Source organism: Staurois parvus, unplaced genomic scaffold (assembly GCF_062004578.1).
Source record: "Staurois parvus isolate SC_StPar_1 unplaced genomic scaffold, SC_StPar_1.0 ptg000092l, whole genome shotgun sequence".
NCBI classification, from domain to species: Eukaryota; Metazoa; Chordata; class Amphibia; order Anura; family Ranidae; genus Staurois; species Staurois parvus.
Window position 1 is genome coordinate 1,821,231 of NW_028317888.1, and position 72,089 is coordinate 1,893,319.

Genomic DNA, 72,089 nt, shown 5'->3' on the forward strand with positions numbered 1-72,089 from the left:
CGGAGTAGTGACCATTGGTTGGGATGAGTACGGAGTAGTGGTCATTGGTTGGGATGAGTACGGAGTAGTGGCCATTGGTTGGGATGAGTACGGAGTAATGGCCATTGGTTGGGATGAGTACGAAGTAGTGACCATTGGTTGGGATGAGTATGAAGTAGTGACCATTGGTTGGGATGAGTACGGAGTACTGGCCATTGGTTGGGATGAGTACGGAGTAATGGCCATTGGTTGGGATGAGTACAGAGTAGTGGCCGTTGGTTGGGATGAGTACGGAGTAGTGACCATTGGTTGGGATGAGTACGGAGTAGTGGTCATTGGTTTTAGCAGTTAGTAGATCATTAGTGAGTTTTAGTAGGGCAGTTTCAGTGGAGTGTAGAGAGTGAAAGCCAGACTGTGAAGGGTGAAGAAGGTTGTTGTCAGTGAGGGAGGAGCTCAGGCGATTGTAGACTAAGCGTTCTAGGAGTTTAGAGGTAAATGGCATCAGGGAGATGGGTCTTAAGTTGTTCAGGTTGGTGGGGTCCAGGGAGGGCTTGTTAAGTATGGGAGTGATGTGTGCATGCTTTAGAGGGGTGGGGAAGGCACCGTTAGAGAGGGATAGGTTGAAGATGTGAGTGAGGGAGCATAGGATGGAAGAGGGTGACCATAGTAGTTGTGAGGGGACAAGATCCAGGGGGTAGGTAGTGAGACGGGCTTCTGAGAAAACCTTAGTGACCTCTTCGGTAGTAGCGAGGTCAAAAGAGGAAAGTGTTGAGGGAGGTTTAGTATAAGGTATGGTAAGTGGGATGGATGTCTGTGCAGTGGAGATGCCCCTACGAATTGCATCAATCTTGTTTTTGAAGTGATTTGCAATCTCGTGAGCAGTGAGTGAGGTACTGGGTGGAGGTGGAGAAAGTAGAGAGTTAAAAGTGGAGGAGAGATGATGAGGACTGGATGACAAGCTATTGATGAGAGTGACAAAGTAGTCTTTTTTGGCAGCATGAAGAGAGGAATTGTATGTGAAGAAAGCAGATTTATATCTGATGAACGCCTGGTGGCATTTGGTTTTACGCCACAATCACTCCAGCGCATGACTATGTCATTTAAGATTTCTGGTGTGGTCAGTCTGCCACGGTTGTAACGGTTGGGGCCTGATGCTTCGTGTTGTTAGAGGACCAAGTGAGTCCAGTGTGGATGACAGTGAACTGTTGTAGACAGCAGTGGCCAGGTCAGGGCAGGACAGGGGAGAGATTCTGTCTTAGAGTTGGTCAGTTGCAGAGTGGAAAGGAGCCGGGTTCAAGTTGTGAAGGTTTCTGCGGGTAATTGTTTGCTGCTTGGAGGGATAGGTGTTTGAAGACGAGGAGACTGTGAAGGTGATGAGATTGTGATCAGACAGAGGAAAGGGGGTGTTTGTGAGGTTGTAGGGAGTGCAAAGACGGGAGAAAACAAGGTCTAATGTATTCCCATCAGAGTGGAGGACTGTATACATTGTGCTAATGTATACCACGTCCACTGCAAACCCTCTGTCCAAGTATACCACGTCCACAGCCACCCCTCTGTCCATATATACCACATCCACCTTTACCCCCCTGTCCAAGTATACCATGTCCACAGCCACCCCCCTGTCCAAGTATACCACGTCCACAGCCACCCCTCTGTCCATATATACCACATCCACAGCCACTCCTCTGTCCAAGTATACCATGTCCACCGCCGCCCCTCTGTCCAAGTATACCACTTCTACAGCCACCCCTCTGTCCAAGTATACCACTTCCACAGCCACCCCTCTGTCCAAGTATACCACGTTCAACACCACCTCTCTACAGTAAACATTTAAGCTTCCACTGATTACAGAATACTAATTCTGTGAGTCCTGACCCTTATACTATATAACTTGTACATTACATACTCCTGACCCCTGCACTATATACTCTATGTTGTACATTATATACTCTGTTGTACATTACATCCTCCTGACCCCTGCACTATATACTCTATGTTGTACATTACATCCTCCTGACCCCTGCAATATATACTCTATGTTGTACATTACATACTCCTGACCCCTGCACTATATACTCTGTTGTACATTACATACTCCTGACCCCTGCACTATATACTCTATGTTGTACATTACATACTCCTGACCCCTGCACTATATACTCTGTGTTGTACATTACATACTCCTGACCCCTGCACTATATACTCTGTTGTACATTACATCCTCCTGACCCCTGCACTATATACTCTATGTTGTACATTACATCCTCCTAACCCCCCGCACTATATACTCTATGTTGTACATTACATACTCCTGACCCCTGCACTATATACTCTATGTTGTACATTACATACTCCTGACCCCTGCACTATATACTCTGTTGTACATTACATACTCCTGATCTCTGCACTAGAAACTCTTTTGTGCATTACATACTCCTGACCCCTGCACTATATACTTTTTTTTGTACATTACATACTCCTGACCCCTGCACTATATACTTTATGTTGTACATTACATACTCCTGATACCTGCACTATATACTCTGTTGTACATTACATACTCCTGACCCCTGCACTATATACTCTGTTGTACATTACATACTCCTGACCCCTGCACTATATACTCTGTGTTGTACATTACATACTCCTGACCCCTGCACTATATACTCTTTTGTACATTACATCATGAATTGTATAGTCCTAACATTTGTATAATATATATTAAATTGTAAAATATATAATCCTTCTTTTGCACCCATTTCCTCCCAGCTGGACATTTTATATCGGATGATGTGATTGGAGCACAGACTTTTACATGGTGATAATAATGTGATAACATCCTCCAACTTTGGACCCTTAAACAGAAAGTGATAATGAGGGAGGAGTCAATACCCCAATGATGGTGGTCTTCAGGATCAGTCCAGTCTTCATCTTGGTTGTTCTCCCCCCATCCTCACTCTCTGACCTCTGGTGGGGCTCAGCCCCGCTGTTCTTCATGACTAAATCATGGACTAAATAAGGAAGTGCAGTACTTCTTGTGTTGGGAAGATGGCGATGAGTGATAGAGGGGGTGGGGACCCTCGTCCTATAATCCCCTCATCACTGTCCCTCCTATAAAAGACAGTTCTGGTTGTTTCCTCACTCTCTGACTAAGGTCCATGAATAAAAAAATGACCTGGTAGGAGATCAGAGGAGCCATTTCCTAGTTCCCTTGAGGGTGGAATTGTAAGCTCCTCAGAGACCAAGCTGCCTAATGTGGGCGGAGTCTTGGTTTGGGGGAACCAATCAGCTCCTGTCTAGTAATCCTCTTTGTCTTTGTATTTTAGTCCATGGCCGGGAGATGAGGAAAACCTCCGAGGATTGTCTCACTTTGTCTCCAGACTGGAAAGTAGAAGATGAGGACATCACACAGTATAGTCCAGGAGAAAACCCGGCTCCCTCCAATGTCCATCCGGCACCACCCAGTGTAGATGGACCATCGGATTCCTCGTATCCTGAGGAACCTCAGACTGTGCGGGACCGGGCCGGCCTTCCAACAGGGAAGAAGTTCTCCTGTACTGAGTGCGGGAAGGGTTTCCATTATAGATCCCGTCTTAATGAGCATAAAAGATCTCACACTGGGGAGAAGCCATATTCCTGTCCAGAGTGTGGGAAATGTTTTTCAGTGAAGTTTCATCTTTACAGACATGAAAGATTTCACATGGGGGAGAAGCCATATTCCTGTACTGAGTGCGGGAAATGTTTCCCCTATAAATCAAATCTTAATGTGCATAAAAGTACTCACACGGGGGAGAAGCCGTATTCCTGTCCTGAGTGTGGGAAATGTTTTGCACAAAAATCAGACCTCGTCAAACATGAAAGGTCTCACACAGGTGAGAAGCCACATTCCTGTCCTGAGTGCGGGAAAAGTTTTTCACAGAAGTCCAATCTTTACAAACATCAGAGATCTCACACAGGGGAGAAACCATATTCCTGTTCTGAGTGTGGAAAATGTTTTTCAGTGAAGTCCAGTCTTTACACACATCAAAGATCTCACGGGGGAGAAGCCATATTCCTGTCTTGAGTGCAGGAAATTATTTCAATGAAGTGCAGTCTTTACCAACATCTGAGATCTCATACAGGTGAGAAGCCGTATTCCTGTCCTGAGTGTGGGAAAAATTTTTCACAGAAGTCCAGTCGTTACACACATCAGAGATCTCACACAGTGGAGAAGCCATATTCCTATCCTGAGTGCGGGAAATTTTTTTCACAAAAGTTGCATCTTTCCAGACATCAGAGATCTCACACAGGGGCGAAGCTGGTTTCCTGTCCTGAGTGCAGAAAATGTTTTTCAGTGAAGTCCGAACTTTACACACATCAGAGATCTCACACAGGGGAGAAGCCGTATTCCTGTCCTGAGTGCGAGAAATGTTTTTTAGTGAAATTCTGAGGCCCCTCTGCACACTGCTATATACCCTTTCAAGCAAACAATGCAACAAATAGGGATATTTAGTTCACACATATTGTAATACATGCTTAAGCTGCCAACTGCGTCAAAGTAATCCCTCTATGGCCAGTCCTATCTCTTGTTTGTTGTATTGTTGGGTCAGTAGCCAGACCTGAACCTTGTAGCTCTCCCCATTGTGTCTTTTCCCCTATGTTAGCATTGTGTCCACAGTAGCACTCGCGTAGGCAGAGCAGAGTAGGACTGGCCATAGAGGGATTACTTTGACGCAGTTGGCAGCTTAAGCATGTATTGCAATATGTGTGAACCAAATATCCCTATTTATTGCATAGTCTGCTTGAAGGGTATATAGCAGTGTGCAGAGGGGCCTCAGAATTTCTAGAGTTAATGTGGTTACACCCCTTTAGCACCTGATGGATAAATGCATGCACTAGATGTTGGGATTTGAGCACAGGGATCTCTTGTTTGATGTTTTTTAGTGAAGTCCAATCTTTACAGACATCAGAGATCTCACACAAGGGCGAAGCCGGTTTCCTGTCCTGAGTGCAGAAAATGTTTTTCAGTGAAGTCCGATCTTTACAAACATCAGAGATCTCACACAGGGGAGAAGCCGGTTTCCTGTCCTGAGTGCGGGAAATGTTTTTCAGTGAAGTCCGATCTTTACAGACATCAGAGATCTCACACGGGAGCGAAGCCGGTTTCCTGTCCCGGGTGTGGGAAATGTTTTTCAGTGAAGTCCGATCTTTACAGACATCAGAGATCTCACACAGGGGCGAAGCCGGTTTCCTGTCCTGAGTGTGGGAAAAGTTTTTCACAGAAATGCCATCTTATCGCACATCAGAGATGCCACACAGAAGAGAAGCCGTATTCCTGTCCTGAGTGAGGGAAATGTTCCTCACTGAAGTCCTGTCTTCCTGTACATCAGGGGTCCCACACAACCCTGGAGGTGTATTAGTGCCTTGAGTGTGGGAAATGTCTTCTAGATGAATGTTGCTGGACATCCCAGCTCTCATGTGGGGAAGAAGCACACCCTGATATACACCTCAGATATACTCCATGGCTGAACTTCATCATGGAAGAAACAGTTGATAAGGAGATGAGAGGTCCCCAAAGACATGGATGAAGTGCAGTAAATGTCGGGGTGCAGAGTGGTCAGTAGATCCTGGAAATGAAGGACACAACTTCAGCCCTTCTTGGGTGTCGGAGTTGCGTTTCCTGATAATGATATAGCGGGTTACAGAGCTAGAAGCCGGGAGAGCCCAGATCTCGTTATCGGGGAACTTTACACAGACAACAAGAACTTCTGAAGTTGATGTCCTTCATTTCAAGGCTCTACAGAACAGTGGTGACCCCGAAGCGTCTCTCTGTCTTCAGTCCATCCTTCTCCCATCCCCCAACAGGAGGGAAGGAGAACTCCGCCCCAAACTAGGGGGGAACTTTCCTCTCATTATTTCCCTTGGCCTCTGTGTGGGTTTGGGTGGTTGGAGGAGTGCGGCACGAGAGGGAACACAGCTTGTTGTTCTATATCTACATATGGGGTCTGGGTAGAGGGGATCCACCGGAAAATAGTTCTACTCTTTGATTTTGTGCAAATCGTTTCTGTTTTCACTTTGAAGGGTGATATTATGTGTGGTTTGTAAAAGGGATTGGCCCAATAGATACCACCCCACTTAGAGAATAGATGAACTAATATGACCAGCATTCATTCAGCCAAGTCAAATGTTGGGATCTTTTCTACAATACTTTGTTATAATAATGGAACACGTTGTGTATTGTATTGTACACCAATAATAATGACTCCGCCCCCACATTCCAGACAAGGGATCTTCCTGACCAATCAGATTCCTTCCTTTGTTATTTCCTGATTCTATGATTACAATCTTGTTAGAAGTAAAACTATAATAAAGAATTTATTGAGTGAAAAGAATTGTGTGTGTCGGGGCCATGATGGGGATCTTTGGGGCCCAAACATTTCTCACAGGGGACACTTTACAAGGGACACTTTACAACTCAGTACAGTACATGTACATGCTTAAATTTACTAAAATAATTGTATTTCCATGTTCTGTGGACTGTGGGAGACCAGATATAGTGAATGCAGGGTCCGGGGAGAGCGGATATAGTGAATGCGGGGTCCGGGGAGAGCGGATATAGTGAATGCGGGGTCCGGGGAGAGCGGATATAGCGAATGCGGGGTCTGGGTGAGCGGATATAGCAAATGCAGGGTCCAGGGAGAGTGGATACAGTGAATGCGGGGTCCGGGGAGAGTGGATATAGTGAATGCGGGTTCCGGGGAGAGCGGATATAGTGAATTCAGGGTACCGGGAGAGCTATATAGTGAATGCAGGGTCTGGGGAGAGCGGATATAGTGAATGCGGGGTCCGGGGAGAGGGGATATAGTGAATGCAGGATAAGGAGAGAGTGGATATAGTGAGTGCGAGGTCTGGGGAGAGCGGATATAGTGAATGCGGGGTCTGGGGAGAGCGGATATAGTGAATGCAGGATAAGGAGAGAGTGGATATAGTGAGTGCGAGGTCCGGGGAGAGCGGATATAGGGAGTGAGGGGTCCAGAGAGAGCAGATAGAGTGAATGCAGGGTCTGGGGAGAGCGGATATAGTGAATGCGGGGTCCGGGGAGACCAGATATAGTGAATGTTGGGTCCGGGGAGAGGGGATATAGTGAATGCAGGGTAAGGAAAGCACAGATATAGGGAGTGAGGGGTCCGGGGAGAGCGGATATAGTGAATGCGGGGTCCGGGAAGAGCGGATATAGGGAGTGAGGGGTCCGGGGAGAGCGGATATAGTGAATGCGGGGTCTGGGGAGAGCGGATATAGTGAATGCAGGGTCCGGGGAGAGCGGATATAGTGAATGCGGAATCCAGGGAGAGGGGATATTGTGAATGCGGGGTCCGGGGAGAGCATTCACTATATCCCCTCACTATATCTGCTCTCCCCGGACCCCGCATTCACTATATCCTCTCTCCCCGGACCCCGCATTCACTATAACTGGTCTCCCCGGACCCTGCATTCACTATATCCGCTCTCCCTGGACCCTGCATTCTCCCTGGACCCCGCATTCACTATATCTGTTCTCCTGGGACCCCGCATTCACTATATCCGCTCTGCCTGGACCCTGCATATACTATATCTGCTCTCCCCAGACCCCTCACTCCCTATATCCACGCTCTCCTTACCCCGCATTCACTATATCCGCTCTCTCCTTACCCCGCATTCACTATATCCCCTCTCCCTGGACCCCACATTCACTATATTCACTATATCCATTCTCCTGGGACCCCGCATTCACTATATCTGTTCTCCTGGGACCCCGCATTCACTATATCCACTCTGCCTGGACCCCACATTCACTATATCCTCTCTCCCCGGACCCCTCACTCCGTATATCCGCTCTCCTTACCCCGCATTCACTATATCCGCTCTCCCTGGATCCCACATTCACTATATCCCCTCTCCCTGGACCCCACATTCACTATATCCGCTCTCCCCGGACCTCGCATTCACTATACCCGCTCTCCCCGGACCCTGCATTCACTATATCCTCTCCCTCCATACCCCTCACTCCGTATATCCATGCTCTCCTTACCCCGCATTCACTATATCCGCTCTCCCTGGATCCCACATTCACTATATCCCCTCTCCCTGGACCCCACATTCACTATATCCGCTCTCCCCGGACCCCACATTCACTATACCCGCTCTCCCCGGACCCCTCACTCCCTATATCCACGCTCTATAATAGAAAGACTTTAAAATGTCCATCATTGTAAATCCGTCAGCCATGTTGTCCAGCAATGCAGATCAGCATCAATCATGATGACAACTCCAGAGAATACATATGATCCATTATTGCACTGACCATGAATGACGACTTCTGGTCCCTATACGCTAAATGTAAAAGAGGGGCGCGGTCTCCAGGGTGATGTCATTATCCAAATATGAGCGTGTGACTCTTTTTGGTTAGTGATGTCATGCTATCTGCGCCCCTTTACTTACATGGTTGGGGACTCCTGACTGGGGCCGGGTGACATCACTGGTAGCCATCCGCTGGTTTCTTACCACCAATGACAGGAAGGAAGGTGCTCTGTCTAGAAGTGGTAGACATACAGCTACTATATATCAGCAAATAGTCCGCCATTTGGACAAAGAACAGAACAGGAAAAGTTCAGTCCGTACTTCGATGCCGGCTGTAGAAGCTGCAGATTGACATTGAATGAAGTCTTGTAGGATGATTGGGAATGGTCTCTCCTCCTCGGAGGATGTTATTCATCATCCCTCTACTCATACACACCATTCGGGTTATGATGACCATACACTGATTGAATGTGGCTGATTGACCAGGAACCAACCCAACTCCTCTCTGCTAATCCCTTCATTGACTGCCACTCTGCCAACAAATTCAATTCAAAATACTAACTTACAAAGCCATCCACAGCTTAGCCCCCACCTACATCACTAACCCAGTCTCAAAATACCAACCAAATTGTTCTCTTTGTTCCTCCCAAGACCTCCTACTCTCTAGCTTCTTTGTCACCTCCTCCCATGCTCATCTCCAGGACTTTTCCCAAGGCTCTCCCATACTATGGAACTCCCTACCCCAATCTGTCTATCTCCTACTCTGTCCACTTTAGATGATCCCTGAGAACCCTTCTGTGACGGAGGAAAGGCAGGAAAGAACACACAGAGTGGATGGCAGACGCACAAAGCTTTATTGAGACAAACAGACGGCAGTCCTTTAATACGTTGGGTGGCAGAGAGGGTGGATTTGCCACTAAAGGGTAATGAGGGGGCCCCACCCACTTATAGTCCACTAGGAGAGCCAAGGGGGTGTCCCTGTAACAGGGGCAGTCCGACACAGGAAAGGGGTGCGAGGAGTCACCACCGCAAGAGTTCAGGTAACACAGGGGGGAAGCAGGTATTCACGGATCCAACAGGGTGCCTGGTCTCCCAGGGGTAGAAGCAGAACGCAGGTACCTGTGGAGTCCGGATCAGGCGGGTGGCCTCTGGCTCTGGCAGATGGGCTGTGTTATTCTCTCCCCCTTCTGTGGGGCCTCTGGCAAAAAGCAGGCAGGCTGGGATAGTCTCTCCCCCTTCTGTGGGGTCTCTCACAATCGCAGGTAGGCTTTCTCTGGTTGTCTCTTCCCTCCTGTGGGGTCTCCGTGAAGCTGGGATAGGCTTGCAGAGTCTATTCACAAGGGTCTCGCCGAAGCTTGAGATCCCTTGCAGACTACACACCAGAATGAATAGGAGCTCCCAGCATCCACCTCTTAAACTGCTGCAGGATGCTCCCCGGTCGCCTTGGCAACCGGGAGGGGGAAGGGAACACTAGACCCCAGGGAGAATCAAGCTGGTAACAGGGACATCCTGGGGCCAGGGATGATGTCTGCATAGATGAAAAGCAGGTTGGGAGGTGTGCAGAGAGCTCCCAGCCAGCTGGCCAGGAGGGAGGGGGCCCAGAGTAATTTGATTTGGCCATTTGGCCTAGTGACACAGGGGACAATTGGAACAATACAGAGCAGGACACTGAGGGCATGAGATACAAGGCATTAATAAGGGGATTAATAATTGGCACGCTCCCATACCGTGACACTCCTCCCCCCTCCTTTTCACAAGTGCCGATAAGGGGGACCCACCCGGGTTCCCTGGAAGGTACTTGTGGGGCCTAGCTACTGTGGGTCTGTGCTGGCTTCCCCGCCTGTAACGAATGGTAAAGTTGGAGGGCCAGGCTCCACCTAAGGAGGCGCCCATTGTCCCCAGACACCCGGTTCACCAATGTGAGGGGGTTGTGGTCGGTGACGATGGTGAACTCCCGGCCGTACAGGTAAGGCTGTAGCTTCTTCAGGGCCCAGACTATGGCCAGACACTCCTTCTCCACTGTAGCATAGGCAACTTCCCGGTCCAGTAGTTTGCGGCTGAGGAAGGTAACGGGGTGTTCTTCCCCAGCCTCGTTGACTTGGCTGAGGACAGCCCCTAGGCCATAGGTGGAGGCGTCTGTCTGCACGAGATAGCGTCTGTTGTGGTCAGGGGCTGCCAGGATGGAGTTGCTCGCCAGGACGGATTTGAGGGCATGGAAGGCGGATTCACAGGATGGGTCCATATCACCATCCGGGGACTGTTCTTCCGGGTCAGGTCGGTCAGGGGCTGGGCCATGGAGCTGAAATTAGGTACAAATTTACGATAATAGCCGGCAGTGCCGAGGAATGCCATCACTTGCTTCTTGGTCTGGGGAGTGGGCCAGTCATAAATGGCCTGAACCTTGGCTGGCTCAGGTTTCAGTGTCCCCCCCCTACTCGGTGCCCGAGGTACTGTACCTCTGCCATTCCCAGCTGGCACTTGTCTGGTCTCACTGTCAGCCCGGCCCTGCAGATGCGGTCTAGGATGGCCCCCACGTGGGCCAGGTGCTCCTCCCACGTGTCGCTAAAGATAGCTATGTCATCTAGGTAAGTGCACGCAAACTCTTGGCATCCCTCCAGTAGCTGGTCCACGACCCGTTGAAAGGTGGCAGGGGCGTTTTTCATGCCGAAGGGCATGACGAGGAATTCATACAGGCTGAACGGGGTAATGAAGGCAGAGCGCTCAACGCCCTCTTTTGTAAGAGTGATTTGCCAGTAGCCCTTGCTGAGGTCTAGGGTGCTAACGTAGCGGGCTCCGGCCAGACGGTTCAGCAGGTTGTCTATGCGGGGCATGGGGTAGGCATCACTGACAGTGTAGTCATTCAACCTCCGGTAATCCACGCAAATGCGGGTGGTCCCATTCTTCTTTGGCACGAGCACCACCGGGGAGGCCCAAGGACTGCGGGAGGGTCGGATGATACCCAGCTGGAGCATCTCGGAGAGTTCTGCCCGAATGGCTGCCTTCACGGATTCGGGGACTCGGTATGGAGCCTGCTGGATGGGTTTCTGACTGTGGGTCTCCACGTGGTGGAGGGCTAACCCAGTGCGGCCTGGGGTGGCTGAGAAGGTGACGGCCCGGTCCGCTATCACGGCCCGCATCTGGGCCATCTGGCGGGGGTTCAGCCGAGCCCCCGTGGGAATCTGATCTAGGGGAGTGGTGACATTGGTGGCTTGCAGGAGATCGGGCAGGGCTCCCTCATCTGCTCCGCCCGTGGAGGCGGGGCAGACAGCGAGCACTGGCAGAGCCCGGTCATGGTACTCTTTCAACATGTTGATGTGGACCGTGCGCTGTTGGCAGTTGCGGGAGTCGAGACCAATGACGTAACTAGTCTCATCTATCTTGCGGAGGACCTTGTAGGGTCCTTCCCAGATGTGCTGGAGTTTGTTCTGAGGGTTGGGGACGATCTTGAGCACCTGCTGCCCTTCAGTGAACTCGCGGCCGCGTGCCTTGCGGTCGTACCAGACCTTCTGACGTGTCTGGGCTGCCTGGAGGTGGCTGTGGGCCATGGTGGCCAGGCGGGTCAGCCTTTCCCGTAGCTCGAGAACATAGGGAATGACGGGGGTGCCTGTGTCCTTTATCTGCCCTTCCCAATGTTCCCGGAGCAAGGATAGGGGACCGCGGACCTTCCGCCCGTACAGGAGGTCGAAGGGGGAGAACCCCGTTGACTCTTGCGGTACCTCCCGATATGCAAACAGCAGGTGTGGAAGGAGCTTCTCCCAGTCCACCTCCCCATCAACGAAGGACCTCAGCATGCTCTTCAGTGTGCCATTGAAGCGCTCGCAGAGGCCATTGGTTTGGGGGTGATAGGGAGTGGTCCGGATCGCCCGTACCCCGCACGTGCGCCAGAGGGATTGGACCACCTCGGACATGAACTGGGTACCCTGGTCTGTTAGGATCTCGCTGGGGAAACCCACCCGGGAGAAAACGGTGACTAGGGACTCGGCTACTTTGGGGGCGGAGATGTTGGACAGGGGGACAGCCTCGGGGTAGCGGATGGCATAATCCACTACCGTGAGGATGTACCGCTTGCGGCCTTACTGGGCCGGGCCAGGGGCCCCAGGATGTCTACAGCTACCCGCTGAAAGGGCTCGTCAATGATGGGTAAGGGGCCTTGGGGTGGTCCCCTGGGCGTCCCCTCCTGACAGATGTCACAGGTCTGACAGAAGTGGGCTACGTCCTGGGTAATACCTGGCCAGTAGAAGGCTTGGGTCAGCCGCAGCCCCGTTTTCCTCTTACCCAGGTGGCCAGCTACTGGAATGTTGTGTGCTATCTGGAGTAGCGAGAACCGGAACCGTCTGGGCACTATCAGTTGTGTGGGGCTAGCAGAGGGTTGACCCAGGCGGCTTGGGCCTACTGTGCGGTACAACAACCCCTGCTCCCACCAAAGCTGGCCCCCATCCCCCTCCTGCCGCCTTCCGGCAGCCCGGGTCCTAAACTTAGCCAAGGTTGGGTCTGTGGCTACCTCCCGCTTAAAGGTCTCCCGATCCCAGGTCAGGGGAAGGTCTGCGTCAGGTAGGGGTTCGCTCACCGAGTGCATGCTGGGGAAAGGTCCCATGGTGGCTTCATCTGGAGGAGGACCTCGACCTGCTTGGCACCGGGTCACCGCCCCGACGTACTGGCATCGTAGCTCCCCTAGGTCATTGCCGAGTAGGATATCCCCCGGGAGGCCACCCATGACGCCGATCTGGCACTGTTGCTCCCCGAACCCATAGTCGAGGCGCACGGATGCCCTGGGGATGTGATGTCTGGCTCCTCCCGCCAGCTCGATGGCGAATCCAGGGCCAGGTTGGATGGCTTCCGGCCGGATCACTCGGGGATCAGCGATGGTCAGGAAGGCCCCTGTATCCCGAAAACCGGTGGCCGGTTGCCCGTCTACCCGCACGGCCTGCAGGTGGCGTTGTTTCTGGGTGGAGTATGAAGCCCCCGGGGGGGTGGACACTGTAAACCCCCCAGGGTTGGTTGGCGTCTGGGGGGCTCATCCATTCGCTGGGAGGCGGGGGCAGTGGTTCTTCTGCTGGATGGAGTTCCAGGTAGTGAACCGGACGGGTAAAGCGCCGGCTTCGAGAGGTGGGGCAGTTGGCTTGGAGGTGCCCTGGCTGGTTGCATCCGTAGCAGCGGTGCTTCATGGGGGGCCCTGCGAACTGGGCTCTGGGGGGTGGCCCTGCGGGATTGACAGTGGTAGGTGGGGGGCCCATTTTGGCAGAGGTGGTGGGGGGCAGGGCCCTTGACGGCTCAGGGGACTGCCGTTTCCAGTGTGGCTTGATGGCCAGAATCTCATCAGCCAGGGCAGCCGCCTTTGCAAGGGTGGTAGGGGCTTTCTCTCTTACCCATCCGTGCACCTCCGCCGGGCATTGGTTGTAGAATTGCTCCTTCAGAAATGCTTGAATGATTTCTTCTGCGGTGCCACCTCCAACAGGACTGTGACATCTTGTGCGCATACATCCTATAGGACGGTTCCACATGGCAGGGAAGGTCACGGAAGCGCGCCCGGTGCACTTCTGGGGTCACCGCATAATATTCCAACACAGTCTGTTTGACCCGGGCATAATCCCGGCCATCCACATAGTCCAGAGTGCGGTAGGCCGCAGCTGCACCCCCTTCAAGCAGACCCACGAGGTGCCGTATCCAATCCATGCTTGGCACCTCCATGAGCTGGCACTGCTGCTCAAAGTCCTGAAAGAACCTCTACATCCTCGGCGGCTTTTGTGAAGGGTTTAAAGTCCTTGCGGCTGACCCGGGGAGGGGGGTATCCCGCGGCCCTGGGGCTGGATGGGCAGCTTAGGTCACGGTGGCTCCCTTGGCTCTCTCTTTCATGCGCCCTCCGGATAGCCTCTCGCTTGTCCTCTGCTGTGGCGTCTGACCCCAGGAGGGCCATCTCTTCCTCCACCCGAGTAAGCCAGGGGCTCTTGGGCCCAGGATCCTTGCGTGCTGGGGAGGCTGGGGTTGATCTGCTTTTTCCTGGGGCGTCTTTGGGGTCTGCCTCCTCAATGGCGGTGATCAGATCATCTTTGGCTAGGCCCCTCCAGGAAAGGGCCAGCTCCTCAGCCCTCTCCTGCAGACATGCCACAGTCCACTTCCTGTATTCGCTGGGCCGGGCCTGTTCCTGCATCCGCTGGCTTTCGCTGTCTGCCATCTCCTCAGTGTCCTGATCCCACCGCTGCCAACCAGTATGTAACGGAGGGAAGGCAGGACAGAACACACAGAGTGGATGGCAGACGCACAAAGCTTTATTGAGACAAACAGACGGCAGTCCTTCAATACGTTGGGTGGCAGAGAGGGTGGATTTGCCACTAAAGGGTAACGAGGGGGCCCCACCCACTTTAGTCCACTAGGAGAGCCAAGGGGGTGTCCCTGTAACAGGGGTAGTCCGACACAGGAGAGGGGTGCCTGGAGTCACCACCGCAACAGTTCAGGTAACACAGGGGGAAAGCAGGTACTCACGGATCCAACAGGGTGCCTGGTCTCCCAGGGGTAGAAGCAGAACGCAGGTACCTGTGGAGTCCGGATCAGGCGGGTGGCCTCTGGCTCTGGCAGATGAGCTGTGTTAGTCTCTCCCCCTTCTGTGGGGCCTCTGGCAAAAAGCAGGCAGGCTGGGATAGTCTCTCCCCCTTCTGTGGGGTCTCTCACAATCGCAGGTATGCTTTCTCTGGTTGTCTCTTCCCTCCTGTGGAGTCTCCGTGAAGCTGGGGTAGGCTTGCAGAGTCTATTCACAAGGGTCTCGCCGAAGCTTGAGATCCCTTGCAGACTCCACACCAGAATGAATAGGAGCTCCCAGCATCCACCTCTTAAACTGCTGCAGGACGCTCCCCGGTCGCCTTGGCAACCGGGAGGGGGAAGGGAACACTAGACCCCAGGGAGAATCAGGCTGGTGACAGGGACATCCTGGGGCCAGGGATGATGTCTGCATAGATGAAAAGCAGGTTGGGAGGTGTGCAGAGAGCTCCCAGCCAGCTGGCCAGGAGGGAGGGGACCCAGAGTAATTTGATTTGGCCATTTGGCCTAGTGACACAGGGAACAATTGGAACAATACAGAGCAGGACACTGAGGGCATGTGATACAAGGCACTAATAAGCGGATTAATAATTGGCACGCTCCCATACCGTGACACCTTCTCTTCAGAGAAGCCTATCCTGCACCCACCTAATATCTGTACTTTTATTTTCTCCATCAGCCCATCCCCCCAAACTATTACCTTTTGTATCAGTTGACCCTCCATTTTAGATTGTAAGCTCTAACAAGCCGGCCCCCTGATTCCTCCTGTAATGAATTGTATTGGAATTGTCCTGTCTGCCCTCATATTGTATGTAAAGTGATGAGCAAACTGTTGGCTCTATATAAATCCTGTATAATAATAATACATTCCACTCCATGTGTGGCTGTTCTCCATCAACAAAAGTTGGCTGTTTCTGTCTCAGGGATATGATGGAAAACATTTGTCAATCAGCATCTGCAGCCACCAGTGTATTCCCAGTGGGAGGGATTCCTCCATTCACATTGTTTGTGTGGAAGGAGAAATCTGAACAAAAGAACTAACAGTGTATGGTCAGCTATAGATTGTTCTGTTCTCTGGATCCAATCAACTGTGGAAGGTTTCCCCCATTCATGACCAGGCCATTTTTACTATTCAGCACTGCACTATTTCACCTGGTAATTGCTCGGCCATGCAACGCTTTACCCAAACAACATTTATATCCTTCTTCACACAAATAAAGCTTTATTTTAGTGGTATTTGATCAGCACTGGGTGTGTTCCATATAAATGAAAAAAGACCAACATTACAAAAAAAAATATTTTCTAACTTCTATGTTAGATATGTCTATCTTGTATTCTGCTCCATGTCTCCGGTAAGAAAAAATCCCAGTAAGTGTATATTGATTGCTGTGTGTGAGTGTTGTAGCGTCTACAAACTATGGGATAGATACTGAAATTTACACAGCTTTTACTTTCTGACTACTCATCACATTTCTTGAGGTGCTACAATACCAAAATAGTACAAACACCCCAAATGACCCCTTTTTGGAAAGTAGAAACCAAAAGGAATATTCTGTTGAGTCCATGGAAGATTTTATTTTTTTGTCACAAGTTTTTAAAAATGGCAAAAAAAGTTTTCTTTTTTAAACATAGTTGCCATTGTAATGATTTACTGCTCACACATGCCATGGGTATATGTGGAATTACACCCCAAAATACATTCTGCTACTTCTCCCGAGTATGGGGGCACCACATGTGAGAGATGTTTTGGCAGTCTAGCTACACACAGGACTCCAAAATCCAATAAGCACCTCCAGGCTTTCAGGGTGTATTTTATTATGCTGCTAATGATGTCCCGGTGGCCCCGCCCCTTATATATTTAAAAACTGTCAAGCCACCTCAGAAGCAGATGGCTGGAAGCCATCGGTGGGAGCAGAGCCTGTTTTTAAATGATTTTTTCAGATAGCGGCAGCAGCGGTGGTGATGGCGGGCATCATGATTGACGTTGGATCCACTGTGGGGGACATTCTTTTAGTGTTTTAAATAAAGGACTTGTCAGAGACAGACTTCTGTCTTTTTTCACACTACACTTTTTGTTTTTATGTCAATGTGTAGGGGTACCATGTATCCCATACTCATTCAACTGGGGGGCGGGATTTGGGGGCCCCCTTTATAAAGGGGGTTTCCAGATTCTAATAAGCCCCCACGGTTGTGAGGAAGAGGCCCTTGTCCCCATCAACATGGGGCAAGGTACTTTGGGAGGCCCCCCTGCCCCAAAGCACCCCCCCATGTTGAGGGCATGTGGCCAGGTATGGTACAGGGGGGCACTCGCTCATCCCTCCTTCTTTCCTGACCTGCCGGGCTGCATGCTCAGATAAGGGTCTGGTAGGGATTTTGGGAGAGATCCCATGCCATTTTTTTTTTACATTTTGGTGTGGGGCTTCCCCTCTAAATCCATACCAGACCCAAAGGGCTTGGTGTGAATGGGAGGGGGGACCCCACACCATTTTTCTTTTATTACTGACCTTTATTTTTAGATTCAGCTGTCAATAATATATATTATCTAGATCTTCAAAATATGTAAAATCATTACAGAAATAATTATAAAGGATAACAAACAAAATCAGAATAAATAGAACTAAGGAAATCAAATTAGAATACATAAAGATATGCCTGGCTACAAATGGTGCTGGTTGTCACACACAGGAGACACGACCGAATGCCGGCTGTCAGAGGAATCCATACAGAGATTTACTATTGAGCAGGGGCTAAAAAGAAAGCGCCCAGAGAGGACGTCTAACGTGTTCTGCACATGCGCATTTGTATCGGACATAGACGTTGGAAAAGCGTCTAGTTCTTCACTGTCATGACTTGCTTTAAAAAACTACTTTTTACCCATTTAAACTTTTTTTTGGAAATGTCAGATATTGTTTAAAGTGAAGTCCTGATATTTGACAAAGCAAATTTCAATGTGAACATGTCTGCAGTGATTGGTCAGAGTGTTAGACATGCCTTTTACCAAGTCTGCTTTTTTAGACTGATTCCTGGATTGTTAGCCCACGGAAATGCACCTAGACACATTAGTAAATCAGGGCCTTAATGTCATCACTGGATGAATACAATACCACCAATATTCATCACAGCTGGGCCAGCACCGATCACATCTGTCCAATATTGTTGTTTACAAATCACACCTCCAAGTGTTTGTGAAATCTCCCGCCACAAACTGTGTGCAGCCAATGACAGATCAGGACCCCATTTTTATTCTCCTGCTATCAATGGCCAACCCAGTCCCACACTTCATTCATGTCTTTGGCGGCCTCTGATCTCTTTATGAACTGTTTCTTCCATGAGGAAGATCAGCCATGGAGTATATCTGAGGTGTATATCAGGGTGTGCTTCTTCCCCACATGAGAGCTGGGATGTCCAGCAACATTCATCTAGAAGACATTTCCCGCACTCAAGGCACTAATACACCTCCAGGGCTGTGTGGGACCCCTGATGTACAGGAAGACAGGACTTCAGTGAAGAACATTTCCCTCACTCAGGACAGGAAAGTGGCTTCTCCTCCATGTGAGATCTCTGATGTCTGTAAAGATGGGAGTTCTGTGAAAAACATTTCCCGCACTCAAGGCACTAATACACCTCCAGGGTTGTGTGGAACCCCTGATGTACAGGAAGACAGGACTTCAGTGAGGAACATTTCCCTCACTCAGGACAGGAAAGTGGCTTCTCCCTCGCATGAGATCTCTGATGTTTGGAAAGATGGGACTTCTGCGAAAAACATTTCCCGCACTCAGGACAGGAATATGGTTTCTCCCCCGTATGAGATCTCTGATGTGTGTAAAGACTGGACTTCTGTGAAAAACATTTCCCGCACTCAGGACAGGAATACGGCTTCTCCCCCGTGTGAGATCTCTGATGTGTGTGAAGATGGGACTTACTTGAAAAACATTTCCCGCACTCAGAACAGGAAAGTGGCTTCTCCCCGCTGTGAGATCTCTGATGTCTGTAAAGACTGGCATGCTGTGAAAAACATTTCCCGCACTCAGGACAGGAATACGGCTTCTCCCCCGTGTGAGATCTCTGATGTGCGTGAAGATGGGACTTCCTTGAAAAACATTTCCTGCACTTAGGACAGGAATATGGCTTCTCCCCCGTGTGAGATCTCTGATGTGTGTGAAGATGGGTCTTACTTGAAAAACATTTCCCGCATTTAGGACAGGAGTATGGCTTCTCCCCCGTGTGACATCTCTGATGTGTGGAAAGATTGTACTTCTGTGAAAAACATTTTCCGCACTCAGAACAGGAATATGGCTTCTTCCCCGTGTGAGATTTCTGATGTCTGCAAAGACCTGACTTATCTGAAAAACATTTCCCGCACTCAAAACAGGAGTACGGTTTTTCTCCTGTGTGAAGCCTTAGATGTGTAATAAGATGTGATTTCTGTAAACAACATTTCCCGCACTCAGGACAGGAATATTTCTTCTCGCCCATGTGATATGTTCTATGATGTATTTGTAGATGGGATTTTTGTGCAAAACATTTTTTGCACTGAGGGCAGGAAAATGGCTTCTCTCCCGTGTGAGATCTTTTGTGCACATTAAGATTATATTTAAAACTGAAACACTTCCCGCACTCAGGACAGGAATGTGGCTTTTCCTGCATATGGGATTTTTTATGAACATTAAGAAGTGATTTGGAATGGAAACATTTCCTGCACTCATGACAGGAATACGGCTTCTCCCCCGTGTGTGTTCTTTTATGCACATTAAGTTTGGATTTAGAATGGAACCTCTTCCCGCACTCAGTACAGAAGAACCTCTTCCCTGTTGGAAGGCCGGCCCGGTCCCGCACAATCTGAGGTTCCTCAGGATACAAGGAATCCGATGGTCCATCTACACTGGGTGGTGCCGGATGGACATTGGAGGGAGCCGGGTTTTCTCCTGGACTATACTGTGTGATGTCCTCATCTTCTACTTTCCAGTCTGGAGACAAAGTGAGACAATCCTCAGAGGTTTTCCTCATCTCCCGGCCATGGACTAAAATACAAAGACAAAGAGGATTACTAGACAGGAGCTGATTGGTTCCCCCAAACCAGGACTGGCTGAGTCCCACCAGAGGTCAGAGAGTGAGGATGGGGGGAGAACAACCAAGATGAAGACTGGATTGATCCTGAAGACCACCATCATTGGGGTATTGACTCCTCCCTCATTATCACTTTCTGTTTAAGGGTCCAAAGTTGGAGGATGTTATCACATTATTATCACCATGTAAAAGTCTGTGCTCCAATCACATCATCCGATATAAAATGTCCAGCTGGGAGGAAATGGGTGTAACAAAAGAGAATCCATATTATGTGTATATATAGCAGTGGGGGGAGGGGGAGAGCAGAAGTCAGGAGTATGTAATGTACAACACAGAATATATAGTGCAGGGGTCAGGAGTATGTAATGTACAACATGGAGTATATAGTGCAGGGGTCAGGAGTATGTAATGTACAACATAGAGTATATAGTGCAGGGGTCAGGAGTATGTAATGTACAACACAGAATATATAGTGCAGGGGTCAGGAGTATGTAATGTACAACATAGAGTATATAGTGCAGGGGTCAGGAGTATGTAATGTACAACATAGAGTATATAGTGCAGGGGTCAGGAGTATGTAATGTACAACATAGAGTATATAGTGCAGGGGTCAGGAGTATGTAATGTACAACATAGAGTATATAGTGCAGGGGTCAGGAGTATGTAATGTACAACATAGAGTATATAGGGCAGGGGTCAGGAGTATGTAATGTACAACATAGAGTATATAGTGCAGGGGTCAGGAGTATGTAATGTACAACATAGAGTATATAGTGCAGGGGTCAGGAGTATGTAAAGTACAACACAGAGTATATAGTGCAGGGGTCAGGAGTATGTAATGTACAACACAGAGTATATCGTGCAGGGGTCAGGAGGATGTAATGTACAACAGAGTATATCGTGCAGGGGTCAGGAGGATGTAATGTACAACATAGAGTATATAGTGCAGGGGTCAGGAGTATGTAATGTACAACATAGAGTATATAGTGCAGGGGTCAGGAGTATGTAATGTACAACAGAGTATATAGTGCAGGGGTCAGGAGTATGTAATGTGCAACATAGAGTATATAGTGCATGGGTCAGAAGTATGTAATGTACAACATAGAGTATATAGTGCAGGGGTCAGGAGTATGTAAAGTACAACACAGAGTATATAGTGCAGGGGTCAGGAGTATGTAATGTACAACACAGAGTATATAGTGCAGGGGTCAGGAGTATGTAATGTACAACATAGAGTATATAGTGTAGGGGTCAGGAGTATGTAATGTACAACATAGAGTATATCGTGCAGGGGTCAGGAGTATGTAATGTACAACAGAGTATATAGTGCAGGGGTCAGGAGGATGTAATGTACAACATAGAGTATATAGTGCAGGGGTCAGGAGTATGTAATGTACAACAGAGTATATAGTGCAGGGGTCAGGAGTATGTAATGTGCAACATAGAGTATATAGTGCAGGGGTCAGGAGTATGTAAAGATCGTATACAGAGAGTAGTGGTTAATGATTCATACTCTGAATGGTCTAGGGGTGTCAGTGGTGTAGCCCAAGGTTCAGTGTTATTAGTGGGGTACCCCAAGGTTCAGTGTTATTAGTGGGGTACCCCAAGGTTCAGTGTTATTAGTGGGGTACCCCAAGGTTCAGTGTTATTAGTGGGGTACCCCAAGGTTCAGTGTTATTAGTGGGGTACCCAAGGGTTTAGTGTTATTAGTGGTGTACCCCAAGGTTCAGTGTTATTAGTGGGGTACCCAAGGGTTCAGTGTTATTAGTGGGGTACCCCAAGGTTCAGTGTTATTAGTGGGGTACCCAAGGGTTCAGTATTATTAGTGGGGTACCCCAAGGTTCAGTGTTATTAGTGGGGTACCCCAGGGTTCAGTGTTATTAGTGGGGTACCCCAGGGATCAGTGTTGGGACCCTTACTTATTAATATATATATAAACAATATGGGGTGTGAGATTATAAACCCCATTCCAGTCTTTGCAGATGACACCAAGCTGTGCCGGGGAATAACGTCCTTACAGGATGTCTCCAACTTACAAGCCGACCTCAATGCTCTGTGTAATTGGGGGGCTATGGGGCCAATGAGGGCTAATGGTGATAAATGTAAGGTTCTGCACTTGGGGGGGCTAAGACTATGCATCATACATATTAGGGGGGTACAACTGGGGGGTCAATGGTGGAGAAGGATCTGGGGGGTCAATGGTGGAAAAGGATCTGGGTGGGTCAATGGTGGAGAAGGATCTGGGGGGGTCAATGATGGAGAAGGATCTGGGGGACAATGTTGGAGAAGGATCTGGGGGTCAATGGTGGAGAAGAATCTGGGGGTTCTAGTAGATCACAAGACTAATAATGGCAGCAATGCAAAGCTGCGGGTTCTAAAGTGAGCAAAATCCTCTCTTGTATTAGGAGAGGTATAGACTCCAGAGAAATATCCCCCCCCCTCCCCCCGGTACAAATCATTAGTAAGACCTCATCTGGAATATGCAGTTCAGTTTTGGGCTCCAATTCACAAAAAGAACATTGGGGAACTGGAGAAAGTAAAGAGAAGGACAACCAAACTGATACGAGGCATGGAGGAGATCAGCTATGAGGAGAGATCAGAGGAACTGAATGTATTCTCTACTGAGAAGAGGAGATTAAGGGGGGATATGATCACCATGTATAATACATAAGGGGGGGTATGATCTCCATGTATAATACATAAGGGGGGGATATGATCTCCATGTATAATACATAAGGGGGGATATGATCTCCATGTATAATACATAAGGGGGGGTATGATCTCCATGTATAATACATAAGGGGGGATATGATCTCCATGTATAATACATAAGGGGGGATATGATCTCCATGTATAATACATAAGGGGGGATATGATCTCCATGTATAATACATAAGGGGGGATATGATCTCCATGTATAATACATAAGGGGGGGATATGATCTCCATGTATAATACATAAGGGGGGATATGATCTCCATGTATAATACATAAGGGGGGATATGTTCTCCATATATAAAACATAAGGGGGGAAATGATCTCCATGTATAATACATAAGGGGGGGGATATGATCTCCATGTATAATACATAAGGGGGGGGATATGATCTCCATGTATAATACATAAGGGGGGATATGATCTCCATGTATTATACATAAGGGGGGATATGATCTCCATGTATAATACATAAGGGGGGGATATGATCTCCATGTATAATACATAAAGGGGATATGATCTCCATGTATTATACATAAGGGGGGGGGGGGGGTATGATCTCCATGTATAATACATAAGGGGGGGGGGGATATGATCTCCATGTATAATACATAAGGGGGATATGATCTCCATGTATAATACATAAGGGGGGGATATGATCTCCATGTATAATACATAAGGGGGGTATGATCTCCATGTATTATACATAAGGGGGATATGATCTCCATGTATAATACATAAGGGGGGGATATGATCTCCATGTATAATACATAAGGGGGGATATGATCTCCATGTATAATACATAAGGGGGGGATATGATCTCCATGTATAATACATAAGGGGAGATATGATCTCCATGTATAATACATAAGGGGGGATATGATCTCCATGTATAATACATAAGGGGGGATATGATCTCCATGTATAATACATAAGGGGGATATGATCTCCATATATAATACATAAGGGGGGATATGATCTCCATGTATAATACATAAGGGGGGATATGATCTCCATGTATAATACATAAGGGGGGATATGATCTCCATGTATAATACATAAGGGGGGATATGATCTCCATGTATAATGCATAAGGGGGGGATATGATCTCCATGTATAATACATAAGGGGGATATGATCTCCATGTATAATACATAAGGGGGGATATGATCTCCATGTATAATACATAAGGGGGGATATGATCTTCATGTATAATACATAAGGGGGGATATGATCTCCATGTATAATACATAAGGGGGGATATGATCTCCATGTATAATACATAAGGGGGATATGATCTCCATGTATAATACATAAGGGGGATATGATCTTCAGGTATAATACATAAGGGGGGGGGATATGATCTCCATGTATAATACATAAGGGGGGGATTGCTGTAGGAAAGTCCTGGATTCTTTCTTGGATACACAGAATATAACTGGATATAACATTTATGGGGAAAGTTGATCCAGGGAATATCCGATTGCCTCTCGGGGGGTCAGGAAGGATTTTTTCCTCTGCAGGAGCAGATTGGATCGTGCTTTGCTGGGTTTTGCCTTCTGGTGGATCAGCTGTGGGTGTCGGATTATAACTTTTATTTTTAATGGTACAACTAGATGGATGTCTTTTTTCAGCCAGACTAACTATGTAACTATGTAGGTCCCACACCGCTGCCTCCCATCTTCTGAGACTGCACTCAGTGACTTGGGTCTGAGACACTACAGACATATCCCTCCACCCGGCACAGCCAGCAGATAACAGAGAAGGTCCCCTGGAGGAGTCAGGCACAAGGCAGGAGACCCCAGTCACATGTCCTGGGTGCCTACATTATGCAATGCTTATAGTAAAAATCAACATTTTTCTGCCAGCTGAACCCCAGAACCTCCATAAATCCAGTCTAGAGACATAAATTGTGTCTGCAGCACAGAGAAGGAAGATTATCCGAGAGAAATCCAGGAATACAGGACGGGGAACACAGCTCAGGAAAGTGACCAGGGGATTACAGGCTGATATCACCCAGTCCCCGCCCTACTCTGGACCAATCAGTGAGCAGTATGGGTGGAGGAATGGATTTAGTGTTCATGACCCACCTGTGCTGATCTCTGTAGGAGTGTCCTCCTCTATAAATGTCCCCGTTATTCCATCCTCCTCCATAGACTGCTGATCATCCCTCACATACGCCTCTTCTTCTTCTTCTTTCACCTCAAATTCTATATCGATTGGATCTCCACTCTAAATCAAGGAAATGAGAGGAAATATCATCTGTAAAATAAAAGGTCACATAAACAATCCACACATCATCTTTACAAGTCCATGTTCTAGATGTTCCATCCCACCAACCTTGTAATAGTGAGGGATGGTGTGACCTTCCTGTGTAGAATCCCGGGAATACAGAGGACGGGGACATCTCTCTGGTGGGTTCCTGGTATTAGGTGGCTCCATCATATCCTTGTGTCCTTCTGAAAACTCCTCCATCACTCCATACTCCTCATCCTCCTCTTTATACTCTTCTTTAACATCAATATTATCATCCCCGAGGATTCCACTCTGAAAGATATAATAAAACATTCATTGTAACAAACATGCTGTGTATAAATCACAACTACCAATAATTGTCATCATCTACCTGATGATGGTGAGGGATGGTGTGACCTTCCTGTGTGGAATCCCGGGAATCCAGAGGACGGGGACATCTCTCTGGTGGGTTCCTGTAGCTGGATGACTCCACCATGGTGTCCTGGTACAGATCTTTGTGTTCCTTTAGAAGCTCTGACTCCTCCATCCCCCCATCCTCATCCTCCTCCTCTTTTATCTCTTCTTTAACGTCAAGTTTAGAATTTCTCAGGTTTCCACTCTGAATATATAATAAAAATGCCATCAATGGTAACAATACAGATAATGTACAGATCCTAATGATACTATCAGTGATTGTTCCTCATCTACCTGATGATGGTGAGGGATGGTGTGACCTTCCTGTGTGGAATCCCGGGAATACAGAGGACGGGGACATCTCTCTGGTGGGTTCCCATGACTGGATCCATCTGTAGGAAACACACGCACTGACTGAATCCATTGTTTCTATGTGTTTATCAGATGATGGGGGATCTAGGTGGATCCTCCGTACTGCTCTCTCCTTTACAATAAAGTCTCCTCTTACCCGGTGATGTGAGGGGCGGCTGATTGTCCATCATGACGTCCTTGTAGAGATCCTTGTGTCCTTCTAAATACTCCCACTCCTCCATGGAGAAATAGACAGTGACACCCTGACACCTTATAGGAACCTGACACACACAATGATACAGTCACCATCCAGACACATCCCTTGTCTGTTACTGGAGAATGTCCCAGAATTCCCGGCACCGCTCACCTCTCCTGTCAGCAGCTCAGTGATCTCTCTGGTGACTTCTAGAATCTTCTTCTTCTTTCTCTCTTCTATCAGGGAGGGAGGTGGAGGCAATGTGATGTCATATGATCTCCAGACTTCACAGGAGGAAAACTCTACATCTGAACACAAATAGTCACATCAAATGATATTCCCAGAATCCTCCTCACCTCTCCATTCAGGTCTCCATTTTATTAAAGCCCCACTTCAGGCTGAGGTATAATTTCCCCCCACAGGACCCCCACACTACGCAGGGTATAAGGAATTCTGACGTCATTACATACAACGCAGGACTAACAGTTCTGTTTTGCTTATGAGGATGCCAAGGGTCCCCCACATCCTAATACCATAGAATAAAAAGAAGGAGCCAAATGGAGGGACATTGGGAGGAGGGGCTGTGAGGTCAGTGTGATGTCATAGGATTCTCTGACTCCGTATGGAGGGACATTGGGGGGAGGAGCTGTGAGGTCAGTGTGATGTCATAGGATTCTCTGACTCTGGATGGAGGGACATTGGGAGGAGGAGCTGTGAGGTCAGTGTGATGTCATAGGATCCTCTGACTCTGGATGGAGGGACATTGGGGGGAGGAGCTGTGAGGTCAGTGTGATGTCATAGGATTCTCTGACTCCGTATGGAGGGACATTGGGGGGAGGAGCTGTGAGGTCAGTGTGATGTCATAGGATTCTCTGACTCTGGATGGAGGGACATTGGGAGGAGGAGCTGTGAGGTCAGTGTGATGTCATAGGATTCTCTGACTCCGTATGGAGGGACATTGGGGGGAGGAGCTGTGAGGTCAGTGTGATGTCATAGGATTCTCTGACTCTGGATGGGGGGACATTGGGAGGAGGAGCTGTGAGGTCAGTGTGATGTCATAGGATTCTCTGACTCTGGATGGAGGGACATTGGGAGGAGGAGCTGTGAGGTCAGTGTGATGTCATAGGATTCTCTGACTCCGTATGGAGGGACATTGGGGGAGGAGCTGTGAGGTCAGTGTGATGTCATAGGATTCTCTGAGGGACATTGGGGGAGGAGCTGTGATGTCAGTGTGATGTCATAGGATTCTCTGACTCCGGATGGAGGGACATTGGGAGGAGGAGCTGTGAGGTCAGTGTGATGTCATAGGATTGTCTGACTCTGGATGGAGGGACCTTGGGGGGGAGGAGCTGTGAGGTGTGATGTCATAGGACATAGAGACTCTGGATGGAGGGACATTTGGATGGGGAGATTTGAGGTGTCCTCTATATGAGGCTCCTGTATAAACCAAATCATAGTTCCTGGGTGCGTCCTACCTCTCCTAAACTGAAGAGTGACCTTTGACCTTTACCATCCAGAAATCTGTCCGGAATCTGTGGAAGTAAGCTGTCATGTGATCAGGTGACGTGCGGAGGAACGGAGTGTAAATAGCAGACAATTGTCTCCAGAGCCCCTAATGGTGGGGATGGATTTGGCGGCGTGCTGGTGCCAAGTTTCCTCCCCCCAGGGTCACTGCAGGTGTGGAGAAAAGCTGTGTAAGAGGATATGGAGGAGAGATGAGGAGGAGATCCAGGAATCAGGAGAAAGGTCAGGGCAAGCAACAGACGAGCGCATCCGAGACCAAGCCGGGGTCACTACACAGAAAATCAATCCAAGGAAACAACAGGCAGGACGAGGAATAGCAAGAAGGAACTGAGAGACAAATGAGAATATTGCTCAGCCAATGGGAGATGATCTCAGCATGACTTCCATCATGAAGGAGATGAGGGGGAGGGGAGGAAGTCACTGAAGGTGACCATAGATCCATGGAAATTCAGCTGGTTCAGCAGGGATCGCTCACATCTCCATCCATGTGTGGTCACTGCCGGATAAAAGCCACTCCCCCAGCGGCTGCAGCCAATAGCTTCAGTGCTGATCTGTGTATTCTGAGAGCGGAGGAGTCCCCCCATTGTCAGAATACAAGAGTGCAGCGGGGAGGATTCCCCCCTCCACCTCCAATGTGTGGATGGGGGAATCACTTCAGTTTTTATGGTCATCCCGCTGGCTGAACGATAAAACTGAACCATGTAGGCCAGCTTTGGGAGCAAATATATTATCATCAACTCCTCCCCCTGAAGGGGTTCATCTACGTATTACCTTCTCTGCTGCCAGATCCAGGAATGTGGACTCTCTGCTTCCACCCGATTCATCTCTCCACTAAAATGTCCTGTCTGTATCTGACATCACTTCCTGTCTGTACCTGACATCACTTCCTGTCTGTCTTCCATAGAGACTTCCTGTGTGGGTAGAAGTGAGATCCCCACCTTGTGGAGCTCAGAGGAACTGCAGCCCTGGGAAGCGTCTGGTAGTGTGACCCCGGCCTTGTGCTGGGTGTGTATGGACTGTAGATCCTTATAGAGGGGTCACCTCCACTCCCACCAAGGGGGACAGAAATATATGACTGCTCGGGGGAGGGGTTTTGGCCCCTTTAGAAGGACACAAGGATCTCTACAAGGACGTCATGATGGACAATCAGCCGCCCCTCACATCACCGGGTAAGAGGAGACTTTATTGTAAAGGAGAGAGCAGTACGGAGGATCCACCTAGATCCCCCATCATCTGATAAACACATAGAAACAATGGATTCAGTCAGTGTGTGTGTTTCCTACAGATGGATCCAGTCATGGGAACCCACCAGAGAGATGTCCCCGTCCTCTGTATTCCCGGGATTCCACACAGGAAGGTCACACCATCCCTCACCATCATCAGGTAGATGATGACAATTATTGGTAGTTGTGATTTATACACAGCATGTTTGTTACAATGAATGTTTTATTATATCTTTCAGAGTGGAATCCTCGGGGATGATAATATTGATGTTAAAGAAGAGTATAAAGAGGAGGATGAGGAGTATGGAGTGATGGAGGAGTTTTCAGAAGGACACAAGGATATGATGGAGCCACCTAATACCAGGAACCCACCAGAGAGATGTCCCCGTCCTCTGTATTCCTGGGATTCCACACAGGAAGGTCACACCATCCTTCACTATTACAAGGTTGGTGGGATGGAGAATCTAGAACATGGACTTGTAGAGACTATGGGCTCCAATCACAAAGCGGTATCTTCCCGTATCCCAGTATGTAGTAAGATGCTGCATTCTGTTTTTTAGTAGTGAATCCTGCGGGGAATTTACCACTGGTGTCCATAGCAACACTTGTAAATAGCTTGTTGTTAAGGAGAGGGCAGCTGCCAGTGTCCTTAACAACCAGTAAACAAGGAGTGGACGGCTGCCAAGTTCCCCGCTGACAGCTGTGACAGGTCTGGTATGGGTTTTAAAGAGGAACCCGGATGCCAAAATAATAAAAATAAAGGCGTGGGTTCCCCTCCAAAATCAATACCAGACCCTTAGTGAGTGCCCACCTTCCTCCTGAACCATACCAGGCCACATATTCTCAACATGGGGTGGGTGCTTCAGGGCAGGGGCACTCTATCCTCCCAAAAGCACCTTGTCCCCATGTCAATGGGGACAAGGGTCCTTCCCCACAACCCTGGACACTGGTTGTGGGGGGCTGTGGGTGGGGACTTATTGGAATCTGGAAGCCACCTATAACAAGGAGGCCCCAAGATCCTGACCCCCCCACTATGTGAATGAGTATAGAGTACATAGTACCCCTATTCATTCACCAAAAAAAGTAGTTTAAAAAAACACTGGAATTAATTATTGACAAAACAAAAATAAAGAACAATATCCCCTGATGTAGATCCATCGATGATCCAATCACAATACTCGCTGTCATCGCTGACTCAAAGAAAAAATAATGCTTCTCTCCTTCCATCTGACAGCTCTGCCGCCTCCCACTTCTGAATAAACTAAGGAGCGCTACCACCCTGTGACATCACTGGGTGGCCTTGCCCTCTTGTGACGTCACCAATACAACATGCCCCGGTCAGTGATGTCACCAATACAACATGCCCCGGTCAGTGACGTCACCAATACAACATGCCCCGGTCAGTGACGTCACCAATACAACATGCCCCGGTCAGTGATGTCACCAATACAACATGCCCCGGTCAGTGACGTCACCAATACAACATGCCCCGGTCAGTGATGTCACCAATACAACATGCCCCGGTCAGTGACGTCACCAATACAACATGCCCCGGTCAGTGATGTCACCAATACAACATGCCCCGGTCAGTGACGTCACCAATACAACATGCCCCGGTCAGTGACGTCACCGAGTGGCACCGTCCCTTAGTATATTTAGTGGCAGGAGGCAGCAGAGCTGTCAGACAGAGGGGAGTCTTCATTGGGAGCGGAGCTTTTCTTTCCGAGTCAGCGGTGACAGCGAGCATCGTGATTGATGATGGATCTACACCGGGGGGGGGACATTTTACTTTAGTTTTCCTTTTTTAATAAAGGACTTGTCAAAAACTGCCTGCTGTCTATTTAACAGAATACTTTGTTGGGGTGAATAATTAGGGGTACCATGTACCCCATACTCATTCACATGGGGTGAGGGATCTGAGGGCCCCCTTGTTACATTTTGTAAGTCCTCTGCCTGCAAACCCCCACAGCCACTAGCCTGGGTTGTAGGGAAGAGTCCCTTGTCCTCATCAACATGGACAAGGTGCTCTGGGGGAGCAAAGCCCCCCTGCCCCAGAGCATCCACTCCATGTTAAGGGCATGTGGCCTGGTATGTTTCAGGAGGGGGGGTGCTTGCTTGGCCCCCCTTTCCTGACCTGCTGAGCAGCATCCTCAGTGAAATCCTCAGTGGGGTCTGGTATGTATTTCTTTCATTTTGACAAGGGGTCCCCCTCAAAATCCATACCAGACCCGGGGGGGACCCTACAACATTTTCTTAATATTTTGTTGCTGGTAAATCTTTTTTTTTTAGATTTATCGGTTGGTTAGGACGTGGTGGCCTCTCGCTCCCTAACAACCATGTTGTTTACTGGTTGTTAAGGATGCCAGCGGCCGCCCACTCTTTACCAAGCAGTACACATTTCCTGAATGCCGCATGTCTCCACCACTAATTAATGACCGCATGCATTTCATTCTTTATTTCCTTCTGTGAATGTAACGCCTGTTCATGCGGTATTTACTGAGCGTGTTCAGTGTTTGTGGTCAATACCGCAACACGGGATAGGAAATGGACAGTTTCAGGATGGCATGCGGTATTTAGGGGAAATGTACCGACATATCACATGTGATCTGCTTCTGTGAAGGGAGACAATGTGTGGATTTTGTGTGATGTCACAATCATAAATCTTACATTTTACAGATGATATTTTCTCTCATTTCCTTGATTTAGAGTGGAGATCCAATCGATATAGAATTTGAGGTGAAAGCAGAAGAAGAAGAGGCGTATGTGAGGGATGATCAGCAGTCTATGGAGGAGGATGGAATAACGGGGACATTTATAGAGGAGGACACTCCTACAGAGATCAGCACAGGTGGGTCATGAACACTAAATCCATTCCTCCACCCATACTGCTCACTGATTGGTCCAGAGTAGGGCGGGGACTGGGTGATATCAGCCTGTAATCCCCTGGTCACTTTCCTGAGCTGTGTTCCCCGTCCTGTATTCCTGGATTTCTCTCGGATAATCTTCCTTCTCTGTGCTGCAGACACAATTTATGTCTCTAGACTGGATTTATGGAGGTTCTGGGGATCAGCTGGCAGCAAAATGTTCATTTTCACCATAAGTGTTACTAGACCTAGGCACCTGGACATGTTCTTTTGATCTTCTGCCTCATGGTGGTGACATAGTAATTCTCCCAGTATTTGTCACCTGTGCCAGGTGGAGGGATATGTCTGTAGTGTCTCAGACCCAAGTCACTGAGTGCAGTCTCAGGAGATGGGAGGCAGCGGTGTGGGACCTCTGCAACTTGTCTACAGTAAACATTTAGATTACAATTGATTACTGAATACCAATATTATGAGGCCTGACCTTAACACTATATAATTTATATTGTACATTACATACTCCTGACCCCTGCACTATATACTCTATGCTGTACATTACATACTCCTGACCCCTGCACTATATACTCTATGCTGTACATTACATACTCCTGACCCCTGCACTATATACTCTATGTTGTACATTACATCCTCCTGACCCCTGCACTATATACTGTATGTTGTACATTACATACTCCTGACCCCTGCACTATGTACTCTTTGTTGTACATTACATACTCCTGACCCCTGCGCTATATACTCTTTGTTGCACATTACATCCTCCTGACCCCTGCACTATATACTCTATGTTGCACATTACATACTCCTGACCCCTGCACTATATACTCTATGTTGTACATTACATACTCCTGACCCCTGCACTATATAATATATGTTGTACATTACATCCTCCTGACCCCTGCACTATATACTCTATGTTGTACATTACATACTCCTGACCCCTGCACTATATACTCTATGTTGTACATTACATACTCATGACCCCTGCACTATATACTCTATGTTGCACATTACATACTCCTGACCCCTGCACTATATACTCTATGTTGTACATTACATACTCCTGACCCCTGCACTATATAATATATGTTGTACATTACATCCTCCTGACCCCTGCACTATATACTCTATGTTGTACATTACATACTCCTGACCCCTGCACTATATACTCTATGTTGTACATTACATACTCATGACCCCTGCACTATATACTCTATGTTGTACATTACATACTCCTGACCCCTGCACTATATACTCTATGTTGTACATTACATACTCCTGACCCCTGCACTATATACTCTATGTTGTACATTACATACTCCTGACGCCTGCACTATATACTCTATGTTATACATTACATACTCCTGACCCCTGCACTATATACTCTATGTTGTACATTACATACTCCTGACCCCTGCACTATATACTCTGTGTTGTACATTACATACTCCTGACTTCTGCTCTCCACCCTCCCCCCACTTCTATATATACACATAATGTGGATTCTCTTTTTACACCCATTTCCTCCCAGCTGGACATTTTATATCGGATGATGTGATTGGAGCACAGACTTTTACATGGTGATAATAATGTGATAACATCCTCCAACTTTGGACCCTTAAACAGAAAGTGATAATGAGGGAGGAGTCAATACCCCAATGATGGGGGTCTTCAGGATCACCAGTCTTCATCTTGGTTGTTCTCCCCCCATCCTCACTCTCTGACCTCTGGTGGGGCTCAGCCCCGCTGTTCTTCATGACTAAATCATGGACTAAATAAGGAAGTGCAGTACTTCTGGTGTTGGGAAGACGGCGATGAGTGATAGAGGGGGTGGGGACCCTCGTCCTATAATCCCCTCATCACTGTCCCTCCTATAAAAGACAGTTCTGGTTGTTTCCTCACTCTCTGACTAAGGTCCATGAATAAAGAAATGACCTGGTAGGAGATCAGAGGAGCCATTTCCTAGTTCCCTTGAGGGTGGAATTGTAAGCTTCTCAGAGACCAAGCTGCCTGATGTGGGCGGAGTCTTGGTTTGGGGGAACCAATCAGCTCCTGTCTAGTAATCCTCTTTGTCTTTGTATTTTAGTCCATGGCCGGGAGATGAGGAAAACCTCTGAGGATTGTCTCACTTTGTCTCCAGACTGGAAAGTAGAAGATGAGGACATCACACAGTATAGTCCAGGAGAAAACCCGGCTCCCTCCAATGTCCATCCGGCACCACCCAGTGTAGATGGACCATCGGATTCCTCATATCCTGAGAAACCTCAGACTGTGCGGGACCGGGCCGGCCTTCCAACAGGGAAGAGCTTCTCCTGTACTGAGTGCGGGAAGGGTTTTTGTTCTAAATACAATCTTAATGTGCATAAAATATCTCACACGGAGGAGAAGCCATATTCCTGTCCTGAGTGTGGGAAATGTTTTTCAGATAAGTCCAGTCTTTACACACATAAAAGATCTCACACGGGGGAGAAGCCGAATTCCTGTTCTGAGTGCGGGAAATGTTTTTCACTTAAATCCAGTCTTTGCAGACATCAGAAATATCATACGGGGAAAAAGCTGTATTCCTGTTCTGAGTGTGGGAAATGTTTTTCAAGTTTGTCCAGTCTATACACACATCATAGATCTCACACAGGGGAGAAGCCATATTCCTGTCCTGAGTGCGGGAAATATTTTTCATACAAGTCTGTTCTTTGCAGACATCAGAAATCTCACACGGGGAAGAAGTCGTATTCCTATTCTGTGTGCGGGAAATGTTTTTCACAGAAGTCCAATCTTTACAGACATCAGAGATGTCACATGGGGGAGAAGCCATATTCCTGTCCTGAGTGCGGGAAATGTTTTTCAAGTAAATCCAGTCTGTACACACATCAGCGATCTCACACAGGGGAGAAGCTGTATTTCTGTGCTGAGTGCGGGAAATGTTTTTTATATAAGTCCGTTCTTTGCAGGCATCAGAAATCTCACATGGGGAAGAAGCCTAATTCCTGTTCTGTGTGCGGGAAATGTTTTTCACAGAAGTCCAATCTTTACACACATCTGAGAACTCACACGGGGGAGAAGCCGTATTCCTGTCCTGATTGTGGGAAATGTTTTTCAAATAAGTCTCATCTTCAAGCACATCAGAGATCTCACACAGGGGAGAAGCCGTATTCCTGTCCTGAGTGCGGGAAATGTTTTTCACGGAAGTCCAATCTTTACACACATCAGAGATCTCACACAGGGGAGAAGCCGTTTTCCTGTCCTGAGTGCGGTAAATGTTTTTCAAATAAGCCCCATCTTCACACACATCAGAGATCTCACACAGGGGAGAAGCCGTATTCCTGTTCTGAGTGTGGGAAATGTTTTTCATGGAAGTGCAATCTTTCCAGACATCAGAGATCTCACATGGGGAAGAAGCCACTTTCCTGAATTGTTCCTCACTGGAGTCCTGTCTTCCTGTACATCAGGGGTCCCACACAACCCTGGAGGTGTATTAGTGCCTTGAGTGCGGGAAATGTCTTCTAGATGAATGTTGCTGGACATCCCAGCTCTCATGTGGGGAAGAAGCACACCCTGATATACACCTCAGATATACTCCATGGCTGATCTTCATCATGGAAGAAACAGTTCATAAGGAGATCAGAGGCCCCCAAAGACATGGATGAAGTGTGGGACCGGGTTGGTCATTGATGGCAGGAGAAGAATAAAAATGGAATCCTGAGCTATGAGTACATTTTGTGGTGGGAGATTTCACAAACACTTGGAGGTCTATTTAAAAAAAATATCATTTGAAGGAATGTGAGGAGCCTTCATCCAGCTGTGACAAGTTTTGGCCATGTTCTTATTTCATATGATCATTGGCTCCATCTAGTGGCCATAATGTCATTTTCATTTAACCCCCTCAGTACCAGGTACTTTCCCCCCTTCCAGCCCCGGACAATTTTCAGCTTTCAGCGCTCTCACACTTCCAATGACAATTACTCAGGAATGTAACACTGTACTATATGACATTTGTATCATTTTTCACACAAATTGCACTTTCTTTTGGTCGGATTTATTCCTCTCTGGGATTTTATTTTTATGCTATAAAAGACCAAACATTAAAATAAAACTAAAATAATGTTTTCTTAGTTTGTTATAAAATGTTGCAAACAAGTAACTGCTTCATTTCTTTGGTTTCTTTCTCTTGGAATTCCCTTTTCTGGTTTTCACAAATATATACTCTCCTTCTTCCTAACCTCAGAGCAGACCTTTGGATTGTCCTCCTGCTCCTCTCCTTCCTAACCTCAGAGCAGACCTTTAGATTGTCCTCCTCCTCCTCTCCTTCCTAACCTCAGAGCAGAACTTTGGATTGTCCTCCTCCTCCTCTCCTTCTTCCTAACCTCAGAGCAGACCTTTAGATTGTCCTCTTCCTCCTCTCCTTCCTAACCTCAGAGCAGACCTTTGGATTGTCCTCCTCCTCTCCTTCCTAACCTCAGAGCAGACCTTTGGATTGTCCTCCTCCTCTCCTTCCTAACCTCAGAGCAGACCTTTGGATTGTCCCCCTCCCCCTTTCCTTCTTAACCTCAGAGCAGACCTTTGGATTGTCCTCCTCTCCTTCCTAACCTCAGAGCAGACCTTTGGATTGTCCTCCTCCTCCTCTCCTTCCTAACCTCAGAGCAGACCTTTGGATTGTCCTCCTCCTCCTCTCCTTCCTAACCTCAGAGCAGATCTTTGGATTGGCCTTCTCCCCCTTTCCTTCTTAGCCTCAGAGCAGACCTTTGGATTGTCCTCCTCTCCTTCCTACCCTCAGAGCAGACCTTTGGATTGTCCTCCTCCCCCTCTCCTTCCTAACCTCAGAGCAGACCTTTGGATTATCCTCCTCCCCCCTCTCCTTCCTAACCTCAGAGCAGACCTTTGGATTGTCCTCCTCTCCTTCCTAACCTCAGAGCAGACCTTTGGATTCTCCTCCTCCTCTTCTTCATATCCCAGACTCCAGATACGTAGGATAAGTCTCAGCCGTGGAGAGACTCTTCCAGTAAATTGCTCCTTCCTAGCAAGACCCTTAAACCTTTCAATGAGCCTCTTCTACCATCACTATAAGCTGAGAGTCCAGCATGCAGCATTCCCACCATTGGATTCCCCATTGTGACCTCACCTTTACTCCTACCCCCATGAGAGCATTATGTGTCACAGCGCTGTCCTATTGTGTGTGCACAGAAATCATCACAAATACACTACAAATATGTGGAGACATTCAGAGATAAAGAGCTCGGGGCTCCAAATCCTATTCTCTGCACATCCACTGCTTCCATTTTACACCCACTTCATTGGTCTTATGGGGTTTATCAATAAATGAAGGAAACTGAACCATGTGCAAATCCATCCACAACATAAAGTGCTTTGTGCTCAAGATGCTGCTCCCTGCAGATCCACTGCTTCCACTTTACACCCACTTCATTCATCTCATCAGATTTGCTGCTATAGGAAATCATCTCAAATCCTGTGCAAATCCATGGAGACAGACAATATTGTGTGCTCAGTATAGTGTTCTCTGCAAGTCCACCGCTTCCACTTTGCATCTACTTCAATCCACTTATTTTACTCCAAAAATCCACCAAACAGTGAAAAGTTGATAAGGTGTGAAAGTGCTCCGCCCTCTAAACATGGCGGCTGTAGTGTAGCCACGCCTTCTTCCACCTCTTGTACACGGGATGGTGAGGGCGCCCCCTAGTAGTGCTTCCCCCTCACCACACCAATAGGACTCCCAGCTTTTCAGCTCCCAGAGTCACAAACATCCTTCACACTCTCCTCATCTCCGATGGTAAAGGAACCGGATCCTCCTCGCTCACTCCTGCAAGTCTGCTGCGGGTTCTGCCAGTCTCCCTCCTAGACTCCGCCTCCGACCGCCATTCCAGCAGGAGCTCCGCCTCTAAATACACACTCAGGGAGGAGAGAAAGGAGAACCCGACATCATGTGACACCTTTTTTTTTTAAAGATATTTTTATTTGATTTTTACAGAATATACATAACACTGACAAGGTGGTGTGATACTGCATCAAAGTAACAGTACTGATAAGGAAGTCTAATAAGTGTCATAGCTATCAAATCCACGATTAAGTGTTCAATAGTCCCATTATCTCTAATACCCAGGACTCAAGGAAGACTATGATGTACAACTCAAGATGTTGGAGTTTTGTAAAAAAAAAAGGACTGCTCTGGTGGCATGGATCCTATGATGTATGTTTTCCATTTGAGAAGATAGAGAGACTCCTTTGAAGATGTCGGAGAAATGAGTAGATCGAGTCTGTCAAGATTTAAAAGAGAGTTGAGCTCTTTTCTGATGTCGGATAGAGTCGGAGGGGAGTTGGAGATCCATTTACGAAGAACAGCTCGTCTCGCTATTAGCAGGCATGTGGACATCCAGGGTTTGTTATTCTTGAAAGTGGATGATTGGGAAGAGAAAAGACCAATAACTGGTTGATCCAGGTATCCAAAAAGAAGAGGTAGTGGGTGGATTGGAAGTTGAAACGATGTGATTCTTGATATGAAAGAGACCACTTGCTTCCAGAATGTGGAAATCATAGGACAGAGCCATAGTCTATGGTGTAGAGAAGGTTTTTGCTGACCACACAGAGGACAGATAGACTGAGCCAAACCGTTTCGTGAGTATTGACAGGGCATGTAGGCACGGTGCAGGAGTTTGAGTTGTTCCTGCCAAAATTCGTTGTGGTTGAAAGCGCATGTGGAGTTGAAGCCTGATAGCAAGTGATCTGATGTAAAAGAGTTGTTCAAATCTTTGACCCAAGATTTTGCAGCATTGTATGACTCGAAGGGTTTGGCATATAGTAGGTTCAGAGGTCCATATATGGATGAAATTTTATAATTTCGAGAGTTTGTCATTACATCCAGAAATGTCGTACAGAATCTATTAGATTGGATAGGTGCAATGGAGTTGACATAGTTCCTTACTTGGAGGATATAGAAGAAGTGATGAGCTGGTAGTTCATATGTTTGTAGAATTTCGATGAGAGGTTTTGGAGAGCCCGTAGAAGTGTCGTATAGGTGATGTATCAGGGTTAAATTTTTGTTTGACCACATTTCGTAAGCATCATAGGATTGCGGAGGAGAGAAGGAGGGGTTATGCTGGATAGGGAGAAAGCGAGACAGCCACGGTGAGACCCCCAGTTTTCGCCTTACCTCCCTCCATGCAATAAGGGTGTCGCGGATGAGTGAGTTATGTTTTAAGTGTGGTGGAAGAGAGTTGACATTACTGTGTAATAGGGCTGCAGGGTCATAGGGATGAGCTATCGCAGAATCAATATGGTAATCGGAGTAATTGGAGGAATGAGTGAGCCAGTCTAAACCAACACGTAGGATGCATGAGAGATTGTAGACCCGTATATTTGGGGGGCCTGAGCCTCCTTCACTGCGGGGTACAAATAATTTGGTAAGCACTATACGGGGATGTTTGGCCTTCCATAAAAATTTTGAGAGAGCCCGATGTAATTTGGGTATGTCGCTGTGTTTGAGGAGGAGAGGAATGGTCTGTAGTGGATAGAGAAGTTTTGGGAAGCTTACCATCTTAAAAAGATGCGATCTGCCCAAAAGTGAGAGCGGTAGGTCCTTCCACATTTCCAGTTCCCCAGTGATCCTAGCAATCATTGGCGTATAATTTAGCGTGTATAGAGAGGAAGCTAATTTCCCTATTTTTATGCCTAGATATGTGATATGTTTATGTGCAATTTTAAAGATTGAGTATTGAGTCCAGAGCGGAGGGCGTGATTGGCATAGTGGAAGCACCTCACTTTTAGAAAAGTTTATTTGGAGTCCCGAACACAGCCGGAAGGAGGAGAAGACACGCTGTATGTATGGCAGGTCCAAGGATGGGTTAGAGGTGAAGATTAAAATATCATTTGCGAATAAAGCAAGTCTCAGCTCCTGTTGGTTAATTGTGATACATGAAGTTCAGATTGAAATAATAGGAAGCGCGCTAATGGTTCCAGGGCCAGGATGAAAAGTAGGGGGGATAAAGGACATCCCTGTCTAGTGCCCTTGTGCAACTGAATCGGGTTAGAATTGAGGCCAGCCGCTACCACCTGAGCTGTTGGGGATGAATACATTGCTTGGATCAGATGCATAATAGAGCCCTCAAATCCAAACCTCTGTAGTGTCAAGAAAAGCCATTCGAAATTTACATTGTCGAATGCCTTCTCAGCGTCCAATGAGACAATTGCTGTATCCAGAGATGTAACACTAGAGGCTTGGTTTAGAACCGACAACACTTTACGGATATTTGATGTTGCCGATCGACCCAGTATAAAACCCACTTGTGAGGAATGTATGAGATTGGGTAGTATAGTTGCAAGTCGTGAAGCAATAATTTTTGACAGGAGTTTTGCGTCTAGGTTCAGTAGAGAAATCGGCCGATATGATTCGGGGTCCGATGGATCTTTGTCTTTTTTGGCAATCAGTTTTATGTGTGCTTGAGATCCGGAGGGTAAATAGCCCCCCTCCCCTCCCTGGATTGATTGAAACACCGATTGCAAGGTGGGGGAAAGAGTTTTGGTCATAAGTTTATAAAATTCGGCTGTGTAGTCATCAGGTCCGGGAGCTTTGCCATTTGTGAGAGTTTTAATGGCTAAAGAGATGTCCGATTGAGTAATGGGGGCGTTTAGAGTTTGAAGTGCCATTGTGTCTAAATGAGGTAAGGAGATTTGATCCAGAAAGGAGGTGGCCCTAGCAGTATTTATAGGGTCTGGACCATAAAGATTTTGGTAAAATTTTTCCAGTATAGAAATAATATCTGAAGGGTCACTTTTTAATTGCCCCTGTGTGTCTTTCAGAGATGTAAAGAGGGTGGAAGTGTACGTTTTTTACATAGTCTTGCTAGTAGCTTGCCTGGCTTATTGCCGAATTTATGGAATTGAAGGTCACTATAGGATTGTCGTGTAGCTTCTTGAGCTGCTGCCCATGTATCAAAGCGTTGTTTGGCCTCCAACCAAGCTTTCCTATGATCAGGAGAGTTGAGACTTGCCAAATCCTTTTGAGCTTGTCTTAGACTAGCACTTGCTTCCGTATAATTTTGAAGTAAGTTTTTCTTGTACGTTGCAGCAAATGCAATAATTCTGCCTCGTAACACAGCCTTGCCCGTCTCCCAGAATAGATTGGGGTTATCTCGGTGCTCTGCATTAGTATCACAATACTCGTTCCAGGCGGCATTCAGTACCCGAAGCAAATCCTGATCATTTGCTAAATATGAAGGGAAGCGCCATGTGGATGTATGGAGTGGAGGTTGTAGTGTCTGGACTGATAGAGAGATCGGGGAATGATCAGAGATTGCTATGTCATGTATAGTAGATTCTGTAACGTTGTTTAATAAGACGGGATTGACAAAGAAATAGTCAATTCTGGACAAGGTATGATGAACAGGAGAAAAGAAAGTAAATTCTCTTCCTTCTGGATGACTCAGACGCCATACGTCTGTGAGTTGTAGTGCCTCTGTAAAGTTTTTTAATAACGTGTGTTGGGGGGGTGTTGGGGGGAGATAGGTGAATTGAGGTGGAAGATTTGAGTTGATCTTCCTGTGTATTCATACATAGATTAAAGTCACCTCCCATCACGAGCGGGAGGTGCAAGAGATTCCCTATTCTAGAGGATATGTCTTGAAAGAAGGGCTTAGGTGAAGAGTTTGGGGCATATATGTTGACGAATGCTAAGGAGGAGGCTCCCAACTTGACATGCACCACCACATATCGTCCCTCATCATCCAAAGCTAGTGTTAGAATGTCTGGAGTAAGACGCTTATGTATAAGAATGATTACTGCCGCTTTACCTCTCTGCGAGGGAGATCCCAATACTTGACCCACCCATAGTTTTTTGAGACGTGAAAAGTCTGATTGTGTCAGATGTGTTTCTTGCAGAAATGCGATGTCCGTTTTCAATCGTTTAAGATGGCGAAGAATAGCCATACGCTTGTGGGGGGATCTTAGGCCCTTAACGTTCCACGATATTATACGGGTCATGGAGGCTCGGGTATATAGGTGTTCAGAGGTGAATTAAAAGCAATGCTACTTGGTGTCAACTCTCTTAGGGTATCGCTATATGTCCTAATCTCTCGTTGTGTTGTAGATGAAGGAGGCTCCAGAAGGTCCCCGGGTAAGCAGAAAATAGAAATAAAGATAAGAAGGGAGGAAAAAGAAGAGAGAGGATGGAAAGATACACATCTCGTTATGACCCAACAGGGGTCCAGCAAAAATACAATATATACAATAAACTGTCTAGGCATGAAGGACTTCACATTATTCCGCATGTTAGCTCCTATCCTCGCCCACGTTACTGGAAGTGATAGGGTGTGCATTCTGCACCAAGAGGCTGCATTAACCAATACAATAATAATATTAGTGGCAAGTGAGTAAACCCGATGGTCGCCTGGACCATCTTTGAAGGAGGGGCAGCTCGTCCTGGCCTCAACCTCAGTATCGCAGGCAAGGAAATGCGCCAAGACGCAGCCGCAACAGTAACATGAAATGGCTAAAGGCAAACATGGCAACAAAGCCTAATTATTTCCTAGCTTAACCTCAAATTAGGAGCAAAAGAAGGCTCAAGAGAACATTAACCTGGGGGACAAATTGTGAGCAGCTGCCTAGGTGACGGGAGCATCAGCTCTCAGGGTGGTCTTTGTTTTGCTGAGGTAAAATTGACCCGTTGGCGTTTTGGCAGTTCCTTTCTTGGGCTACGCTGGTCTCTCGGGGTGGGATCTCGTGAACGCTGTGATAGCGGAGGGCTGGCGACATCCAATAAATTATCATGTTGAAGGAATAGAAGGGCTTCCTCTGGATGTGCAAATGATTTAGGCTCTCCTGTAGGTGTGGTGAAGCGGAGTGTAGCAGGATACGCTAAGGTAAATTTGATCCCTTTTTTGAATAATATGCCGCAGATCTGTTGAAATGATTTTCTCTTACGAGAAACTTGTTGAGAATAGTCCGCAAATAGTAATAGCTTGTGACCGTCTAACTGTAGGGAGCGTGAGTTGTGGAAGGAATTGAGTATGGCCGACCGGTCAGCATAATTGAGATATTTGACTATTGTCGAACGGGGTGTGCGTCTGTTGTTGGAGGGTGCGCCCAAACGATGTGCCCGTTCAACCTGGCATGGAGTCGTGATACCTAAGGCTGCCAGTATGCGTTTAGAGCAGATATCAGACAATGAATCTGAATTGTAGGATTCTGGAAGGCCTATGACACGCAGGTTGTTCCTGTGAGAGAGGTTTTCTAGATCATCTAGTTTGTTCATTATGGTTTGTTGCGCCCGCTTTGAATGTGTGGCCCCCGCCTGTATCGCTTGGACCTCATCCTCCAGATCAGAGATGCGCTGCTCCGCTTCAGTTATGCGTTTGACATTTTCTCCCAGGTCCCTGCTCAGTTGTTCTATGCCCTGCGTAACGGCCCTGTCTACTGCCTCTGTGATGGTAGGTAGCAATAATGAGGCCACTGCCTGTGCAATTTTTTCATATTGGTCCATAGGACCACTGGTATCAGCCTGCCCTGGTGGAGAGGTGTGTGACAGTTGTGAGACCCCCCTACCTGCTCCTGGATATGCTGCAGGCTCAGTCTCCATGCCTGCCAGTCTGGCATCCGTGCTGTCGTCCCTGTTGCAGCTAATGCTAATGCTGCACTGATCGTGTGCGGCGGAAATTTTGGCTGCAAGAGGGGGAGAGATGTTCCCCAGGGACCGAGCCGCGGGATCAGGGCCGGGTGCCGCCGGCCGCAGATATCTATCCATCCGGGATCGGATGGGGGAGACTTAGAGGCACTCCCGTGCCTGACAGGTAGGTCCCTCGGTGCAGGGGGAGGTATTTATAAGCCGGTGTGTCCACAGCCGTGGGATCTGTCCCCTAGCTCATGCGGCTCCGGAACCGGAAGTGGATTTTTTAAATTTAAATCAGATTTTTTTTAAATAAAAAGCTTTTTGAGAAAAATATATTACCATCCAAAGGTTATTCCATCATGAAATAAAGATTCGTTTTTTAATTATGTAGAATAAGGCTGTATATGTTTAATTTTTTTGGTAAATAAATTCCATGAATCCATTCACAATGTCACGCTCTCCAGAGGTTTCTGGTACATAAATTCCATGACTCCATTCACAATGTCACGCTCTCCAGAGGTTTCTGGTACATAAATTCCATGAATCCATTCACAATGTCACGCTCTCCAGAGGTTTCTGGTACATAAATTCCATGAATCCATTCACAATGTCACGCTCTCCAGAGGTTTCTGGTACATAAATCCCATGAATCCATTCACAATGTCACGCTCTCCAGAGGTTTCTGGTACATAAATTCCATGAATCCATTCACAATGTCACGCTCTCCAGAGGTTTCTGGTACATAAATCCCATGACTCCATTCACAATGTCACGCTCTCCAGAGGTTTCTGGTACATAAATTCCCTGAATCCATTCACAATGTCACGCTCTCCAGAGGTTTCTGGTACATAAATTCCATGAATCCATTCACAATGTCACGCTCTCCAGAGGTTTCTGTAAGATTATTGGGCAGTTTCTCTGCCTACAAGATATTATCACAGATGTTGGTTTACTTTTGCAGTTCTCAAAACTGAATTGGACTCAGCGGAGATCACATGCCTCTTCTTCACAGCAAAAATGTTATAACAGGAACAGAGTTAAGAAAAAGACCTTCATCCTAACTTCTACAAACCGATGAATACAGAATCAACCCCTTCAGTGCGAAGGTGCAAGAAGTTCAGTGAATAGAATAGAAACAATATTTTCCTGATTGTTTGGAGTGGAATACATCTGCACAAGAAGAAAGTGAAACTAAGTGCGAGGAGGAAGGGGCCGACAGTGCGAGGAGGAAGGGGCCGACAGTGCGAGGAGGGAGGGGCCGACAGTGCGAGGGGGAAGGGGCCGACAGTGCGAGGAGGGAGGGGCCGACAGTGCAAGGAGGAAGGGGCCGACAGTGCGAGGAGGAAGGGGCCGACAGTGCGAGGAGGGAGGGGCCGACAGTGCAAGGGGGAAGGGGCCGACAGTGCGAGGGGGGAGGGGCCGACAGTGCAAGGAGGGAGGGGCCGACAGTGCGAGGAGGAAGGGGCCGACAGTGCGAGGAGGGAGGGGCCGACAGTGCGAGGGGGAAGGGGCCGACAGTGCGAGGGGGGAGGGGCCGACAGTGCGAGGAGGAAGGGGCCGACAGTTCGAGGAGGAAGGGGCCGACGGTGTGAGGAGGGAGGGGCCGACAGTGTGAGGAGGGAGGGGCCGACAGTGCGAGGAGGGAGGGGCCGACAGTGCGAGGAGGGACGGGCCGACAGTGCGAGGGGGAAGGGGCCGACAGTGCGAGGGGGGAGGGGCCGACAGTGCGAGGAGGGAGGGGCCGACAGTGCGAGGAGGAAGGTACCGACAGTTCGAGGAGGAAGGGGCCGACGGTGTGAGGAGGGAGGGGCCGACGGTGTGAGGAGGGAGGGGCCGACGGTGTGAGGAGGGAGGGGCCGACAGTGTGAGGAGGAGGGGCTGACAGTCTAAGTTTCTTAAAATATATATATTTTGTTTAGCCAAATTAGTTAACAAACATGGATGTTTAAGCGAATAACATCTGCTGGAATGTTGTTGTTTCAGTTGAATAAATCTATTTACATTGTTATTATTAAGGGAATGATTATTTTTCTCCTTCCTAAGTACAACAGAAAAGTTGTCCAAATAAGAATGATGAACCTATTAAACTGGGGATAAAAAAACTAATATGAAAAGTTGTTATTCTAAAAATCTTCATCTACTTGTATATTAAAGTTATACCAGAAGAATTAGTCTTTATGTAGAAAACTAGGATTTAAATCGTGATTTAAATCAGTTTGATTTAAATCAAATCCACCCTGATTCAAACCCATAGCCCGTCTTGAAAACGGGATGCTGCATATTGTGTCTATGTTCGGACTGTAATCCATATTTGTATGTACAGTGGGGATCGAAAGTTTGGGCACCCCAGCTAAAAATTTGTATTAATGTGCATAAAGAAGCCAAGGAAAGATGGAAAAATCTCCAAAAGGCATCAAATTACAGATTAGACATTTTTATATGTCAACAAAAGTTAGATTTTATTTCCATCATTTACACTTTCAAAATAACAGAAAACAAAAAAATGGTGTCTGCAAAAGTTTGGGCACCCTGCAGAATTTATAGCATGCACTGCCCTCTTTGCCAAGCTGAGACCTGCCAGTGTCATGGATTGTTCTCAATCATCGTCTGGGAAGACCAGGTGATGTCAGTCTCAAAGGTTTTAAATGCCCAGACTCATCTGACCTTGCCCCAACAATCAGCACCATGGGTTCTTCTAAGCAGTTGTCTAGAAAACTGAAACTGAAAATAGTTGACGCTCACAAAGCTGGAGAAGGCTATAAGAAGATAGCAAAGCGTTTTCAGATGTCAATATCCTCTGTTCGGAATGTAATTAAGAAATGGCAGTCATCAGGAACAGTGGAAGTTAAAGCAAGATCTGGAAGACCAAGAAAAATATCAGACAGAACAGCTCGCAGGATTGTGAGAAAAACAATTCAAAACCCACGTTTGACTGCACGATCCCTCCAGAAAGATCTGGCAGACACTGGAGTTGTGGTCACTATTCCACTATAAAGAGATACTTGTACAAATATGGTCTTCATGGAAGAGTCATCAGGAGAAAACCTCTTCTACGTCCTCACCACAAAAATCATCGTTTGAACTTTGCAAATGAACATATAGACAAGCCTGATGCATTTTGGAAACAAGTTCTGTGGACCGATGAGGTTAAAATTGAACTTTTTGGCCGGAATGAGCAAAGGTACGTTTGGAGAAGAAGGGGCACAGAATGTAATGAAAAGAACCTCTGTCCAACTGTTAAGCATGGGGTTGGATCAATCATGCTTTGGGGTTGTGTTGCAGCCAGTGGCACAGGGAACATCTCACGAGTAGAAGGAAAAATGGATTCAATAAAATTTCAGCAAATTTTGGATGGTAACTTGATGCCATCTGTGAAAAAGCTGAAGTTAAAGAGAGGATGGCTTCTACAAATGGATAATGATCCTAAACACACCTCAAAATCCACGGGGGATTACATCAAGAGGCGTAAACTGAAGGTTTTGCCATGGCCTTCACAATCTCCTGACCTCAACATCATTGAAAATCTATGGATAGACCTTAAAAGAGCCGTGCGTGACAGACAGCCCAGAAATCTCAAAGAACTGGAAGACTTTTGTAAGGAAGAATGGGCAAAGATACCTCAAACAAGAATTGAAAGACTCTTGGCTGGCTACAAAAAGCGTTTACAAGCCGTGATACTTGCCAAAGGGGGCAGTACAAGATATTAACTCTGCAGGGTGCCCAAACTTTTGCAGATGCCATTTTTTTGTTTTCTGTTATTTTGAAAGTGTAAATGATGGAAATAAAATCTAACTTTTGTTGACATATTATAAGAATGTCTAATCTGTAATTTGATGCCTTTTGGAGATTTTTCCATCTTTCCTTGGCTTCTTTATGCACATTAATACAAATTTTTAGCTGGGGTGCCCAAACTTTCGATCCCCACTGTATATTGATCAGCCTTAACTTTCCCAATAACATTATGTAAAAAAAAAAAAAGACCTTAAAACTTGTATTGATGAGAAAACTCCAAAATAGAAAGTCCTTCCAACTCTTACATAAACTCAAAAATGTGTTTAATAATAATATTGCATACAATTAGAAATAAAATATTGGAATTCAGAATGTTTAGATAATGTCCAAAAATATAGTTATGTTCTTGAGAAAAAAATTGTATGTAAAATTGTTTGTGTGAATCTGTAGTCTCCTCAGCCCAGCTTCTAAAAAGTGTGCCACCAAAAAGTCTTTGTTCTGCTCTATAAAGGAGCAATTCAGCCCCCACCTTCTCCTAAAAGTTGGCTGGTTTTCCTCTCTGGTTCTTATAGTCCCACAATAATATCTGGTGACAGATGTATAGAACAAACCTTCAGTCTTCTCCCCTCCCCTAGGAGGGAGTCTGAAAATTAATCCTTGGGACCTCTAATCAAACCTTCACTAATATTCCATCAGTCAGGGGGGATGGGATGTGTTACACATATATACTATACAGATATATATTCTCCCAAAAGTAATCTTAATATAAAAGTTATATCATATAGAAATATCCTAATCAAGAAATATTACAGTATAAAATGTGTATGCTTACCATGTATGAAATAGATTCTTACAATTCTCCTATTAGTGAAACTTTAGCTCCTCCCCACAGAGATGGGGGAGGGAAGCCAGCTAACCAATTCATGACTAATTACTACCACATGTTACTAGAATGTAGAGAACAAACCCAAGATATATATCCATATACATATGTATTCACATAGACTAACAATAGTCTGTTTATCTCACTTTTCCAAATCTAGAAAAATTGAAATATAATAAATCAATTATTTTATTAAGATCCAACACATTCATACATATGTTAGTAATGATATTAGGTTATGGAAGGCTTCTAACAGGAACATTTCCCTCACTCAGGACAGGAAAGTGGCTTCTTTCCCGTGTGAGACCTCTGATGTGTGTAAAGACTGGACTTCTTCAAAAAACATTTCCTGCAATCAAGACAGGAAAATGGCTTTTCAACCACATGAGACTTCTGATGTCTGACAAGTTTTGATTTTTCTGCAAAACATTTCCCACACTCCAAACAGGAATATGGCTTCTCCCCCGTGTGAGATCTCTGATGTGAGTAAAAACTGGACTTCTGTGAAAAACATTTCCCGCACTCAGGGCAGGAATACGGCTTCTCCCCTGTGTGATATCTTTGATGTGTGTTAAGACTGGACTTCTGTGAAAAACATTTCCCGCACTCAGAACAGGAATACGGCTTCTCCCCCATGTGAGATCTTTGATGTCTGTAAAGATCAGATGTCTGTGAAAAACATTTCCCACAATCAGAACAGAAATATGGCTTCTCCCCTGTGTGAGATCTCTGATGTATGTACAGATTGGACTTATCTGAAAAACATTTCCTGCACTCAGAACAGGAATATGACTTCTCCCCTGTGTGAGATTTCTGATGTTTCTGAAGACTGGACTTCACTGAAAAACATTTCCCGCATTCAGGACACGAATATGGCATTTCCCCCATGTGACATCTCTGATGTTTCTGAAGATTGGCCTTCGCTGAAAAACATACCCCGCACTCAGGACAGGAATACGGCTTTTCCCCTGTGTGAGACCTCTGATGTATGGAAAGACGGGACTTGCATGAAAAACATTTCCCGCACTCAGAACAGGAATACGGCTTCTCCACCGTGTGAGATCTCTGATGTGTGTAAAGATAGTACTTAGTTGAAAAACATTTCCCACACTCAGGACAGGAATACAGCTTCTCTCCCGTATGAGATCTCTGATGTGCGTAAAGATAGTACTTAGTTGAAAAACATTTCCCACACTCAGGACAGGAATACGGCTTCTCCCCCGTGTGAGATCTCTGATGTGTGTGAAGACCGTATTTCTGTGAAAAACATTTCCCGCACTGAGGACAGGAATATGGCTTCTCCCCCGTGTGAGATCTCTGATGCCTATTAAGACCAAATTTATAACGGAAACATTTCCCACACTCAGGACAGGAATACAGCTTCTCTCCCGTGTGAGATCTCTGATGTGCGTAAAGATAGTACTTAGTTGAAAAACATTTCCCACACTCAGGACAGGAATACGGCTTCTCCCCCGTGTGAGATCTCTGATGTGTGTGAAGACCGTATTTCTGTGAAAAACATTTCCCGCACTCAGGACAGGAATATGGTTTCTCCCCCGTGTGAGATCTCTGATGTGCGTAAAGATAGTACTTAGTTGAAAAACATTTCCCACACTCAGGACAGGAATACGGCTTCTCCCCCGTGTGAGATCTCTGATGTGTGTGAAGACCGTATTTCTGTGAAAAACATTTCCCGCACTCAGGACAGGAATATGGCTTCTCCCCCGTGTGAGATCTCTGATGCCTATTAAGACCAAATTTATAACGGAAACATTTCCCACACTCAGTACAGGAGAACTTCTTCCCTGTTGGAAGGCCGGCCCGGTCCCGCACAGTCTGAGGTTCCTCAGGATACGAGGAATCCGATGGTCCATCTACACTGGGTGGTGCCGGATGGACATTGGAGGGAGCCGGGTTTTCTCCTGGACTATACTCTGTGATGTCCTCATCTTCTACTTTCCAGTCTGGAGACAAAGTGAGACAATCCTTGGAGGTTTTCCTCATCTCCCGGCCATGGACTAAAATACAAAGAGGATTACTAGACAGGAGCTGATTGGTTCCCCCAAACCAGGACTCCACCCACATCAGGCAGCTTGGGCTCTGAGGAGCTTACAATTCCACCCTCAAGGGAACTAGGAAATGGCTCCTCTGATCTCCTACCAGGTCATTTCCTTATTCATGGACCTTAGTCAGAGAGTGAGGAAACAACCAGAACTGTCTTTTATAGGAGGGACAGTGATGAGGGGATTATAGGACGAGGGTCCCCACCCCCTCTATCACTCATCACCATCTTCCCAACACAAGAAGTACTGCACTTCCTTATTTACTCCATGATTTAGTCATGAAGAACAGCGGGGCTGAGCCCCACCAGAGGTCAGAGAGTGCGGATGGGGGGAGAACAACCAAGATGAAGACTGGACTGATCCTGAAGACCACCATCATTGGGGTATTGACTCCTCCCTCATTATCACTTTCTGTTTAAGGGTCCAAAGTTGGAGGATGTTATCACATTATTATCACCATGTAAAAGTCTGTGCTCCAATCACATCATCCGATATAAAATGTCCAGCTGGGAGGAAATGGGGGAACAAAAGAGAATACATATTATGTGTATATATAGCAGTGGGGGGAGGGGGAGAGCAGAAGTCAGGAGTATGTAATGTACAACATGGAGTATATAGTGCAGGGGTCAGGAGTATGTAATGTACAACATAGAGTATATAGTGCAGGGGTCAGGAGTATGGAATGTGCAACATAGAGTATATAGTGCAGGGGTCAGGAGTATGGAATGTACAACATAGAGTATATAGTGCAGGGGTCAGAAGAATGTAATGTACAACATAGAGTATATAGTGCAGGGGTCAGGAGTATGTAATGTACAAGATAGAGTATATAGTGCAGGGGTCAGGAGTATGTAATGTACAACATACAGTATATAGTGCAGGGGTCAGGAGTATGTAATGTACAACATAGAGTATATAGTGCAGGGGTCAGGAGGATGTAATGTACAACATAGAGTATATAGTGCAGGGGTCAGGAGTATGTAACGTACAACATAGAGTATATAGTGCAGGGGTCAGGAGTATGTAATGTATAACAGAGTATATAGTGCAGGGGTCAGGAGTATGTAATGTATAACAGAGTATATAGTGCAGGGGTCAGGAGTATGTAATGTACAACAGAGTATATAGTGCAGGGGTCAGGAGTATGGAATGTACAAAATAAATTATACAGTGTAAAGGTCAGGCCTCATAATATTGGTATTCAGCAAGCAGTGGTGCCTAGATGTCCACATGAGACAAGCTGCAGAGGTCCTACACCGCTGTCTCCCATCTCCTGAGACCCAATCCATTGTTTCTATGTGTTTATCAGATGATGGGGGATCTAGGTGGATCCTCCGTACTGCTCTCTCCTTTACAATAAAGTCTCCTCTTACCCGGTGATGTGAGGGGCGGCTGATTGTCCATCATGACGTCCTTGTAGAGATCCTTGTGTCCTTCTAAATACTCCCACTCCTCCATGGAGAAATAGACAGTGACACCCTGACACCTTATAGGAACCTGACACACACAATGATACAGTCACCATCCAGACACATCCCTTGTCTGTTACTGGAGAATGTCCCAGAATTCCCGGCACCGCTCACCTCTCCTGTCAGCAGCTCCATCATCTTCTTGGTGACTTCTAGAATCTTCTGTGTCTTCTGTCTTGTAGGGATCAGGGATGGAGGTGGGGGGATGGTGATGGGATTCTGGATTCTCGAGGATCTTGTGGTCATACGATGAGATCTCCTTCTGGTGTCATTGTCGGTAGATTTCTTCATGACTCCTGTACAGTTCTGTGTGATACAAAGATAAATCTCACTCTCCCATAATCCCTCACTTCTATGGTCAGCTCTAGATTTATTCTCCAGGGATTGGCCACAATGTGCCGACTCAGCAAAGGACAGACATGTCCATCCAATGATATGATGACAATGGGGTCAGATTTATAGCTCCTTCTAGAAGTCATATAATAGAGTCACTAATGGTTTACTAGTAAGGCTCACTGACCCACCAGGAAATGTCACCCATGGATTTAGTGGTCAGTGGGCGTGGCATGCTGGTAATCATGGGTCTCTCTGATTGGACGAAAGCTGAGATTGTTCTCTTCTATAACCAATGCCGCCATCTTGTGCTATAACCAAATCTCATAGAGTCCGGACACTTTATGTATTCATAGTACTTGTGTGGATGTCGTTATTGATTACAGAACATCAGAAGACTTCAAGTGACTCTGAATCCCTCCCAGTGTACAGCCCAGTCAGATTTAACCCCTTCATTACACTCACCTCTCCAGTCAGCAGGCTGAGGATCTCCAGGGTGAGCTTCAATATCGTCTCATTCCGGGGAAATTCCTTCCTTACATTCTTCACAAAACCCAAAGTCTGCTGATTGTCCATCATGACGTCCTTGTAGAGATCCTTGTGTCCTTCTAAATACTCCCACTCCTCCATGGAGAAATAGACAGTGACACCCTGACACCTTATAGGAACCTGACACACACAATGATACAGTCACCATCCAGACACATCCCTTGTCTGTTACTGGAGAATGTCCCAGAATTCCCGGCACCGCTCACCTCTCCTGTCAGCAGATGGACCATCATGGTGGTCAGTTCCAGAATCTTCTGCTCTTTCTCCCTCTCAGGTATCAGAGAATGAGATGGAGGCACCATGGTGAGGCTCTGGGTTCTGCTCCATCCTCCTGAGATTGGCTCCCCACTAGACTTCTTCTTTACAACATAATCCTACAGATCAGGAGACAAATAAAACATCAATCACCTGACATCATCTAAATGTGTGCAAAAATAAAATGGTCTATTGACCAGAATAGACAAGAGTGATGTCATGTGACCTCCCAGAATCCTCCTCACCTCTCCGGTCAGGTCTGTGTTTTATTAATAGAGATGAGAGTGATGTCATGTGACCTCCCAGAATCCTCCTCACCTCTCCGGTCAGGTCTGTGTTTTATTAATAGAGATGAGAGTGATGTCATGTGACCTCCCAGAATCCTCCTCACCTCTCCGGTCAGGTCTGTGTTTTATTAATAGAGATGAGAGTGATGTCATGTGACCTCCCAGAATCCACCTCACCTCTCCGGTCAGGTCTGTGTTTTATTAATAGAGATGAGAGTGACGTCATGTGACCTCCCAGAATCCTCCTCACCTCTCCGGTCAGGTCTGTGTTTTATTAATAGAGATAGAAGTGATGTCATGTGACCTCCCAGAATCCTCCTCACCTCTCCTGTCAGGTCTGTGTTTTATTAATAGAGATGAGATTGATGTCATGTGACCTCCCAGAATCCTCCTCACCTCTCCTGTCAGGTCTGTGTTTTATTAATAGAGATAAGTGATGTCATGTGACCTCCCAGAATCCTCCTCACCTCTCCGGTCAGGTTTGTGTTTTATTAATAGAGATAAGAGTGACGTCATGTGACCTCCCAGAATCCTCCTCACCTCTCCGGTCTAGTCTGTGTTTTATTAATAGAGATAAGAGTGATGTCATGTGACCTCCCAGAATCCTCCTCACCTCTCCGGTCAGGTCTGTGTTTTATTAATAGAGATGAGAGTGATGTCATGTGACCTCCCAGAATCCTCCTCACCTCTCCGGTCAGGTCTGTGTTTTATTAATAGAGATGAGAGTGATGTCATGTGACCTCCCAGAATCCTCCTCACCTCTCCGGTCAGGTCTGTGTTTTATTAATAGAGATGAGAGTGATGTCATGTGACCTCCCAGAATCCTCCTCACCTCTCCAGTCAGGTCTGTGTTTTATTAATAGAGATGAGAGTGATGTCATGTGACCTCCCAGAATCCTCCTCACCTCTCCGGTCAGGTCTGTGTTTTATTAATAGAGATGAGAGTGATGTCATGTGACCTCCCAGAATCCTCCTCACCTCTCCGGTCAGGTTTGTGTTTTATTAATAGAGATAAGAGTGACGTCATGTGACCTCCCAGAATCCTCCTCACCTCTCCGGTCAGCAGGTAGATGATCTCCAGGGTGAGGTTTAGTATCTTCTCAGTCATGTGACTCCGGTCCTCCTCCATCCTCATTGGTGCCATCATGTGATCTATACAGGTCTCCTTGTAGACGGATAACTTTGGGAAATGAAAGTAAGAATGATTTGGATGGTATTGGTCACACAATAATAGGATGTGGATGTGAGGGGGGAATAGGAGGGTTGCTGGACATTGAAGAACTACTCCCCCCATGGGAAGACATTTTGTTTGGACTGTTTAGTGTTTACTACAATTTTGAGGTCCGGGGCCCCTTTTCTCTGTTGGGTTTGTTTGGTCTCTGAACTGGTTTTGATGAGTTTTAGATCTGCAGACAAGGAATGATAAATCTGATCCTTCCTATGACTAGTTTGCTCTGAGGCAGTGCTGTGAGGTCAATGTCGGCTCATCATGCAGGGATGGTCACTTTACATCACCCGACGCCCGGGACATGTAGTTCTGGGGGCCGGGCAAGTATTGTGTTTAATCTTTATCCCTGCTGAGGGCAAGCCACAGGGCTCTCCTTTCAGGTGCCAGCCTCTGCCACCCCGTGTGTGTGAACCTCTCCTGTACCTACTATGTTTCCCCGGCTCTGCTTGCCCATCTGTGGGCCCGGGTCAGCGGGTGTCGGAGGGTAGAGGGGATGGAGGAGAGCGGACACGTTCACTCCCTTCTTGTCCTGACCAAAAAGTGACGTTATGACAGATTTCCCGACCATCGAGGCCGGCAAAGAATGTAATGCGGTGCGATGTGCGCTACATTACATCCAATGGAGTACAGGGGAGACATTGGGGGTCTTTTAGACCCTGGATGTCTCAATAAAGAGAACCTGTCATCAAACGTCATCTCATAGAGGACTTTGTCCCCTTAAGTAAAAATGTTTTTTTTAAATGCAAAGAATTAAAGTTATAACCAAGTACATAACTCCTCCCTTTAAAAAATTTTAAGGCCCCCCCTCCCCCACATATATGCACACCCAAACCTAAGAGCACACGCTGGAGCGCCTACACGTGATAACATTGATTGTGATACACGTTACATATCGCCGGTCACACCAGAATGAGAGGATAATTCTAGGAGCAGACCTCCTCCGTACTCTATACTGATGACCTAGAAGGGGCTATAAATGTGTCACCTATAGATAATACCGGGGACTAAAGGTTGTCACCATTTCAGCACACACAACTTAAGGTTTGACATGTTGGATATCTATTTACTCGCTGCAACCTCGGCTTTATATTTTTACACATAAATGGGTCATCTATTGCTTTTTATGCCCTGAAATCAGCTTAAGAGTATTTTTTACTGACTTTTGGCATTTCATAGACTTTGTGATAATATTTTGTGACATAAAAATTAGAACTGCCACTATTTTATTCTCTAAAGTCTCTACTTTCAGAAAATTGATATTTTGGGGGTTTTGTGTCATCTTCAGGATAAAATGATTTTTTAAATGTGCAAAAAATGCCAAAATGGCTCTGGGAGTGAAAGGGAGAAAGGATAAACAGGACACTCCCCTTTCCTGAGGAGCAGCCAATCAGTTCTCATTACACTGCAAGGAATCTCCCCTCCCGGCTAGTCCCCGGGTGTGGTGCTGGAGACAGGCAGGGGAGGAGGAGATAAACAGCGCAATGTTACACATATGAAATGTTTTAGTCGCTATAAAGCCCCTTTCATTTTTGAAACCCCCAAACATTTCTAAAAGAGCCTCAGATTTATATACATTTTCTGTTACAAAGGAATGTTTTCTTCCTCCTGAGCAGCAATGTAAGGGGCTCTATGCTCCATACTCCTGACCCCGGCACTCCATCATTGTGTTGGCTGCATAGTGTAATGATTGCCCATTGGCTGCCTGTGTAGTGTCATCATTGCCCTTTGTAGGCCATGTATGGTCAGGATGGTCCTTGTCTTGTCTATTTATTGTCAGTGCTGTTTGTTTAGAGGACCATATTACTAGAATTTATCTCCACAATGAGGAGAATGTTCCGGCCCCGGAAGTGGGGGAATGTTCTGCCCCTGAAGGGGTTCATCTGGGTTCCCACACTATATATGTGTGTATCATCATCTGCTGGAGATAAAAGACATCACAGTGACTGTCAGGAATGGGCTTGCCAGTAATGGTGGGACTCACCTGCCTTGTGGGCTGCAGTACCAGGGCTGGCCAGCGGGTGCTCCCGGCAATCAGAGACTCAACCTTGCATCCAGCCAAACACCTGAAGCTGATTACGGAGGTGTATTTAAGGGATGGCCAGACCTGCAGTCTCTGCCTTGGTGTGTGTTTTTCCTGGGCCCTGTATCTTGTTACCTGCATCCCTGTTCCTGTCTGACTGATTCGTTGCTGACCCTGCCTGATTCCGGACCTCTGCTGACTTCTCCTGTTTCATCCCTGGCTTGTGACCCCGACCATTCTCTGCCTGACCCCCTATTCCTACCTGCCCGATTGTTATTGACCCGGGCTGCCTGACGACGCTTGCATTGTATGTACTGTTATCTGTGGGTGGTTTGGTTCGTTTGCACTGTGTTATGTTTTAGTATTGCACTGCGTTTATGTTTGTATTGTTAGTCTTTAATAAATTATATTGTTTATAACTTATCTGAAGCCTGCGTTTCCCTGCGTCAGTCACATACCACTGGTCACACCCCGGAGCCTTGACAGTGACTATGGAGGAAGAGGACGGATGTGACTATGGAGGAAGAGGACGGATGTGACTATGGAGGAAGAGGACGGACGTGACTATGGAGGAAGAGGACGGACGTGACTATGGAGGAAGAGGACGGACGTGACTATGGAGGAAGAGGACGGACACGACTATGGAGGAAGAGGACGGACACGACTATGGAGGAAGAGGACGGACACGACTATGGAGGAAGAGGACGGACACGACTATGGAGGAAGAGGACGGACACGACTATGGAGGAAGAGGACGGACGTGACTATGGAGGAAGAGGACAGACGTGACTATGGAGGAAGAGGACGGATGTGACTAAGGAGGAAGAGGACGGACATGACGGTGAGGTTACTGGGTGTAAATAGGAAATAACATCTTATTACCTCCTCTGCTGCCACGTCCACCAATGTCTCTGATCTGCTTCCTCCCCACTCACCTCTCGGAATGGCCTGTCTACCTGACATCACTTCCTGTCTGTACCTGACATCACTTCCTATCTGTATCCCATAGAGAAGTCCTGTCTGGGGAGAAATGAGATCACCATCTTGTGGAGTTCAGAGGAACTGCAGCCCCGAGAAACATCCCCTAATAACCATTCCAGCATTGTATCTACCTTACAGAGATACCAGGGAAGATCAAAAAGAACTAAAAAAAGTAAGAAACAATAAACCTAACTCTTATGCAACCAACTGTTTAAATAATATATTTTACTACAGATAGAAAAGTCTTAAAGACACAGAACACAAGATAAAAACAAAATACATAATAAAACAGAGACCTCTAAAACAGATCTTTTTGGGTAAAAAAAAAAATACATCGTAAAGTATAATAATATATATCAATCCACTGATAATGAAGATGTTAGACATAAATGACAAGGATGTAATGGTCACAGAGGAATGGTGATGGAGATCTCTCAAAGTAAGAACACTTCCTTGAATGGTTCTATAAATAAAGAATGAATCCTGGAGGGAATAAAGCTGTAAAGCAATAAATAATATATAAACTGGGCCATCCACTTCATCCATAAAGACATTGTGATTGAAGATCTTCTAGATCACATAGAAGGAGGACTCATCCATGATTTCATACATTTGTTTGGAAGGATAGAACAATCCTCAGAAGGGAACATGTAGGATGACAGGAAAGGCTCCTGACTGGTGAGATCCTCCAAACATAATGATGACATTCATGAACTGGAGCGAGCTCGTTGGGGTGATAAAGCCAATCTGGAAACACTGTGTAGACGTTCTCCAAGAATGCAGCATGCTCCAGGTGTGGAGAAAGTCTCCAGGTGGGTTTAGCCTGTCATTTATCATAGGTAGAAATGTCCACACATGGACTTCCACAGGGACCCCCGAGACTACATGTAGAACCTGTACAGTGTCCCCTGTAATGAACTGCTTCCCACCAGGCCTATAGCAGAATGACAGCTGAGCGGGATCTCTCCCATCCTGGGAGGACATCATATGAAGTCCTCCAAGTCTAGTGGCTCTGCTATATCTTGATATGTCACCTGCTGTGTCCACCAGATGACAGATCATTGTACCAGACCAGCCCAGTACCATGTGATTGCTATGACCAATCACAGTGATCACATGACAGTTGTACACAATGAATGGCTTTCATTCATAACCATTCATTGTGTACTATTGTGATGGTCTCTGTGATTTGTCTCTGGCTCAATACCTCTACTGGAAATGTATTCCAAGCATCTACTACTCTTTCAGTAAAATAATACTTTCTGAGATTAGTTGTGAACTTTCCTCCAGTTAGTTGGAGGTCATGTCCCGAGTTCTTCATTTTGGTTTTATATTGAAAATCCTGCCCTCCTGAACCTTATTCACTCCCTTGTTGTATGTAAAGGTTTCAGTCATGTCTCCCCTTTCCCTTCTCTCCTCCAGACTGGACATGTTACGTTCCTGAAGTCTCTCCTGATATCACTATTTGTATTCCCCGTCTCTGGACTCGTTCTATCTTATCAATACCTTTATGTAAGTGAGGTCTCCAGAACTGGACACAGTATTCTAAATGAGGTTGCTGGTGACCCCTCTAGTGATAGAAAGATCTATATAGAGGAATCGGGACCTCCTTCCTCCTGCCGGTGACCCCTCTAGTGATAGAAAGATCTATATAGAGGAATCGGGACCTCCTTCCTCCTGCCGGTGACCCCTCTAGTGATATAAAGATCTATATAGAGGAATCGGGACCTCCTTCCTCTCGCCGGTGACCCCTCTAGTGATATAAAGATCTATATAGAGGAATCAGGACCTCCTTCCTCCTGCCGGTGACCCCTCTAGTGATATAAAGATCTATATAGAGGAATCGGGACCTCCTTCCTCTCGCCGGTGACCCCTCTAGTGATATAAAGATCTATATAGAGGAATCGGGACCTCCTTCCTCCTGCCGGTGACCCCTCTAGTGATATAAAGATCTATATAGAGGAATCAGGACCTCCTTCCTCTCGCCGGTGACCCCTCTGTAAGGGAATTCCCGTGAGACGGCTGGTGATTAGACGTGCGCATGTGCACAGAAATGCACGATCATGCACGGTGAAGATTGGCTCCAGGTGGACTATTTAAAAGGTGCCTTTGCCTGTGCTGAGTGCTGACTGGTCTTCAGCTGTTCCCTGTTTCCTGCTCGTTCCTGTGTGTGATTTCCTTGTTGCTGACCCGGCTTGTTCCTGACCTGACTCTGATTACTCCCCTGCTTGATACTGGTTCCTGACTTCGGCTCTGCTCCTGACTTTGGCTTGCTTATGATTTGGTACCTTGCTGTCCGCCCATTAATGACCCCGGCTATTCCTATGACATTGCTCCTGTCTCCCATGCCTGCTTCCTGCCTTGCTCTGGTGCACACCTGGTGATCTACCATACCAGCTCTGCATATCACTACTGTGCCTCAATTGGAGGTTCATCAGTCTTCCAAAGTCTCCAATTGCAAGAGCTGCAAACAACACCTGCTGGCGCTCTTGTCCCCCTGGTCCCTAGACACCCTCTGTTCCTCTTCCAGTGGGGTCAGGGCTAGTGACACAAGTAAGGCCAATCTCGTCATTTCAGTCCCCCATCAGGTACATGACAGTACCAGTCAGCCAATGATGGAGTCTGAAAGGGAGGCCTCTGCAATAGGGGACATCTGTCAATCAATCTCTGCCTTGTCTTACATGGTGCAGAGGTTGCAAAAGAATCCTTGAGCACATGGAAAACCAATTACCAACCAAGTCAGATGTCTCAACAGCCATGGGTCCTTCTGCAGTCTCAGACATAACTACCCAGAGAGGGCTCAGCATGATTCATGACCCCTCTAGTGATATAAAGATCTATATAGAGGAATCAGGACCTTCCACCTCCTGCTGGTGACCCCTCAAGTGATATAAAGATCTATATAGAGTAATCGGGACCTCCTTCCTCCTGCTGGTGACCCCTCAAGTGATATAAAGATCTATATAGAGGAATCGGGACCTCCTTCCTCCTGCCGGTGACCCCTCTAGTGATATAAAGATCTATCTAGAGGAATCATGATCTCCTTCCTCCTGCCGGTGACCCCTCTAGTGATATTAAGATCTATATAGAGGAATCAGGACCTCCTTCCTCCTGCCGGTGACCCCTCTAGTGATATAAAGATCTATATAGAATGAGGACCTCCTTCCTCCTGCCAGTGACCCCTTTAGTGATATAAAGATCTATATAGAGGAATCGGGACCTTCTTCCTCCTGCCGGTGACCCCTCTAGCAATATAAAGATCTATATAGAGGAATCAGGACCTCCTTCTGTGATGATTGTGTGCAATAGAGGCATAGATGTTGTACATGACAGCCATCTTGTTAGGTTTCAGCCATGTTCCCTTCTGTCCTCCCTCATCCCTTTGTCCATGGAATGCATAGCTACAAGTTGACGGAGGTCAACAGGATCTCTTATCCTAAATAAAACACAGATAGATCAGCTCCAGGGCTGTAAACCTCTAATTAGTCTGGTTCCAAGGGGTTTGCTGGAAAACCACTTCCCTCTGCCCGGTTGTAAAACAATAACTCAGCCAGTCATGACCTGTTACGCTATTAGGGCTAGAGCGTGCCATAAAACGTACATTCCACAAGAGTCATTTTTCATACAATTTATAAACTTCAGCAGGAACTGGGCACATTAATATGAAGTATATATACAGATGGATCATTTTAATATGAGTCACACAAGAACTACATTACTATGTTAGTGCCTACAAGAGAGAAGAAGCAGTCTCTTTCCTCCTGGGTGACAAGGGTACGCTATGTTTGGTATCTTTGTGTTACGAACAGGGGCGGACTGACAACTCATGGGGCCCCTGGGCAATAGGGGATCATGGGGCCCCTGTGTCCTTGCCCAAACTCAAAAAAGCCTATGAAAAAGGTACCAAGGCATCTCATGGGGCCCCCTACTCACCCCGAGCCCTCGGGCAGTGCCCGAGTTTCCAAATGGTCAGTCTGCCACTGGTATAGAATATATTTCTAAATATTAATCTGCCAGTTGCTAGGATGCTACCTGTACCTATTGAAGGTTATTGACCTTAGTATAAAATTGTAAGGGATTTGGTCATAACCTTGGTTACCGCCTAACACCCATCCCCAAACTGGATGATTGGTCATTTGTTCTCAGGAGACACCCCTTTAATATGGTAGAAAAAGACTGACAGCCTGGAGAAGACAGCTCTCATTTAACATCAATCAGAAAACATCTAACAGACTTGAGAGCCAAGGCAATCTTTTTGTTCGGACAATTGGACTCTGCTCAAACCAAGGATATTGCAAGTATTCTGTCTTCTGGACTCCTTTCTTTTATTTCTCTGTTGTTTTATTGCTCTCTTTATATCTTTGTTACATCTTTATTTGTAAATATTTTTATTGCACCATTTTGACCTTTTTAGTAATAAATCCTATTTTCTGAAAAGTGTTGAACTGTCTCTAAAGCTTTTAATGCAAATTAAAGAATCTCTGACCATGGAAGAGTGCTCCTGTATGTGATAATCCTCTGAATATCCCTGTCCCTGGAAGAGTGTTCCTGTATATAATAATCCTCTGAATATCCCTGTCCCTGGAAGAGTGTTCCTGTATGTAATAATCCTCTGAATATCCCTGTCCCTGGAAGAGTGTTCCTGTATATAATAATCCTCTGAATATCCCTGTCCCTGGAAGAATGTTCCTGTATGTGATAATCCTCTGAATATCCCTGTCTGAGGTGACAGTGTGTATTACAGACACTTATACTAATATCATAGTGTTACTGCTAAGATTTGTGAGTTTCCTCCTTCTCTGTAAAAAGGTGGTGGTGGCAGTGTGAAGGGTTAATTGCGTAATTAACCAGTAACAATCGCTCTCAGGCTGCTGGCACATAGATTGTAGTCCCACAAGCTGGAAAATCTTTGTTCAGGGCGCAACTGAGAGTGGCATTGTTACGCAAGTGGCAGATCGGCTGGTCCTTCGGTCACGAGTTGGTGAGAAGGGCTGAGGTCGGATGCCGCATTCTGTCATACCTTCCTCCCGCTGGTGACCCCTCTAGTGATGCATCCTAGAATTCTATTCGCTTTCCCCACTGCCTGGCCATGCTGTTTGTTCATTTTGCAATCTTCTGAAATAAGTACCCAAAATCCTTTTCTTCTGAAGTGCTGGACAACACTGTACCTCCAATGTTGTACTTTCTCAAGGGATTCTTTTTTGCTGGGTGCATTATTTTAGATTTTAAATATTGAACTGCAATTTCCACTTTTTTACCAATCTTCCTGCAATGCTAAATCCTGTTCCATGTTACAGACACCTCCAGGGATATCCTCCCTATTACACACCTTTGTGTCATCGGCAAAGAGACATCCCCTTACCCAACAACCCTTTAGTTCTATCACTTGCATATAGATTACATAGAACAGGACCCAGTACAGAGCCTTGGGGTACACCACTAGTGACTGCTCTCTGTTCCGTGTGAACCCCATTTACAACCACACTCTGGTATCTCTCCTTTAGCCAACTGCACATCCACTGAACCACCCAAGGGCTAAGTCCTAGCTTGTCCAACTTCTGTATTAGATAGTTATGTGGAACTGTATCACATGCCTTGCTGAAGTCAAGATATTCTATGTCCACAGCACCACCCTGGTCCAAATCATTGGTAATATAGTCAAAAAGTCCAATCAGTCGAGTCTGCCATGGTCTGCCCCCAGTAAAGCCATGCTGCTTTGGATCCAGCAAGTTGTGTGTTTCTAGATGATCAATGATCCTTCCTTTCAGGAGTGATTCCATTAACATGACTACCACCGATGTTAGACTCACTGGCCTGTAATTGCCGGCTTCTACCTTGCTGCCCTTCTTGGATGGAACACACTGTGCACTCCATTACATGAACAATATTGGGAGTGCTGCAATCATCATCTGATCAGGATACACAGGAGTATGAGCCAATCATAGATCAGCAGGTGCCTACAGGTTATCGCCCCACAGGGATATGAGCCGATTGTAGATCAGCAGGTGCCTACAGGTTACCACCCCACAGGGATATGAGCCAATCATAGATCACCAGGTTGTCAGAACTGTTCTGGGCTCACAGAATGAAACAGGAAGGCTGAACTTATCATCTCTACATGGACATGCTGGAAGCCATTTTGTTCTGTATATTCTATTTCATGGTTTCTGGTTTATTGATAAACTCCCATGGCTTTAAGTACCATCTCTATGCTGATGACACACAAATCTATCTTTCTCCTCCTCACCTCACCCCTTCAGTCTCCTCCTCACCCCACCCCTTCAGTCTCCTCCTCACCTCACCCCTTCAGTCTCCTCCTCACCTCACCCCCTCAGTCTCCTCCTCACCTCACCCCTTCAGTCTCCTCCTCACCTCACCCCCTCAGTCTCCTCCTCACCTCACCCCTTCAGTCTCCTCTCGCATTACTAACCTACTAAGTGACATATCGGCATGGATGTCACTCCACTTCCTCAAACTCAATCTTTCAAAAACTGAGCTCCCGTGCCCCCTCTACTAACTTCTCCATCAAGACCAATAATACAACCATCAGTCCCTCCCCTCATGCCAGGGTACTAGGTGTAATCCTAGACTAACCAACTGTCCTTTCACCCCCAAATCCAATCGCTGTCCTAATCTTGTAGACTTCACCTCCGCAACATCTCCAAGAGATGCCGTTCTTAACCTCGGAAACCACTAAGCAACTTATTCACTCCCTTGTTATCTCTCGCCTTGACTATTGTAACTCCCTCCTCATTGGCCGACCTCATCATAGGCTATCCCCTCTTCAGTCTATCATGAATGCTGCTGCCAGACTCATCCACCTTACTAACTGTTCTGTATCTGCCAATCCCTCTCTGCCAATCCCTCCACTGGCCTCTACTCAGTGTCCTCCACCCCTCTCTGCCAATCCCTCCACCAGCCTCTACTCAGTGTCCTCCACCCCTCTCTGCCAATCTCTCCACCGGCCCCCACTCAGTGTTCTCCATCCCTCTCTACCAATCCCTCCACTGGCCTCCAATCAGTGTCCTCCACCCCTCTCTGCCAATCCCTCCACTGGCCTCCATGCAGTGTCCTCCACCCCTCACTGACAATCCTTCCAGTGACCTCCACTCAGTGTTCTCCACTCCTCTCTGCCAATCCCTCCACTCAGTGTCCTCCACCCCTCTCTGACAAGACCTCCACTGGCCTCCACTCAGTGTCCTCCACCCCTCTCTGCCAATCCCTCCACTGGTCTCAATTCAGTGTCCTCCACCCCTCTCTGCCAATCCCTCCACTGGCTTCCCATTGCCCAACAGATAAAATTAAAAACATTAACAATAACATATAAAGCCATTTATAACTCCGCCCCAAATTACATCACCGATCTTGTCTCTAAATATCACCCAAACCGTACTCTCCACTCCGCATATGACCTCCTGCTCTCTAGCTCCCTTTTCTCTTCCTCCCATGCTCATCTGCAGGACTTCTCCAGAGCTTTCCCCATCTTCAAACTCTCTACCACAATTTATCAGACTATCGCCTACTCTGCTCACTTTTAGGTGATCTCTGAAAACTGATCTCTTTAGGGAAGCCTATCCTGCCCTCAGCTAATAATGGAATCTTCTACTCCTCCTACCAGACCTTGTCATGTTCCAGAAGACCCAAATCCTTCCCAATCCTATACTGCCCCCTTCAGGTCATTGAAATCTTTATATAGAGAAATGACACCTAGTCTGAGGTCACTTTTAGGTGAAGATAAGCTTTGCCCGCCTAGGTTTATGTGGGGATAAAAGTAAGAGACGGATAGAGAGGATACACATCACAAAACAAGACCTCACAAGACAGGAGACAAGGGACAACAGACGGACACAGACACCCCCTGAAGTGAGCGCACTGAAAGCTGACATCACTGACACCATACAGTCCATATTGGGAACTAGAACTTTCATTTTCCTCAGATAACTTGTACTCCCCTTATATCTCCAGATACATTGTTTAGTCCGATAACGGTTCTGGTGAGCACAGGAGGGGATGTGACGTCATTTTACCTGCAGTATAAATTATTATCATTTCACTCCTCTGGGGAAGATTGATTTTACATATCCCTGAAGCTGATTCTGGCTTCTAGTCAATGGTTTATCCGGATGTATACAGTATATATATGACAAGGTAGACTACTTCATGTAACATTACATCTTCATCTCAGATTGTAAGCGGATTGGATTGGCCTGTGTATGGGAATCCAGATCAAGTCATGGCAAGGTACACGTTGAGCGTTGAATATCTGGGTGTAGAGAGATCACGGGGGGGATTTGTATATCTGTTGTCACATGTTGCTGAGTTACTGATTTCTTACACGACATTTCCAGACAGTTGGATGTAATTCATTAATATTTGGCAGTAATTGCTGGCTTGTATTTCTCCCCATTATTGTGGATTAGATCATTGTACTGTTATCTTGTATTGTTTATTATTTATCATCACCTATTATATTTCATCCCCATTTTGTACTGATTTATATTATTAATAAATATATATTTTTGCACATTATTGTGTTTTATTTCGTCTTCCAATTATCACAAATACAGAACTGGGATGTCGGTTACTTTGTGAGAATTAGTAGGGAATCTCCTTCATTCCAGATCCCGCCTGTTTCCATGAATTGTATACGGATTATTTCCTCACAGATAAAGTTCTGACATATTTCGGAGATCCCGCCAAGATTTGCCTACATTTGAAACAGATAGAAAAATATAATGGTGCAAGTATAGATATTTTATTGTCATTTTCTTGGCTCTGAAAGCACTGTTGTCAGTTACAAATACAGAAAATGTCTGATGTGAGAAGTGTTCCTAGTAGATGTAGCCATTCTGGTGCCGAATCTGAAGCTATTCTGAGTCAGAGAGATGTCAGAGAATTGGTGACATTTCAGGGGATGTCTTTTGTGAAAGATAAGTTGGACATTAAGCAGGATATGAATGATTGGGTGACTGAAATGTGGAGTAGGATTCCAGGGTATACAAATGATATCTGCTCTGATGATTCACGTGTTGCTGGCTATCTGTATATAATAGCTGAGGATAAAACAAAGAAAGAAAAAGAAACACGGCTGCATAAATCTCGGCCAGAACTTCTTGATGTTATTTTTGAATTGGCAGAACAATTAAATAAAGCAAAATTGGATATCAGGCCAGAGGCTGAGAACGTTAAACACTTACAGAGAAAACTCCATGAGATGGAAACTCAATCTACAAACATTTCTGCTGAGATGGAACAATTATCAGATAAAATGTTCAATTTTAAGAAAAATTATTTGCAAAATAAAGAATTGATCGCTTCTTTAACCACTTCCAGTCCGGACACTTTCCTTCCTGTCCAGGCCAGTTTTCAGCTTTCAACACTGTTACACTTTGAATGACAATTGCGCGGTCATGCAACACTGTACCCATATGAATTTTTTAGCATTTTTTTGAGACAGATAAAGCTTTATTTTGGTGGTATTTATTCACTGCTGGGTTTTTTTTTTTTTTTGCTATATAAATTAAAAAGTCCCAAAATTTTGAAAAAAGTTTTTTTCTTATACAATTTTGCAAATAAATAATATTTCATCATAAATCTTGGCCAAAATGTATTCCGTTATCTTTTTAGTAGAAAAAGCCCAAATTAGTGTATAACCAAAAATTATAATTTTTAAAAAAATGTTTTTTAGATTATTATTTATGTTTTTTTAACATACTGTCACCCTAGCAGTACAATGTCACCATGGTGACACTGTACTACTTGTGGGGGTGATGAAGATTTTTTTTTTACACTGATTATTTTACACCCATAAAGGCTGTAAAAGCAATAATTTCTCATTCACTCTGGCTGCATTCTTGCAGCCATTGATAAATACTGTGTGAGCTGTGATTGGTCACAGGTTGTCACATGGTACAAGGCTGTTGTGAATAGCCCTGTACTATGTGACCTCTGTGATCATTCACAGATTTCACACATAGTAAGCAATGATGTCAGAAGTGACATCTTGCTTACTACTCTGCATGTGATCACTGATTGGCCAATCAGTGATCACATGATTGGGACCTCACACAGAGGTCCCGTACGACGATCGGTGTTCCACTGTGTCTGGAGGACACAGAGGGCACCGATCGCATTGCTTCGCACTCCCAGGGAGCGTGCACAAGCAGGGGGCGGGGAGGCTGTTTATAAACAGCCACCTGCCCCTACACTGCCTGTTCTGTCTCTCCAATCTAAGCATTGATAGTGTGATCTCTGTAACTTACAGTTGTGATGAGATAGCGATAACTTCAACCTCAGCTGGATACCACAGTCAGTGACTCAATCGATAAGACATCTTGCAGATCTTGTGAAGTTTATTCCATAAACTGAGAGAATCTTACAACAATGAACATTCAATAGGTCAAAAGATCATAATGTTTCCTGCTGCATGCCATGAGGCTAGAGCTGCAATGCATTCCTGGGAAAGGGGGAGGGCTATCTATACAACATTAACTAAACCAAAGGGAAGGAAGGAGCAGAGAAAAAATATAGAAAACACTTAAAGGCATATGACAGTCATGTGAAACATGACACTGCCACCATCTGGCTGTTTATATACAACGGCCGGATGGGAGGTGGTTAAGAATCTAGATCAGATCTCTGAGGAGTTGTCTGACTGTAAAGGGATAAAATCAACTTTAGAAATGAGAATGTGAAAAGCTGAGCATTGCGAATACCCATCTCCAGCATGAGGTAGATGTCCAGAACCGCACATATCAGCAATTGGTACCGGAGACACAGGAGCTAAAAGCCAGCAGTACAAGGGTTAAACCTTCTACTTGGCAGACTACAAATGTCATTGAACCCTTTAGCAGCTCACACCCAGACCATTCTATGAGGCCTAAAATTGTAATCCCATTAAAATCAGAGGATTCAGAATCTGAGAGTAACTACAGTGACCCCCCAGATGAGGATGAAATGCCTTCCAGTAGGGAACATTATCTTCCTAAATTAAGACCCATCTCACGTAATAAACACCCCAAAAGTGAGAGAAAATCCCAGAGGCCTGTGTATGATACCACCAAAGTGATACCATTCCTAACAGAAACTGTGGGCCTCTTTACTAAGAAAGGATCCCTTCTATAATTGATCACACAGAAACCTACGTGGAGGCGATGATGACCCTAATGCAGGCCATACATGGTTTGAATTCCGAATGATTTTTCATTTGAAAATCAAAAACATCATTTGCTCAGTAATCCAATGGTGCCATCAATGCTTTCAAAAATTGGCCGACCAAGTCATAAAGTTCACCCCATATATCAGGTGAAACTTCCTGTTCCTTCCAGGTCATGGCTCATGCGCATTTTCTTTTCAGAAAAACGATCTGACAATTTGACCATAATTGAGTCAAAAATCGGTAGTTTTTCACAAATTTTCCAACATGCCCATTCACCGAAAAGGAGAGGAACCACAAAAGTCGGCCAGTGCCATTGACCCACTAACAGAGTGAAAATCAGCCAATTATACTTAGGTCCGATTTTCGGAGGAAAAATTGGTCGAATTTCAACCCATGTATAGTGATCATAAGAAAGAATCACCTTCTATAGCTGATCATACAGAAACCTACGAGGAGGCAATGATGACCCTAATGCAGGCCAAACATGGGTCGAATTGTGAACGATTTTTCATCCGAAAATCGAAAACGTTGTTTGCTCGGTAATCCAATGGTGCCATCAATGATTTCAAAAATCAGCCGACCAAGTCATAACGTTCACCCCATATAACAGCCAAAACTTCTGTTCCTTCCAGGTCACAGCTTATGTGCATATTCCTTTCAGAAAAACAATCATATGATTTGAACATCGTTGAGTCGAAAATTGGTAGTTTTTCATGAATTTTCCAACATGCCCGATCACCGAAAAGGGGAGGAACCAAGAAAATTGGCTGGTGCCATTGACCCAATAACAGAGCACAAATCAGCCAATTATTCTTAGGTCCAATCTTCGATTGAAAAATCGGTCGAATTTCGATCCATGTATGGCCGGCATTAGTTTGAATTCTGACAAACAGAAAACTGAATTTGTCCCATGGGTGTCTCAGCCAAAGCACAGGAATTTCTTGACTTGCCTCAGAGACTCGGGTGTAATAAGATGGTCTGAAGTGGTATCAGAAATAAAAGCAGAATTTGGTCCCTACCGCTCAGCTACTGCTGATAAAAGAGACATTTTGACTTTAACCATTTGCCGCCCGGCCAATGGCCGTTTGGCGGCTTGAAAGTTGTTTCTCCACTCCGGGTGTACGCCATTTGGCGTGCTCCCGCACATGCGCTGTTTGCGCTAATGCAGAGCGGCGCAGCGGCTCGATCTGTCACCGGGCGTGTACCTCGGACACGGCCGATGACAGATCCGAGTACCGGCTCCTTTTCAGGTACCATGTGACCTGCTGTGACCAATCACAGCAGGTCACATGACAGTTGTATACAATGGATGGCTTCATTCATGATGCCATCCATTGTATACTAGTGCCTAGCTGTGAATGGTCACAGCTAATCACATGCACATGTCATGTGATTAGCTGTGACCAAATCACAGCTAAGCACAAAAAAAAAAAAGCTGAATGAATCCATTTCATTCAGGTAAATGCTTGCTTATAGCAAAGTATTTCTTTGCTATAAGCAAATTGTGTAAAAAAAAAAAAAAAAAATACTGATCACTTCCCCAAAGTAGTACAATGTTACTATGGTAACATTGTACTACTTTGGTCATAGTAAAATATGAACAAAAAAAATGTTAAAAAAAATAAAAAAAAGTAATAAAAAATTAAAAATAATAAAAAAAATAAAAAAAATATATATATTTTTTTTTTTTCATACTGTCACCAGTCAGTGTCCCTGTTCACTGCCATGCCAGTTATATGATGACGCTGTACTGCACTGGTGACAGTATGTAAAAAAAAAATAGTGAAAATAATTTTTTTAATTTTTTCATTTTCCGAAAAATTATGACAAAAAAAATACAACTTCAAAAAACTCGCCATGCCTCTTATGAAGTACGTCGGACTGTCTACTCTGCAAAAAGGGGTCATTTGGGGGATATCTGTACTGTCCTGACATTTGGGGGATATCTGTACTGTCCTGATATTTGGGGGATATCTGTCCCGTCCTGACATTTGGGGGATATCTGTACTGTCCTTACATTTGGGGGATATCTGTACCGTCCTGACATTTGGGGGATATCTGTACCGTCCTGACATTCTTAGACCTCAAGAAATTAGATTGGCTGTCAGTACTTCAGGATTGATCAATATTCAGATCTATACCATAGTTTGTGAACTCTATAACTTTCCTACAAACTAAATAATACATCCTAATTTGGGTTATTTTCACCAAAGACATGTAGCAGAATACATCTCGGCCTAAATTTATGAAGAACAATTATTTATTTGTAAATTTTTATAACGGAAACAAAGAAAAACGTGTATTTTTTTCAACACTTTTGGCCTTTTTTTGTTAATTTAGCAAAAAATAAAAACCCCAGCGGTGATTAAATACCACCAAAAGAAAGCTCTAGTTGTGTGAAGAAAATTATAAAATTTTAGTTTCGGTACAATGTTGTATGACCGCGCAATTGTCATTCAAAGTGTGAGAGCGCTGAAACGTGAAAAATGGCCTGGGCAGGAAGGTGTAAAATTGCCCGGTATTGAAATGGTTAAAATGTCGGCCAAATCAAAGTCCCCGAGAGTTTTTGTCAGTTCTCAAGAATGCCTACAGCCTGGCTGAAAAAGATCCTGATTATGACAGCCCTGAATGTGTCCAATTGTTTTATGATGCTTTCCCAAATAAAAAAGAAATGATTTTGGCCCGAGATTACAATCCCAGAAAAACTCTGGATTGGCTACTGACAGAGAGGACCGCCCTCTACGCTGGATTACAGCATGGGGAGGAGTCTCAGGGCAGGAGATTTACAAAGCCCACAGAAAACATAGCTGAGACTCAGATTAAAAAGGATCCCAGAAAGTTTGAATCCCCAAAAAGGAGTTATGCTGAAGTTGTTGAAGCTCCAGACCTCTCAGTCAGAAGACGTCTAAACCCAATCTGGATTTCAAGAAGGTCCCCGTCACTGACAACTCAGACAAAAAGCATCAATTTACTAAGCGACAGGAGAAATCAGGGAGGTTATTACCGGAATTACAGGTCCAACCAGAAAAAGGTCCAATCTGGTTCTGAAACAGAAAGTTCTGTCAGATCCCAGACATCCAATTCCAAAACTCCAAACCCAAAAGTCCATTGGAAAAGTAGAAGTAATCTATATGAAGCCTGGAGCAGATGCAGGTCAGTTCAGTGTATTAGCAGAACAAATGGGGGAAATAACCAATTTCTTCACTGCTAACACTAAGAATCCTTTTTTCGGGAATCCCAATCCTGCAGAAAATCGTCCTCAGTAGGAAGCAGGAATGAACAGGTTAAAGCATCGAACAATGATAATGCCTGTAATGTCCCGATAAACAAGAGAGCACAAATGAAGCCAAGTGTCTGTATGTCTGAGAAGGATTGAACCTGTCCTATGCCAAAAGGTAAGGGGGGGCAGAATGTTTGTGTTTCTGTATTACAGCCCACAGAATCCTCCACAATGAAAACGTGACAAGCCGTCCAAGGAGCTTCCATGTGAAGAAGAAGGGGGGGTCAGCGGATGAGACAAAGCATAAAGACACCTTCACTTCTCACCCAAGGTACCTCTGCCCATTACAGGACATTGACAAAAGGTATTCCATTGAAGTGGAATGACATCATCATTTACCAAAGATCATGGCTTTATTAGACACGGGGAGCCAAGCAACTATTAGAACTCAGAAAGATTTCCAACAAATCCAAGACTTCTCTTCAGGGAAATATAAAGGTGAAAAGTTTCCCAGCAAAACCTGTGAGTGTATCCGGTACAGCCATGAAGGTATCAGGTACGGCTTGGCTACATTTCATAGTGGGAAATAAAAGAATCTGCCATCCCACACTGCTAGTTGGTTTGCCCTATGACCCCTAATTATTGCTATAGATCTCCTTCAGAGATGAAACCCTGTCATTGATTTTATCAGTGAGGTTATATGGTCACAGGTCAATGTGCCAATTAATTATGAGCACTCCCAATCCTATCACAATCCGTGTCACTGCCACGTGATGGAGGAAAGACCGGACTCTATTGAGGTCCATTTCAGGAACAGCCAAATTCCAGATGTTTCCTTCTTACAGGCAACACCTACCTCCACCTTATGTGGACA

General features: G+C 46.0%; 1 protein-coding gene across 1 annotated transcript; it reads right to left on the reverse strand.

Moving 5' to 3' along the window:
* Positions 1-16,376: 16,376 nt before the first annotated feature.
* On the reverse strand, positions 16,377-49,898 carry LOC149468112 (uncharacterized). Its single transcript, XM_089670634.1, has 3 exons — positions 47,931-49,898; positions 33,432-33,439; positions 16,377-19,611 (listed from the first exon to the last, which is right to left on the reverse strand). Exons 1-3 carry the CDS (start codon positions 49,735-49,737, stop codon positions 18,514-18,516), a joined length of 2,913 nt encoding a protein of 970 aa, XP_089526760.1. The 5' UTR covers positions 49,738-49,898; the 3' UTR covers positions 16,377-18,513.
* Between the last annotated feature and the right edge of the window lie 22,191 nt (positions 49,899-72,089).

Coding starts and splice junctions, on each gene's coding strand:
- LOC149468112 (XM_089670634.1), bottom strand. CDS start 49,737: ATGTGGGTGGAGTCCTGGTTTGGGGGAACCAATCAGCTCCTGTCTAGT.